Genomic DNA, 65732 nt, shown 5'->3' on the forward strand with positions numbered 1-65732 from the left:
TGAAATACTTTCTCAATGATAAATGCAAAGACAACCAAGCTCGATAGTTTCGAAAGATATGCCAAATGTCTAGCAACAACATTTCCACATTACCCAGCAAAGTAAACCGCAAAGAAAATTAATTACTGGTGCATAATATAGTGAATAATTACCCAACTAAATCAGCTGCAAGAACTGAACGGAGTAGTTCTGGTCGTGATGACAATGTCCTATGGATTTCGGAAGAAGGAAAAGGCAGCGTGAAGATGGCTGGTAATACCAAGGTGGGTGTCCTCACCTCTGAAACTGATAAACACATCATACATTTCCTGATGAGTCACGATGCTCTCTCTCTCTCTCTCTCTCTCGGCAGTAAGTAGATAGAGCCAGGAACTGGGAAGCAAACAAGGGAGGAGAGAGCAGTTGCCCGCAGAGATTATCAGTTTTGAGTTCAGCAACTGTCCTAGTTGACTTGACTTGCACAAGGTTCCCGAAAGTTCTATGGTGCTCTGGAGCGTATACAGAAGCACCATGAAAATCATCACAGATTCGGGAAAAAAAAAGTAGAAATGAAATTACCCAACTCAAGCACCTGTCCCTCAGTTTCGACAAAAAAAAAAAAAAAAAAAAAATCCCTGTCGCTGTGCAAAATACCATCAACCCACTCCGATTGAGACCGACGGAACACCCCAACCCTAAGCGCGAATTACAGAAATGCCCACAACTCGTGGCCTGAGGAATCAAGCAGAGAAAATTGTGATTTCCCTACACCACTCCCAGCCCAAATATAATTGTTTTATGTGAAGACAGGCCCAAAACGGAATGCTAAGGCTAAATGGCAAAGAACAAAAATTGAAGCCCTATTCCACACCAAACATGAATAGTGAAACTGAAAACCCAACTTTAGAATAGAGTAATTAGTTTAGAATACAGCTTGTAATTATTAAAAAAAAAAAAAAAAAAAAAGAAGAAAAGGAAAAGAGCAGTTGTTTCTCATTCAATTGACGTGTTTACTCATGTTTACCCATTTTACCTACAAAGTTTTGAATTTTCCCAATTTAATGACCAATCTCTTTCAAGAAATTTCCAAGCACTATCGATTGAGTACCTTTCTAAAATTTGTAAAAAAAGAGAAGGACAAGTGAATTTCACACCACAAAATTGTGGAGGGCTAAGAATATAGTCCTTCGCTACTGGAGATTGCCAAAGATTTGGAATTTGTCTTTTCCGAGGCTAATGAGAGGTCATAAGAGAGCCCATAACTTGGCCTGAAAGTCGAGAAAAACTTGTGTGAAGGTGGCTAATCATGTCATCCGTATGAGAGCAACTTCCATACCATTGTGACATCCCATGCCAAAATAATTCAATATATGAAAACATTGTATCATTGACATGTACAAGACGCCACCATGACAATGCTGCTATGAAGTCGTCCATCAGTAGAGAATCTCTTAGCAAAACATTCTTGGTATTTTTTTTTCTCACCCTAATTTGAGTTTCCCATGGTAGAAGAATTAAGATGGGACTATTAATTAACATACACTAGCAAAAGAGCCCGCGCATTGCTGCGTGTTTACAATTCTGTTTAGACATATTAACAACAATGTTTACATCTCTATTTACATATATATTTATTTACAATCCTATTTACATATATATTTATTTACAATCCTATTTACACAAACATACTATTCAGAACTTCCGACTCTCTTCATTGAAACTTCAGAGTATTTTTTCCCCTTGCTTACAAATTGGAATAAAACTGTAATTATTGAGGTGATTTTTTTTTAATTGCCAAAAAATTGGATACTTTCTTCAGTCAGTCTTCAAATACATTTAATAAGAAATGTCAAAAACAAATATATGCTGATCTACAAATTTAAGTATGCCATGAAGAGAAAACTAATAATTACAACTTACACATGTTAAAGCAAACATATGAGGAGAAAGTAGACTCTTCAAATTGCTAATCTCACATTTTCCTCTAAGCTAACCACAATAAACTCTTCTACCACAATTCTTAGCCTGCACGTATGAATAAAGGTTAGAATTCACATCTTATTGTAAACAGAAATATACACTCATTCTGCTGAATTGTGAACTGAGAGAGACAAATGCATAGATGTAGGAAAAGAATGATAAGACCTTCAAAAATGTTAAAAAAAAAAAGGAAAAAAAAAGAAAAAGAAAAGAAAAAAAAAGGGTAATCATCCTTTTATAAATGCTTTATTATACTTTGTACCTCATATTTTCAATACAAATTTAACTTTTGGTCTCAAATCTTTCATTGGCAACCATTTTTTTTTTCCAAAGGTTGTACTGCAGTAACGTATTTCAAAATATCTTGCAATTTGACAATTAGCTTTGTAAGATTTGTTTAAAATGTTTAAAATATGTTGATAAGCACATGTTGTCAATAAATGGGTCTTTGTCAGGGATATGTAAATTATTACCTGTGAGAATGTTGTTCTTATCTATGAGAGACAATAGTTGGGAACCGAGAAAATAAAACTAAGATCATAGAATCTGTTGATAAACAAATGAGCGGCTAGTAAGACAATTTTGTGCGATGTTTTTCTTCGCCTGTGTAGAAATGTGTGATCTCATAAACAAATCCATGTTTTATCTGTGTGATCTCATAAACAAATCCATGTTTTATCTTTGGAGCAACTAAAATTATAATCATCTTTCTACATGATTGAACGAAAAAGGAAAAAGTTAGCAACAAATAGATTATCAAGTTTAAAGACTGGCATCATGTTTGAGATTGCTTACAAAATGGCTAAAAGCTTTTTTTATCAACGAAAAGCGATTCTAACAATATTTCACAGAAAAACTTAAAAACTCGACCAGTTTTCTAACCTGAGAAAGAATTATAGGACCTCCTTGAGTTTGAAACAGCTTCTCTGCCTTTATCATAACAGATAATTAGAAATTAAATTTAGCTTCAAAATTATTTATTAAAAATAATTAAATTGCATTGGAGTAAACGGAAGATTTATAATATCCTACCTTGAAAGGTTCATTGTCCTTCGAAAAGCGATTCCGGGGACATATTTCAGCCAAACTGGGAATCCCCTCTTTCAGAAACAGAACAAAAAACAGAGTAATGAATATAAGCATAATTACATAAGATCAAAAAAAAAAAAATACAAAAAAAAAATCACAAAATATTCTTAACAAAAATAATTACCCGAAGTTCCATTGAGCGCAAACATAAAGGCCAATCTGGAGACTAACAAATAGACCTGCTTGTTGCACCAGCTTGATGAACTTGACCAAATCATATTCGTCCCTCAAAATTATACTGCAAATTTGAAAAAAATAAAAAACCAACGAATTAGCAAAAATATATTTACATTAAAGAGGGCAAAGAAAATGCAAATTTTAAATGTGAATTGCTGATTGCATTACTTTTCCCGGAGAATGTTCATGGCCATTCCAAAACACAAAGGATGACAATCCCAAAACACAGAAGAAAAAAACCCTAATACACAATCCTAAATTTCTTGTTTGGGTTTATCAGAAATTTGTGAATCAAATTCAAATTCCTATCCAAACTCAATAACCAAACAACCAAAAAGAGAATACAAATTCAATAATCCCAAAAGTTATTGAAATCAAACCTATTTCAACTCTATTATAATCCAAAATACCAAATTCGCTTACCTTCAGGAAAAAGAAAAAAAATTATATACCTTGATGATAAAGAGTTTGGAAAGCCGCAGAGAAAAACTGGAAAATTCGAGTAACAACTTCTGCTGCAACTAAAAATCAAAGCAGATCAGAAAAGTACACCCAAAGCTTGAAAAAAAATTAAATCACACACAATTAGAAAAACAGATGACTCACCAGTAAACGTTTGATCGTATCCTCTCTTCCTGCAATCAAAAATCAAAACACATCAGAGAAGCACAAATTATGACGTTGGCTCTCTCCCGCTTGGGGAGACCATAGGCAGGCACCCCTTCTAAGTGCAATCTCACGGACCAGCCCAAATACGTGCCTTCTTGATTAACCATTGACCCCGTCCCGGTAAGTATATGATGTTTCGTGCTTTCGAGCAAGGAGAGGGCTTACCAAAGAGGCGGTCAAGTCTCCAGTCTCTCTGATTTAAATTGTACTTCATCCTACATAGTGAAATGCATGTAAAAGTGGATGCGGCCTAATTACAGATGAGCAGCTTAAACATCACTCATGCTATGCGCGCGTGATTACAATTTACAGCTTGATTTTGCGTGTGATTGCAAAAAAAATTTACCGCTTGAGGTTGGCCTCAAACCAATTGGTAATATCCTTCAAGTTAGCAGCGTGCAAATGTAGATGTTGCAATTTGAAGTTTTTCTATCGTGAGGTGGGTGGGTCGGGCCTTGTGTTAAATCACGAAGATTGCAATGTATCTTTTATATTTCATCCCTTTCTGTGTAGACGTGTTGCTTTTTCTTCATTCTTTTTTCTTTTACCTTGTTGCTCAACAAATATTTACTTTGCTTTTGGAATTTTCCTAGTCCTATTTGAAGAAAAGACCCCCATAATTCTTTCGTTACAAATTTGATGATTATATTATTCAATTGGGGTCGTGCCTTTCTTTTTTTGACCTTTGGTCTAAATTTTAAAATTTTATTTGAGAGGAAAAGATAATATTTGTATTTCCCATCAAACTATTCCCTTGTTTTTTGTGTCAATTGTTCAAATTATCGGGCTTGATCATGAGATTTTAACCTTGCCCTGGTATATCAATGTCCAAGTTTATGAAATAAAAGAGGAATTTCAAGATGCCATAGAACTTTTAATAAAGTTTTAAAAACTAGAGAAGAATTAAATGGGTTTGTTGAACCTTGTCTTGGACGGACTAAGATTTTCTCCCCTTCTTTTTCCATCTCCTTTTCTCACATTCTCTATTTTGTCTTTCTCTTTCTATAAAAAACTAATATAAGATGGTGACTGTGGATGCAAATTTCTTTCTCCTTGTTCTTGGACAAAATTGTACCTAGAAACAAATAACACCTTAGGTCAAGGCCAAGAGCTTCACGCACCCACGGTGAATTTTGGGGGGGTGGGGCTTTGGCCGAAGAACCTCCGATACCAAAGTTAGAATTTAGAGAGAAAGAGTGCTTGGAGAATTTTGAGTATTTAGCAAGAGTGTAGACCTAGGTTTTTAGAGAAAATGGGGGTAGTATATATAGGACATGGGGGAGAAGGTGGCTGGCCCTTTGTGGTGTTTTTGAGTGTATTTTGTAGTTAATTGGTAGTTTAATTAGCTATTAATAGATTAATTAGGTAATAAATATATTAATTAGCTAATTAACATAATTTAAAAGGAATGTTTTCGGGGTTACCTTATGGAGAAGATGGATGAAATATATTTTGAATAAATACTTATTTTGGGCACTTTTGACTTGATTATGGGATGATTGTCCACTGCTCGCGCGTGAGAATTCTGGTGCTCCTTAAGGGTAATTTTGTTCTTTTTGCCCAAAAATCCACGTGTCGTCTCTTGATTATTTTTGGCTCCACATTGACATGGCTTAACCGTAACCGTTAAAATAGAAGGGGGAGGGAAGGGGAGGAAAAAAAAGAGGGGGAGAGAATCCTACTTCGTATTGGACAAATGATGGCTTGAGACTATTAACTTGGAGTCGGTGCATAGAATTTTATTCAAAATCATGCTTTATATCACTACACCCAAATAAATTTTATTCAAAATCATGCTTGGACCGAGAATGGGCTAACCAAAGTTGAAAGCCATAATTCTCGGCTCAATAATGATTCCTCAACCCGATGGGCTTTCAACCCACAAAAGGACCTCTTTCGTCTAAAGAAGTCACTTCTTTAGCTTCTGACAAAGTGAAGTATTGTATAATCGGTTACTCTCAAGAACCACGTTCACCATAAAAACAACGCTCATCTTGTTTGAGTACTTGTGCCCTTTACCAATTCGGCACACCTATACTTGCGCTGTAGTGGCTGAACCTGGTGTATTAGATCTTGCGCTGTCTTCAAATTTTAGAATCCAATTACAGGACTCGTTCTTTGCTCAGCCGAAGTCACTCGAGTGCAAAAGCTAGTAACACATTCCACACCACCACCGTCATATCTATTATACTCGCCCAGCTGAGCTTGATCACGAGTTGTCACAACCTCATTCACAATATAAACATAATTAGTTCATTTACTCAACCGATAAACATTCTAATTTTTAGGGCAACACTTATTAAACCCAATACTAGTTTGGAAATTAACTTTTTACACCCAAATTTTATTTGATGTGTATTCCGACGAGCCGATTTGGACCGTGATGGCCGGATTAGTAGCAATGAAGCCGTCGCTCTCTTCCAGGGCTCCGGTTTTCCCAAACAGGTCCTTGCACAGGTACTCTCTCTCTGTATATATGTATATTCTCGTATATATATGTATAATTGTATGTGTATTGTTGTGTGTATGATTATATTTGTGCAAATATAGTGGTTGATTGGGATTTGATGCTGGTGGAAATGTGCGCGAAATCGGATTGATTTGAATTTTAAGTCTAATTGTTGGTGAAGTGGTTAATGTGAGCTCGGGATGTCGTAATTCTCTGATCCGAGCTGAGCTTTTTATTTCGTGTTATTATAAATGTGGAATTCATGTTCAGTTGAAACTTAATAGTTTGATGGAGACAAATGGTATAAAATAAGTAGATGAAGGATTTATAATACAGTTAGTGAGGGTTAAGAGAGCTATGTTATCCGGTCGATCTTACAATAATGAAGTAGTGAAAACCTACAGCATAAGACGACTATGGAACAGTTAGGATTGTAGCATATAAGGGATATTTGTTTGTGTCATGATCATATTGACAAGTAGGTTGTTGAAGCTGTATAATTGTTTGCCGAAGGAATTTCCGTAGAAGATGATAACTGAGGGCATACGATATTAAATACTGATTAAATGAAAGAATTTTCTCATTATGTTTTGTAATAGAAGTTTGGTACCCAACCCACCAGAGTGTTGCTTCACAAGGCTTTCCCAGGGCAGGTTCAGTGGTTGAGCTTCATCCACAAAACTCGAGCATTTCAAACGATTGGGTCGGTGGAGCAACGACCAGGGTTCCCTCGCAAGTTGTAAACAAAGGGATCACTCCCTCTGCAATGCAAGATGTATTTGGGCTTGCAACATCAGGACCAACAACTTCCTTACCACCTAGACCACAGGCAGGTTTTGGAATCAGACCATCAGGACCACCAGCTAAGGATTCCAAATCATTAAACATATCTGGGAATGGCTTTGCTCCTGACTCATCTCTTGGAGATGATGTTTTTCTGCAACTCCATCTAAACCAAAGCAAAATTTTCCTCCTAGCAGCGTACCAGTCTCATCAGCCATTGTGCCAGTATCTGCTGGGATCCAGTCTTCAACTAGCCCAAGTACACAGGTTGGTGGCCAGCCTCCACAGGCCCAGCCATTTGAAAAACCAAACCAACTGGTCTCAGCTCAGACTAGCCCTTCTGGAGTTTCACCAGGAGCTGGGAACTCTGCTTCTGGTCAGTTCCATATGACATGGCCTAGGATGACTTGAACTGATGTTCAGAAGTACACCAATTTCTTTGTGAAAGTTGATACAGACAGAGATGGGAAAATCACTGGTGAACAAGCCCGCGACCTATTTCTGAAAGGGGACTACCAAGAGGTCGGACCATTTTCTTTGAATTCGTCTTTTGGCTTGTGTATTACAGTTACAGGTGCCATGTGGTTTATTGAAGGTTTTTCTTTTGTTTGTTTCTCTTCTATGTTAGCTTGAAACTGAACTGGTGCATCTTTGCAAAAGTTGTATTATCCCTATCCCGGAGTTAAAGTTGTTTAATTTTCCTCTTCAGGGTGGTGGCACTGGCCGACTTACAATGTTTAGTTGGTGGTATTTAGCTTGAATTCCTGAACATAAAAGGCTAGGTCAAGCATATTGGGAGATGCTTTGCTGCAGGATGTTCATTCTTTGCTTGATGTGTTGGTAATTTGATGTAAAAACTTACTTTATGCCATCTATATTTTGTAGATATAAAACATTTGTAATTGGGAGTAATTTTTTTCCGGACAATTGACATACAAACATCCATAAATACTATAAAATTGAGTCATGTCTGAATGTGCAGTCTAGATTGATAGAATGCATGACATGCGTTACACTTTTTTTTTTTTTAAGTTCATGATCAGTTCTTTGACATTAGCAATTTTTACACGTTTTTAACGCATGGCATTCATCACACTTTCTTTTTGATATAGCATTCATTCTAATTGTTCAGCTTCTCTTTCTTCAATGGTTCAACCTTTTGACGTGATCCCCTTTTTTTGATGTGATTCTGTTTGTTCTTTGCAGGTAGAAGAACTGGGGAAATAAATTTTGGATGCTAGGGAGATAATTGAATATTTCCGAGTCAAAAGGCAGGAATGTGTGAGCATCTTGTGTTCTTTTCTGCCCTTTCTTTCTTGTATGCCATTTGTTTTGCATATTGAACATCGTACAATAGTTTTACTTTTTTGCGTTTGAATATAATTGTTCTACGAGTGATAGATTTTTGGACATCCTAATCATTTGTTGCTTTTAAATAATCTGCACTTCTTACTGTTTGATTTTGCAGTGTTGTAAGAATTTTTTTTTTTTTTTTTTTTTTTTTTTTTTTTTTTTTTTTGTTTTTTTTTTTGAAATTTTGGATTTTTGTGGTTTGAATTGGTATTGATTCTTGAATTCACAAGTACTACTGGGAAAAAGTGCAGATCATCTGTTTTATCATTGTCCTTTAGAATTAAATGTGGCTGAGATTGTTTAGGGAAGGACATGTAAATTGGGTAATTCAGGCAGGGTACATAAGTTGTTTGGTGGTGATATAATGGCTTTTGTGATGGTGCAGTATGCCAGCAATGCGTTTTGTTCACCACTTTGGCTCCATGTTTTCTCAGAACATTGGCTCCGTAGTTATGGAATAAAGTTGGATTTTGTTCACCACTTTGGCTCCATATTTTCTCAAAACTATATTTCTTGGCCATATTCTTTGATTGGAAAGGTGCTGTTTTTGGATATTCTAGTTTATGTTGAAGGTCCTGTATGTACGAAGAAATTTTATTGTTCTTGTAGTTTAGTTTTCATTGTTTTCAATTTTAAGGTGGGGACAACTTAACCGAAGAAATGCATTCATTCTTATACGCCATAATGGTGATGAAATAAAGATCCAAGTTTTGTTGAACAGAGAATTGGGGCATGGGAAGAATTTATCATGCGTGTAAGTTTAGAACACATTTTTAGAAAAGGTCACAGATTATGCTGTATTTCATGGTGGTTTCACCATATTATTGTAGGCTCGGAATATTTTAAAAGGCATTTGACTAAAAAATGTAATGATTTTATATCTACTTACTAACATAATGCTGTGCATCATTGTGAATGCTAGTGCTTTATTTTAGATCACATATATAATGTGTGGCTTTGAAACTATGATGTATGTGACTACCTTGTTATATTTGCTCTAATCTGTTGTCCTTTTTGGTATAAGGTTTTGTTCAATAGCAGATGTGACATTTGCCTTAATGAGATCACAGTAAGGGCATCTTCTGATGGACGTGAGGTATGTTGTAGGATACTTGAGCCTAAGCACATATTTGCGTTAATCTTTAGCAACCTGTCTTGGCTTAATGAAGACGACATGAATCTAGGCTGAGTCCCTGGCTAAGAAATATGAAGAGAAATACAAACCAGCTGGAGATGTAGCTTCAAAGTTGACTATTGAAGAAGCCACATTTCGTGATTTACAGGTACCTTCCACCAAATATAAATTGTGGACAATTAGTGGCCCCATGTTGTATGTTTGCTTTTGCTCATTCGAAGATCAAAGTGACAACTGCTTGCTGTTCGTTTTGTTAGTTCTGAGTCATAATTGCCTGTACATGTGAGATGCCATGCTTTTATTTTTATGCGATAAGTGCCAATCAAAATTCAAAATCAGTTGAGTGGCCATACCCATAGTAGTGGTGTATTCCTTTTATTATCACCGGACTGATTATCTTATGTGATTTATATGCAACAGAAGAAAATGGAGCTATACAGGGCAATTGTCAAGATGGAGCAAGAAGGTGATGCTGACGGCACCCTTCAGGTACCTTTGCATAACCATGCTGTTTAAGAAATACCTTTGCTCAACTTGTGTAAGATAATCCCAACTGAAATTTTCAGGATCCTGTTGATCGCATCCATTTGGATCTTGATGGCTTGTGAAAACTCTCAATGAGCGCTGCAAGAAGGATGGATTACGCAGAAAGCCTATGACATTAGCTGAGCTACATTGCATTTTATTTGAATTCTATGTAGCGTTTCTTGAGTGCATCATTTTATTTTTTTTTTGTTATTGTTCACTGCTGTGGTATTTGTGCTACATTGCATTTTATTCGAATTCTACGTAGCGTTCCTTGAGTGCGTCATTTTTTTCGTTATGGATCACTGCTGTGGTATTTGTGCTACGTTGCATTTTGTAATCTGAAATTTTATTTTGTTTTTATAGAGGCTGGCAACCTGGCATCCAAGAAGGAGCTGCTGAGTGGGATGTGGATTGGGATAAGTTTGAAGACAAAGGTATGCCAAAAATGAGTTTTTATAGATCCAGTATTGTCTCTGAGATAATAAATTTCTGGTAGCACTTAAATTCTTTTTTCATTCTCACCTTGAGGTAAATGGAGCATATTGCCTGCTGCTTATAGTTTCTTTGTCGTCTGGTGGTGGTTTCCCACTCTGTTCAGGAGTTTTAACTATTCGATGTGACTGATTCAGAAGTTTACTTTTCAGGATTCGCTTTTGGCAAGGAGCTCACTTTTGATGTGTCAAATGTCTTGGCGCCTCCAAAACAGAAATCATCATCAGTTCATAAAGAAAAGCTCCCCCAGTTGAGAGTCCAGCTGCTTCTTCTCCTAAAGTTGATGTTAAGTCAGAAAAGCCTCAGTGTGGATGACAAGGTTGTTGAAAATGGAGCAGCATAAGATAAAAATGAAGAGGAGTGAGCAAAAAGTGCTCCGAACAGTCCATTTCCCAGCACTACTGTTGGAAGCCCATCTAGAGAATTTTCAGATTCTTACTATGGAAGGACAGCAGGCACAGATGCCTAGCCCCGTGATATCAAATCTCAAAGGTATAGTTTAGATCTGCAGTTTTCTACATATTTAAGATCACCCTGATACCTGCAAAAATTGTTGAAATTATAAACTTTCATGTGCAGTGATGATAACGGGTGTGCTGGGTCTGTGTTGTCTGGTGACATGGGTTTTGATGAACCAACATTGGGGATTTGACACTACTGATGACGTTGACTTGGTGCGGGGTTTCAATGCAGTTAATACCACCAAGGTAAGCCGATATTGTACATTCGGTATTCTTTATTATTTTATGGAACTCAATTCTTTGGCCTTGTGTTTATGCTAACCGGATCTTGCTCCATGATTGCTGTTAATACCACCAAGTTGTTTGTGGTGGTGATCATGTATCCTTTGTTTCAAGAGTAGCCTCAAGTGTCCTAATGTTTGCTGCGTTTAGTTATTAAAGAAAGGCCTGAGAATTTTAACAATAATAGCTTTTATCTTCACAAAGTTTCCAGTTCTGATGGTTTCATCATGTAAATCAGTTAGTAGTACGGGTCTTTTGACCAAATATGACGAAACCGAACTTCCTGATTTCAGTTTTGGTTCACTGTGGATATAAAAAGAAGGGGATGTGGAATTGTTCTTGGTGCAATTAATTTCATATTGAAAGGGACTCTGGTTTTGGCGTTATGCCTTGGTTAATCAAGACCATTTTTATTTTTACATTGACAACAGAGGGTGCTGTATTGCACATGGAACATTTTGTAGATGATGGAAAGTTTCCATTATCTTGCACCTTTTAAGTAGGCATGGATTCTAGGTTCCAGTGAATCCACTTCCTTTTCTAACAGCTTGGTTGCGTAGCACTTTCAAGCTTTCTGTTTTTGCATTTTTATATTTGTTATTACTGGCATGCTGGACTGTGCGGTAACTGCTCTTAATCATGTGTGATGTAGGATATGATCAGGAAAGTAATAAGGATCACTACTTTTCTGGCCCTGGGGAGTTTGGCCTCAACCCTATCCGGACTGGGCCATCACAAGGAGTTAGCTTTTCCCAGAAGAGCCGCCCTTTTGCTTTCGATGATTCTTTTCCCAGCACACCAATGTCTGCCTTCAATTCAGGATATTCACCACCAAGGTACAAGGATGGTTCAGAACCTTCATTCGACACCTTCTCCAGCTTTGATTCGTTCAGAAGCACCCAAGATACTGGATACTTCCCTCAACCAGAAACGCTTGGAAGATTTGATTCTATGCGCAGCAGTAGAGATTTTGATCAGGGTCATGGATTTCCAACATTTGATGACATCCCAGACCCTTTTGGCTCTTCAGCGCCATTTAGGTCATCACTGGACAGTCAAACTCCAAGAAGAGACTCAAGACCCCTTTGGATCGTCAGGGTCATTTCGGATGTCACTGGACAGTCAAACCCCAAGAAGAGAATCAGATTTTTTCGGGTCTTCAGCAGCTCCACTTAGGACATCATTCGACAGTCAAACTCCAAGAGGAGACCCGGACGCATTTTGGTCTTCTCCATTTAGGATGTCATTCGACAGTCAAACTCTGAGACGAGACTCGGACCCATTTGGGTCAGCCTTTCCGGAGACTCCGAGAAAGGACTCTGATCATTGGAGTGCATTTTAGCCGGTTAGTTGTGCTTCGTTTTGTGTCTGCTATTCAATCGCCATTCAAAGCCTTTCTATCGCGGCGTGGGTGGGACGGGCCTTGTGTTTTATGCTTTGAAATCACTGAGCTTGTAATGTATCTTTTATATTCATTCCCTTTTGTGTATGCATGTTGCCATTTCTTCATTATTTTTTCCTTCAGCTTGTTGCGGACATATATTTCCTCAATTTTGGAATGTTCCTACTCCTATTGAAGCGAAGACCTCCATAGATTTTTCGTTTGTTACAAATTGATGATTGTATTATTAAATTTAAGGACTTAATTTGTTGTAATTTCATTTTTCATCTCAAATAAATTTTGTATTTGGTGATTTTGTTATCCAGTTCAAACGAGAAGACGAGATTAGGCGATTTTAGTCCAAATTCAATTTGATGCTCCATTCAGGTATAAACCTCTATCGCTAGACTTACATCTCCCAAAGGTATATACAAGTTCAATTTGATGCTCTGTTCGGGCAAAAAACCCCTCAAAAAGACTAGGGCTTCTGGCCATTATCACTTTCATTTGTTTCGAACTCATCACCACTTTCATTTACTTCGACCTGATCATAACTTGATTCACTGGCTTCTGACTCATCATCACCTTCATTTGCTTTGTTCTGATAACTTGATCAACTGGCTTCAGATTCATCATCTTGTCTTGTTTCTTGTATTTATGGTTCCCCTGGCACCAAGACATGATCAAATTTGAATTTCTTAGCATCTTCCGCATACAAAGGGCATATACCACACTTCAACACCTTCGCACCAGAAATGGGGTTTTCGGAAAAGTCCACGCTCAACAGAGGCCGCATAAGCAAGTTTGTACACGTCAGGGGAACATTTTTTTTGCTATCTCTTCACATATAAAGGCCTTACTCCACACATACATGTGATGTCGGTCGTAACAGTAGTCATCCAATATCCGAATTGGGATATAGAATAGAGAAGTGAACAGTTCATGGCTTTCACCGAGGAATTTAACATTGAAACTAGCTCTTACCCTTAAGTCTCCCTGGCAGTTGAAACACAAGAAATGACAGAGAGAGCAAAACCTGATAAACCTGCTCGAAACCAATCTGGAGGAAGCTTGATATGAACTGAAGGTCCCTCACTTTGATAGCTGAAGTTGAACCAATTTGGAATTTCTTTTCCCAGACATACAGTGCTAACACAAGGCACAGTTGCCACTCGCATAATTCTAAGTTGTGCTTCATCCTTTATGTTGCTCCTTGCATTATGATCCAATTTTCGGCAATCAGAAGAATCCCAAAAGAGTCGTGTTTATCCCCACCTTGTGTGAGTGCTGTCCTTGAACTTGACACTGTCTTCAGCAACGTGCAGCCTTGAGCTTCAAGATCATATAGCACTGGGAGCTCCGGTAATGATTGAAGCCTCTTGCACCCGGTTAAGCTTAGGCTATGCAACCAAGAAGCTTGTTTGATGCTTGCAGGTATGCTCCTAATCCTGGTTTCACTCAGAATTAAATCTCGCAATGAGATTGAGCCAACGTGACCATCAGGGATTTCTGATATGCGAGTGCAACAGATGTCTAGAACTTCCAAAAGACAAGGGAAGCATTTCAACCACTGACCCTTGGAAACTAACAAAGTTCAGATGTTGCGTTGGCTCCAGGATTTGAGGGAATTCATAAAAAGCAGAGCAACGTGTGAGATCATGTCTCTCAAAAGACTTCACCTTAGAAATGATCTTTGGACACTTGAAAGCCTTCTGCAAGCTTGTAGTTTAATATTTTTGAGAGCAGGGAGAAACTCGATTGATGCGTGTAGCTCTTGAACAGCCGTTCCACTTAAATTTAAGGATTTCAAATGTTCCATTGGCTCCAAGATCTCTGGGAAGTTTTCAAGGTTAGAGCACCAAGAGAGATCAAGTGTCTCAAGAGATTTCAACTTACAAATGCTCCCCGGGATACATGAAAGCCTTTTGCAATCCTCTAGTTCAATTGTTTTGAGCGCAGGGAGAAACTCAATTGATGAGTGTAGCTCTTGAACAGCTGTTCCACTTAAACTAAGATATTCCAAATTTTCCATTGGCTCCAAGATCTCCGGGAAGTTTTCAAGTTTAGAGCACCTAGAGAGATTGAGTTTCTTGAGAAATTTCAACTTACAAATGTTGGTTGGTAGACTCACAAGGCTCTCGCAACCAACCAATGATAACTCACTTATATCCCTGGGAAGCTCAGAAACCTCGCCAAGAGATGTGCAGCCCTGTAGATCAAAACAACCAAAGAATTTCAGCTTACACCTGCTGCTTGGAAGTTTCTTAAGGTCTCTACAATCTCTTACATCCAAGTAAGAAATTTTTTCGTGAGACCAAACTGATCCAGGCAACTCCTGTATACCACTGCCAAATAAATCTAAGAATTCAATATTCTCTGGCATCTCTGGAAGATACTTGAGACTTTTGCACATTGACAGATCAAGATGAGTCAGCTTGTGGAGATGTTGAAAACACCTAGGAAGTTCAGCCAAACTTTTGCAGCCACAAAGATTTATCTGCACAATTTCTAGACTCCCAGAGAGATTTGGAACTTCTGTTAGATTTCTAGACCACTCCAGATCGATCACTTTTAAGTTCACAGGTCTCTGTAACAAAAGTAAAGAAAAATACAAAGAATTAATAAGCAAGACTTTCTACACTGCATTTTATACAAGAACTTAAATAAGCATATATACCTGCTCTTCATTCCACAGCTTATTCACTTGGCTTTTGCGCATATGAAGCTCAACTAGATCTTCAGGAGAAAAATTTGACGGCAAAGATTTCAAAGGATATCCAAGCCAGTAAAGATAACTCAGAGAATCAGGAAGATCTAGAGAAGCGGTTAATTTGCAGTAAGTGCCACACTCTTCAGAGTTAAATACAATTAGCATCTTTAGGTTAGACATCTTTCTGAAGTCTGCACATTTCAACTGCAGATTTTCCATCTCAAACCAGTTAACCAATATGGCTTGAACAATTGGAGTCCCCTGACAATAAGAACAAATTCTAAATGTGATTATATATACAACAAAATTCAATCAATAGTTTATTTTTTAGTAATCAAACTTCTTTATTATAATTGAGCTTTTCTTTGGTGTGTTTTCATCTAAAGTTTGCTTTTTGTTTTTTGTAAATAAAAAGAAATAAAGGAAAAGGAAATGGAATTCATTGGGCTCTTACAGTGTTTCTTTTCAGTACATGATAGACATCCTCATCGTTGAACAACCTATTGCGTTCACCGGGATTGTCAATACATTGTTCATGAACTATTTTTCTTCCCATTTCTTGAAGCAAATCGTGCATCTCTATGGCTTTCTTGGTTGAATCAATTGATATGAGAGACATATCAACAAGAATTCTAATTCCGGATGCCGCATTGAATCCCCGAGTAGCTAACATTCGTTTTACGCCATCCACATGGTTCCCCTTAAGATAACATGCTATATCCAAAAATATATCCTTCTCATTTGTGTCTAATCCATCATAACTCAGTCTCAACACTTTATGGATATCTTTACAACAGGGAGATCGTTTCAATTTGTTGAATTCCTCGTCCCAGTGTTCTTTGCTGTTGCAATTGAAGAACAAGGACCCCATAACTACAAGAGCTAAAGGAACGCGACCGGCAGAATCCACAGCCATTTCTGCCAAGTCCATATACTCTGTTCTACGAGTCATGTTATTTTTGAAAGCACGTGAACAGAAGAGTTCAAGAGCATCGTCTGGTTTTAAACCCTCAACCTCGTAGATCTTATCCTCATCAACAGTTTGCCTAAGTGTTCTCCTATCTCTACTTGTGATAATGATTCTACTTCCAGTGCCATACGGAAGACGCTTGCCAGCTAAACGTTCCATTTGCATTGAATCACCCAAATCATCAAAAACAATGAGCACCTTTGTACGACTGAGCCTTTCTCGAACAAATGTTGATCTTATGGATAGACCTTCTTCCCTTAGTATCTCTTGAAGAAATGTTTTTTCCAAGTGATCTGGTCCATTTGTTTGTTCTGAGTTCTCCCTAACATTTCTAAGAAAACAACTGGCTTCGAATTTATAAGAGAGTCTCTGAAAAACAGCTTCGGAAAGGGTGGTCTTGCCAATACCACCCATCCCCCAAATTCCTACAGTGATGCAAGGGTCCTGTGAATGAATGTCTAATAGCGATTCTATTTGCTCGATGCTGCTTTTAATTCCAACCAGGCCCTCCAAAATGCATGATGATTCACAAATCAATTCGGTCCAAATATGATCAACAACTTTCTTAATTAGATCTGCCTCCGTCCTGGCATATATATATGTATGTATGTATGTATGATTAGGTAGAAAAGCAATAGTTAGTCTTACATATGCTTTACCACATCTTAGCACAAATCAAATTCTCAAAGTTTAAAGAAAATTTATAATTTTATACAAGTTTAAGAATGAGTTACTTACCCGGATTTGTCTGAGTAATCAAACCCAGATAGATTGGCCGCAGTCGTCAAATCATTCCTCCACTTGTGCACCTTGTGGATACTGCCCTTGAAACGCTTTTCCAGTCCAGTAAATGCAACCGCATAGCTCCCCTGTTGGTTTCGTACATCCGATGGACTGATATCGTAGAAAACGGGTATAACCATCTGGCCATATCTTTCCTTGCATTCGAGTATTTGCCCAAGTTCATCCAAACACCACGTGGAAGAAGCGTAGTGTTTCGAGAAAATGATCACCGAAAGCTTAGATTTCTCGATTGCTTTTAGAAGGGCAGGTTTGATTTCTTGTCCTCTCTTCAGTCTGTAATCTATGTAGGTTTCAAATTTCTTGTGAAGTAAGGCAGCATGAAGATGGCTGGTAATACCAAGGCGGGTGTCCTCACCTCTAAAACTGATAAAAACATCATACTTGTCCTGATAAGGGCTGACACAAACATTGTCAGCATCACCAGCTGCAGAATCAGAAGAAGAAAATGGTAACGATCTGCAGCACATCTGCAAGAGAGTAATGACGCACTCCATCTGAGTGCTTGGTAATATATCAAAGATCAAGAGAAAGAAGTGAGTGCTTGATAATATACCGAAGAAAGAGAATGGATATATCAGAGATGAATGAGATATATTAAGTTGCAATTGAGAAGAGGATCCAATTAAGCAAATTAAGACAGAGAGAGAGCTTGAAATTGGGAAGCAAGCAAGAAAGCAGAGAGCAATTCCCGCAGAGACTAAATCAGATTTTAGTTCGGTACTAGTTGACTTGACTTGTCCTGATTTGGGGTTGCCATGATTTAAGAAAGAGTAAAGCTAGAGAGTTTTTAACTAAATTTACAAATCTCACCAATAAGTTGATTTTTAATTAGTAGCCTATAATAACTAATAAAAAAAATTTCTATCAAATCTAGAAAGGTAATTCGAAAGAAAAAGTAATTCGATTCCGTGTAACAAGGCCTATTTTAGATTCCATGTAACAAGGCCTATTTTAGATGTATAATTATGGTCCCATGTCATGGTCCCCTAGTTAATGTACTATTTACGAGAGAACCTTCGTGTTTTGAAAAACATGTATCTTTAGTATGGAGGGTTTGACTGTAGAAAGTACACTTCAGATCATCTTTGTTTTCTTGAGTAAAGGGATGAAAATTCGAAGACGGATTTGAAGAGGCATTGGGACGAAAAACTGCATGGCCATCGACAGTGCCTCTCCTTGGATGCTCACGTTACTACCACCCATCATGGTGGTATGGCGTTGTGCTTCACGCCTAACACATATAACACCTCCTCGACATATGGTAAGGGTCAAGCTCACAAAATATCACTACGTACCTTATTAAATATATCATCCAAACCTGCCAGGAAAGCATAAACTCGGTCCAGTTGGACCTCCTCTCGAAGCGTCTTCAAATCAATGGCACATTCCATCTTGATCGATCTTCGTTGATCTAATTCTTGCCACAAGGATTTGAGGTCGGCATAGTATATACCAATAAGATGTGCTTCGTGATGAAGTCACCTTCAATTCATAAATTTGGGAGATGTCAAAACCATCATAATACATTCGAGCAACCTCAATCAACCACTCTTTCACAATTGCATTCTCAGTCTCCCACGTCTCATGTCGGCACTACCTTCACTCGGTTCCTTGATGTTTGTAGTCACAAACCCCTTCTTACCACGTCTTGTGATATGCATCTCCAATACTTTGACCAAAAAGGATAGTTTGATCCATTGAGTTTCACAGCACTCAGCATTGCCGAGGTATCATTCTGAATAACCACCGGGTCCAAGACTGAGTTTTTGGTTGAGCCACGTGCACCACCCTCCAACTTCAGCCTCGAGCTCTCTTCAACATTCACCATCTTGATTCACGGACAACAGAGCAGCAGCACGTCAACTCAACACGACAATGTCGATTTTTCAGCAAAAATGCAGCAAAAAGAAACACTGCAGGATCCCAACAATACTCACGGCAAGGGCAGCAAGCACATCCCTTGCAGTTTCACGGTAGCAACGGCATGGTATAAATATTTTTTTGGGTAAAGTACCAAAAACTACCTCAACTATTGGTGTCATGACACTTTCATACCTTATCTTTTAAAATTGACAATGTCATACTTCATCTTTAGAATTTGTGTCAATGTTATACCTTCTGTTAACTTGGCCATTTATTTCTCAGTTAAATGCTAAGAAATAAGAAGAGGAAGAAGAAGAAGATGAAGAAGAAGAAGAACCCAAACCAAACCCAGTTCGTCCCCCCTACCCCCACCACAAACCCAACCCCCTGCAACCCATAAAGAAGAAGGAGGAAGAAGAAGAAGAAAAAAAAAATAGAAAGAAAAAAGGGAAACCCAGTTCGTACGTTCCCCCCTCCCAAAACCCAACTTGCAGAAGAAGAAGAAGAAGAAGAGAGAGAAGGAAACAAAAAAAAAAAAAAAACCCAATTCGTTCGTCCCCCCCTCGCACCACCCTCTTCCCTCCGCACCCATTCCCCCCATTTTCTCCGTGCCCAGGTTCTCAACCTTCAGAATTGCCCTGGCAAAGGTTTCCTGATTCCACCTCAACGGGATCTGGGTATTTTTTGGGTTGCAGGAAGTGGGTGCGAGGTTGGGTGCAGAGGGCAGGTGCGAAAGTGGGGAGGTTGGGTGCGGAGAGTAGGTGCGGGGAGAAGAGGGGGTTGGGGAGCGGGGAAGACAAATTGATTTTTTTTTCTCTTCTTTTTTCTGGGTTGCAGTTGCAGGAAGGGGGAAGAAGATGAAGATGGGGAAAAGATAGAGAATGGGGGGAAGGGGACAAACTGAGTGTTGGTTTTTTATTTATTTTATTTTATTTTATTTTAACTTTTCTTTATTATTTTAATATTTAAAAAATATTAAATGATTTTTTTAGTTTTTAAGCACTGAATCAAGCCACATCAGCATTTAATTAAGAAATTCATGCCAAGCTAACGGAAGATGTAACATTAACACAAATTCTTAAGATGAGGTATGACATTGTCAATTTAAAAAAATAAGGTATGAAAGTGTCATGACACCAATAGTTCAGGTAATTTTTTGTAATTTACCCCTTTTTTATTTATTTATTTTTTTTTTTTTTCTGGTTTAAGGTTACGGCAACTAAGGCTCAGATGCCTAATAGAAAAATAAGGCTGGAATTCTTGTTATGTTATTACCCACAAAATCAAAGATATATACATAGTAACACATACAATTCTTGTTCCACAAGGAAACATTAATGGACACAAAATATATCCTTCCTAATAAAGGACTCCGAATATTTTTCGACAAATAAAAAAAAGACTCCTAATATTTACATAATCTTTGCATACCCTTCTACTTTAGACCCACGTTAACAGGAAGCATTTCGACCACTGACCCTTCGAAACCAAAAAAGTTCAGATGTTGCATTGGTTCCAAGATTTGAGATAATTCGTAAAAAGCAGAGCAACGTGTGAGATCAAATCTCTCAAGAGACTTCAACTTACAAATGATCCTTGGATACTTGAAAGCCTTCTGCAAGCTTGTAGTTTAATATTTTTGAGAGCAGGAAGAAACTCGATTGATGCGTGTAGCTCTTGAACAGCTGTTCCACTGAAATTTAAGGATTTCAAATGTTCCATTGGCTCCAAGATCTCTGGGAAGTTTTCAAGGTTAGAGCACCAAGAGAGATCAAGTGTCTCAAGAGATTTCAACTTACAAATGCTCCTCGGGATACATGAAAGCCTTTTGCAATCCTTGAGTTCAATTGTTTTGAGTGCAGGGAGAAACTCGATTGATGAATGTAGTTCTTGAACAGCTGTTCCACTTAAACTAAGATATTCCAAATCTTCCATTGGCTCCAAGATCTCTGGGAAGTTTTCAAGTTTGGAGCACCTAGAGAGATTGAGTTTCTTGAGAGATTTCAACTTACAAATGTTGGTTGGTAGACTCACAAGGCTCTCACAACCAACCAATGATAACTCACTTATATCCCTGGGAAGCTCAGACACCTCGCCAAGAGATGTGCAACCCTGTAGATCAAAACAACCAGAGGATTTCAGCTTACACCTGTTGCTTGGAAGTTTCTTAAGGTCTCTACAATCTCTTATATCCAAGTAAGAAATATTTTCGTGAGACCAAACTGATTCAGGCAACTCCTGTATACCACTGCCAAATAAATCTAAGCATTCAATATTCTCTGGCATCTCTGGAAGATACTTGAGACTTTTGCACATTGACAGATCAAGATGAGTCAGCTGTTGGAGATGTTGAAAACACCTAGGAAGTTCAGCCAAACTTTTGCAGCCACAAAGATTTATCCGCTCAATTTTTAGACTCCCAGAGAGATTTGGAACTTCTGTTAGATTTCTAGACCACTCCAGATCGATCACTCTTAAGTTCACAGGTCTCTGTAACAAAAGTAAAGAAAAATACAAAGAATTAATAAGCAAGACTTTCTACACTTTATTTTATACAAGAACTTAAATAGGCATATATACCTGCTCTTCATTCCACAACTTATTCACTTGGCTTTTGCGCATATGAAGCTCAACTAGATGTTCAGGAGAAAATTTCGACGGCAAAGATTTCAAAGGATATCCAAGCCAGTAAAGATAACGCAGAGAATCAGGAAGATCTAGAGAAGCGGTTAATTTGCAGTAAGTGCCACACTCTTCAGAGTTAAATACAATTAGCATCTCTAGGTTAGCCATCTTTCTGAAGTCTGCACATTTCAACTGCAGATTTTCCATCTTAAACCAGTTAACCAATATGGCTTCAACAATTGGAGTCCCCTGACAACAAGAACAAATGCTAATGTGATTATATATACAACAAAATTCAATCAATAGTATATTCTTTAGTAATCAAACTTCTTTATTATAACTAAGCTTTTCTTTGGTGTGTTTTCATCCAAAGTTCGCCTTTTGTTTTTTGTAAAAAAAAAAAATAAATAAAGGAAAAGGAAATGGAATTCATTTGGTCTTACTGTGTTTCTTTTCAGTACATGATAGACATCCTCATCGTTGAACAACCTATTGCATTTACCAGGATTGTCAATACATTGTTCATGAACAATTGTTCTTCCCATTTCTTGAAGCAAATTGTTCATCTCTATGGTTTCCTCGGTTAAATCAATTGATATGAGAGACATATCAATAAGAATTCTAATTCCGCTTACTGCAAAGAATCCCCGAGTATATAATATTCGTTGTACATCAACCACATGGTTCCCTTTAAAATAACATGCTATATCCAAAAATATCTCTTTCTCATTTATTGCCAATCCATCATAACTTAGTCTCAACACTCTCTGGATATTTTCATTGGGAAATTGTTTCAATTTGTTCAATTCATCTTCCCATTCTTCTTTGCTCTTGCAATTTAGGAATGTGGACCCCAGAAGTACAAGGGCTAAAGGAATGCCTCCAGCATAATCCACCGCCTTTTCTGCCAACTCCATATAATCTGTTCTACGAGTATTGTTATTCTTGAAAGCACGGGAACAGAAGAGTTGAAGAGCGTCATCTGGTTTTAATCCCTCAACCTCGTATATCTTATCCTCTTCAACAGTTTCCCAAAACACGCTCCTATCTCTACTTGTGATAATGATTCTACTTCCAGTGCCATACCGAAGACGCATGCCAGCTAAATGTTCGATTTGCATTGAATTACTCACATCATCAAGAACAATGAGCACCTTCGTACGACTGAGCCTTTCTCGAATCAAAGTTGATCCTAGGGATAGACCTTCTTCCTTTAATATCTCTCTAAGAAGTGCTTTTTCCAAGTGATCTAGTCCACTCATTTGTTCTGAGTTCTCCCTAACATTTCTAAGAAAACAACTGGCTTCGAATTTATAAGAGAGTCTGTGAAAAACAGCTTCGGAAAGGGTGGTCTTGCCAATACCACCCATCCCCCAAATTCCTACAGTGATGCAAGTGTACTGTGAATGAATGTCTAATAGCGATTCTATTTGCTCGATGCTGCTTTTAATTCCAACCAGGCCCTCCAAAATGCTTGATGATTCACCAATCAATTCGGTCCAAATATGATCAACAACTTTCATAATTAGATCTGCCTCCGTCCTGGCATATATATGTACATGATTAGGTAGAAAAGCAATAGTTAAGTCTTAAATATGCTTTACCAAATCTTAGCGCAAATCAAATTGTCACAAATTTAAAGATATTTTATACTAGTTCAAGAATGAGTTATTTACCCGGAATTGCTTGAGTAATCAAACCCAGATAGATTGGTTGCAGTCGTCAAAGCATCCCTCCACTTGTGCACCTTGTCGATACTGTCCTTGAAACGTTTGTCAAGTGCAGCAAATGCATCCGCATAACTCCCGCGTTGTTTTCGTACATCCGATGGATTGATGTCGTAGAACACAGGTACAACCATCTGGCCATATCTTCGCTTGCATTTGAGTATATGCACAAGTTCTTCCAAACACCTTGTGGAAGAAGCGTAGTTTTTCGAGAAAATGATCACCGAAAGCATAGATTTCTCGATTGCTTCTAGATGGGCACGTCCGATTTCTTCTCCTGTCTGAAGTCCGTAATCTACGTAGGTTTCAATTTTCCTCTGAAGTAAGGCAGCATGAAGATGGCTGGTAATACCAAGGCGGGTGTCCTCACCTCTGAAACTGATGAACACATCATACTTTTCCTGATGAGGGGGGATATCAACATCTTCAGCGGCCCCAGCTGCAGGATCAACAGCAATAGACGACGGCGAAGAAGAAAATGTTAACGATCTGCAGCAGATCTGCCAGAGAGTAATGATGCACTCCATCTGAGTGCGAGACAATAATATATCAAAGAAAGAGAATGAAGCGAGTGCTTGATAATATATCGAAAATATATCGAAGAAAGAGAACGGATATATCAGAGATGAATGAGAGTTGTTAAGTTGCAATTGAGAAGAGAATCCAATTAAGCAAATCAAGACAGAGAGAGCTTGAGAGTGGGAAACAAGCAAGAGAAAAGACAGCAGTTGCCCGCAGAGACTAAATCAGATTTTAGTTCAGTACAGTGGCGGTTCAAAGAAATTATTTGAAATTTAAAATTTAAAATTAAATATAAATAGTATTTAATAAAAACTGATTATACGATATACGATGAACAATTATGATTTTAAAATTTTCGAAACCTTCGAAAAAAAATCTGACGAGAATCTTTTTCCCAACAATTGTACTAGTTGACTTGACTTACTTAACTACTTACCCAACTCATTCACCTGACCCTCCGCGAACAAAAATTCAAGGCGTTCAGACACATGGAAAAAGACAGATGAATGGCACATCACCACATGGCAATGGCATCATCAGTTCACACCTTTTATTAAAGATAGCTGACTACTCACAAGAGTCACTACTCACAAGTCACAAGTGCATGGCAATGGCAAACACACAGTAGCCAATAGGCCCCCTTCAAGACAGAGAGAGCTTGAAAGTGGGAAGCAAGCAAGAGAAGAGAGAGCAGTTGCCCGCAGAGACTAAATCAGATTTTAGTTCAGCATCGTGACCGTTCATCTTACATTTTACGATTAAAAATCATTTGAAATTTAAAATTAAATATAAATAGTATCTAAGAAAAATTAACCACACGATGTATAATAAACGATTATAATCACGAAATCTTCAAAATTCCCAAAAAAATAAATCCAACAAGAATCCTCTTTCCAGCAATTATACTAATTGACTTGAGTTACTTTACCCAACTCGTTCACCTTGCCCTCCGCGAACAAAAATTCTAAGGCGTTCAGACACATGGAAAAAGACAGATGAAGGGCACATCATCACATGGCCATGGCATCATCAGTTCACACCTTTTATTAAAGATAGCTGACTACTCACAAGAGTCCGCAACTCACAAGTCACATGGAACAAGGATTCTCGTAGGATTTTTTTTTTTAGGGATTTCGAAAATTTTGTGATCGTGATCGTTCATTATACATCGTACAATTAGTTTTTATTACGTGCTATTTATATTTAATTTTAAATTTTAAATAATTTCTAACCTGACGATATACGATAAACTACCATAATCACAAGATTTCCAGAAAAAGGATCCCGCGATGATCCTTTTTCAGTCACAAATGCATGGTAGCGGCAAACACACAGTTTCCAATAGGCCCCTTCCTGGCCTTACGCGCTTTCTGTACAAATTTAACTTTGATGCTGCATCCACTGATTTCATCTTGATCAGCAAAGCATCCAGTGCAATTTAATTTCTACTAAGGACTAATCTAAGTTGAAAATTAGAGTACGCAATGAATAATTGAAATATAAAACTTTATTAATCGAAAACACAGAACTGCCAAGAAGGCTAAATATACTAAAGAGACTACATTTTGACTGACTTGTTATTCAACGAGTTACAAAACAACCTATTTACAGAGAAAACTAAATCAAACCCTAATCTCTAACAGACACGTAATCATAAACTTAACCGCCAATAAAACCTAATCCTTGGCCCACAAGATAACCTATTAAAATAACAATAATACTAAAAGCAATTTTCCAACAACCTACACCGGCATGTCACGTCGTGAGCGTAACATCTAAGTGACGTACTTGTTGGTGCATTATTAGTCTAAGATTTCACGGTGACAATTCTGGATGTAAGTAAGTCTTCAATTGAAGATAAAACCAATCTAATGCATTTGAATTTTTAAATCAACAAGCGCAATACCTTGAAATAGAGAACGCCCACCTCCAAATCGGTTTTGGTCGAGTCTGATTTTCCTCCCCATTCAATAGACATGTTCTCAGGAGTCATCGACCCAACAAAGGAAGAGTAAAGTGAAGAAAGATAGAGATCAGGGGGAGGCTGTCAGTTTGAGGAGATGTGTCGGCTGGGTCATGGCTGGAGGAGATGAGTTGGCTGGGTCATGGCTGCTGGTTCCAAGTTGGGTCGAAATGACTTTTGCTTTTTGATATAAGCAATATTGGAGGAGAAGGAAATTAGACATGTCCATAGATAAAATTCATGTTAGTGACTATACAAGCAATATTTGAGTATAATAATTGTATTTGGTTTTCACAGTTTTAGTTATGTTACCAAATACATGTACTATAACAACATGTCCGTTAAGATCCCTAGAGTGATCGTCACTGTGATTACAGCTTGTTCAAAAAAACAAAGTTTATGGAAGAAACATCATCACAAATACAATTGTCCACAACCAATATCATCTAAGTCAAGTTTGGACACCTTACTTGAATGATTTTTCAAGCTCAAATCAGCTCTACTCGGCTTGTTTGTAAATCAAAATCTAGATTTTGGTAGGTTAGTTCAGCTCAATTTTTGGATGAGCTCGGAGTTATGTTTTACTCGACTTAATGCTAAATTATCCCCCAAATTTCCCCCCCAAACAATCTTCAACCCATGTTAAAACATTGGGCTAAATGCCAAATGTTAAAGTTGGGCCAAATACCCCCAAAATTCCACACACCCCCCCCCCCCCGGTGCGACTGGACTCACTGGCAATTGGGCCAGTCTCGGCCCGGTCACACTCCAACGCGCCCCACGCGGTGTGCTTGCAAACCTTTCCCGACAAGCGTGGGCCCTGCTGTCAGCCGCTTGTCGGCCACCCAAAAATCCCAACGGCTATAATTTGAATTCAAAGGCTTGGTTTAACGGACCGTTGGTTGATCCAACAGTCCAAATTCAAATTTAATTTTTTTTTAAATATGTTATTTTAAAATACATTGAATCCAATGGCTGACATCGAATATAATCAAATCTAACGGTAAAAAAAAGATCTAATGGCCCAAATTTAAATCCAACAGCTAAAATAATTTTAAAAAATTATTTAACTCAAAATTCACCCAAAAACTCGATAAATACCTATGTATTTGTTCAAACATCCACACAAAACTCAATTTTCTCCTACAATTCTTCCAATTTATCTTTCTACCATTTCTTTCCATTTCCAAATTGTTCAACATGGCAAGAGAGCATATTAGATGTCGTAATTGGACCTGTGAGGAAGATGTTGCTTTATGCTTGGCATGGGTTTCTGTTAGCGAAGATAGTGCAGTTGGCACAAATCAAAATAAAAAAGTTTTGTGGGATAAAATCATTGCAAAGTTTCAAGAAAACTGCAACGGCGGCGGGCGGGACAGTGGTGGTGTTTATGATCGGTGGAAGACTATCAACAAAGCATGCACTTTATGGAAGGGAAGCTTCGAAAGGGCCATGGTTGGCATGCCTAGTGGAAGGAGCGCCATAGAAATTGAGTTTTGTTCTTGATATTTTATTTGTCATGTACATAATATTAGTTTGCAACTAATTATTTTTATGTATTTTTTGCATAGGGTGACAAAGCAATGGAAATTTATAAGACAAGAGTAACACCAAAAAAATCAAGTTTTTAAGTTGCAACATGCTTGGGACATCCTCAAGGATTGTCCGAGGTGGGGAACTGATGTGGACCAACAATGGGGAAGATTATTTCAACGTGAAGCCGCACACACAAATGCCGGAGATGAAGGTGTCGATGAAATGACCCCATCTCGTTCTTTTGCAAGGCCCCCGGGAAGAGATAAGCAAAAGGAAGCAAAGATAAAAGGGAAGTCCCAAGATCCGATGAGTGGACACTTTGCTACCGGAATTACAAAATTGAACGAAACCCATACCGCTCGCCAAGAAGAAACAACCCGAATGCGTTTGCAAATGAAGGAAATCTCAGATAGGGAGGAAGAGAGGTTTGAAGTTAATTTGACGATGGAGGACCTCAGCAAATACACTCCAGAGAGGAAGAAGTTCTTACGTGGTAAGCAAAAGGAAATTTTGCGAAAGTCTGCTTCAAGGAGTATATTTCAAGATGATGAATCCTCTGAACCCTATATCCTAATTCAATCACGAAGTCCATCACCAAGTGAAGATGGTGGATATGATTATTAAGTTTATGTAGTGTATGAATTATTTTCTTTATTAATTAAGTTTATTAATTGTCGTTTGTATTAAGTTTATGTAGTTTATTAATTATGTGGTTTATGAATTATCGGTTGTATTAAGTTGAAGGCTTGCTTTGTGGAAAATTTAGTGATTTTTCAATATTTATCGGAATTTAAATATTTTTAGATAAAATGTTCATAAAATTAATTTACGATAGTCTACATATTTATTTTTTAAAAATTAATTTAAGAAAAAAAATAGCCTAAGTTCATTCTTTAATAATCTTCGGCTAAAATTTTAGGCCAGAAAGGTTGGTGCAGAAAAGCTGTTTTTGGGCTAAAAGCTAAATTTTTCTGGCTAAAAGTTAAAATTTTCAGGCTAAAAAATTTGGCTTTAAGCCCAACCATTGGAGTTGGTCTTAGGGGGATGATATTATTTCCCACTTATAAACAACATATCTTCACCGTAAAAACTTCAAAATAAAAAATGTTCACTCTTTTAATCTTCTTTTGAAAATCATCCCTACAAGAAATTATTCAAAACATCATTTAGTCATCCAAATGTTTCAAATAGGTCAACGATGACTAAATACTTGTATTCCTCTCTTAGGGGGATGATATCATTTCCCCGCTTATAAATAACGTATCTTCTTTGTAAAAACTTCATAATCAAACTTGTTCAATCTTTTAATTTTCATTTGAAGATCATCCTTACAAGAAATTATTCGAAACATCATGTAGTCATCCAAATATTTCAAATAAATCAACGGCATACATACCAAATAACATATTTATATAAACAGTTATTTATAAGTGAGGGAATAAGCGCATCTTCCAAGTGGGAAATGCAAGCATTATTTTTGTGTGTTTACATTGACAATAGAGGGTGCTGTATTGCGAACATGTTTCGATTATCGACGGATTCTTGAAAACATAGTTAAATAGTCTAACATAATATTTTAATCATTGTTAAGAAGAGTAACGGAAAAAGCAGGTTAAATTTCAAGTAGAAACATTTTGTAGCCGATGGAAAGTTTCCATTATTTTGCACCTTCCAGTGTTGAGTATAAATGAAGTTGTTGATTTCTTGGTGTTTAAAAAAAGTTATATTACTAATTATTTGGGTTGTTGTTGGTATTTATCAGTCTTATAGTACATGTTGATATATTCGGGTCACATTTTGTATTTGTGGTTCATGAATTGTAATTGTGCCACTTGATTTAGTCTTATAAGATGATGAAATGTAAGGCTGAGATTCACAACAGGTTTGTGCTGACCAATTTTTTAGGACCATATGAAAAAATGTCACTAATAGTATGAATCAAGTGACCATTTTGCTAACAGGTCACCAAGCTCAGTTTTGAACATTTAATGACCTAATTTTAGTGACCTAATTAAAATTAGATCACTATAAGTAAGTTGATTTATAATTAGTGGCCAATAATAAAAAATGAGAATGAATCTTTTTATCAAGTCTGAAAAGATCATTAGATTCCCTGTAACAAGGTCCATTTAAACATATAACCATCATAATAATTAATTAAACAATTTAATTAATTATTCTTCAAACTAATTAATCAAATTAATTATTTTCATTACCTTAATCTTAGAATAGGGTTTGCGATCCTTTAGGTTTTCATTGACGAGGTTGTGAGATGAATTAGACTCTAATTCTTTTGCTAGGTTTAAAACACATCTTTTAATCAACTCTTTGTGAAGACAACAATGATCGCCTTCGAGAATCTCATAGATCATGAGAGACACCTAGTCGCATGTCATGGTCCCCTAGTCAATTTACTATTTACGAGAGAATCTATTCCGTTGCAATTACAATGCAATATGGTTATTCTCTAATAGAATGCTTTCAATCACATTGGTTAGGCTATTTCATGTCAAGTCCCTAAGTGATAAATTCATGATTCAACTCAATAGATTTAGAACTTCATTCCAAATCACAATGCTTTGACCAAAAATTAAATTTTTGAATCATGTCTATGAGCATTCTCCTTTAGTTGTGAAGGTTAGAGATTTCTTGTTGTACATTCACTTGCCTTTATGATTAGGTAGCTTAACCACAATGATGTCATGCACACCCTTGTTAAAGGTCAACTCCAGCCCATTAAAGCCTAACCCATGGTGTTCTCTAGATTAATGCTAGAAGATTCTATCATATGCATGAAATTCATATTAAATACGGAAAATTTCTAGACATTTCTAGCAAAGGAAGTTAGTGGAATTAGCTATATATTTCTAGCATGGTGTTTTCATGCCTCTCCAAGGTTCCATCCATGCCTATGAAATAAGAAAGCATCCACCCCATTTGAATCAACCAAGAAGTGAGAAGTAAGAGTGGTCTTGTAAGAGTAATCTTTGCATGGAGTGTGAGTGTTCTTGTGTTTGTCCCTGGAGAGTGAGAGAGTGTCATAACTTCTAATTGTGCGTCACCTTTCTTTGAGAGTTTGTGTGTTATAGTATTTTTAAGTGTGTTTGGACCCAAAATAACAGTTTTGGGCCCAGAGTAATTATGGACTTAGTCTAGAAGGTAGGTTAAGGGTATTTTAAGATATACCCAATGAAAGCCCAGCCCAAGAAGACTTGGTCGAGTCCTACAAGAAGTCGGTCACATCATAGACCTAGATAGGATTAATGGCCGAGTCTTAATACAATAAGGAACCCTTAGATATCGATGATGCCTCGAATCAAAGAAGATACACTGAGGACTAAGGATTAAATTTGGAGGAAAATAGGGCTGGATTCAGAGTTCTACATGTGCTAGGATTGGCCGAATCCCATTTGAATAGATTGAGGAAACATAATCCAAGTGGGACTCTACTTCGGCCATGTGGGAATTATTGCTATAAATAGATAGGGGAATGCGTCATTCAAAGTTCTCTACCAATCAACACACAAATCTGCCGCAAACTCTCGCTCCATACGAAACCTTTCAAAATCTTGAGATATTTTTATTTTACCTTTTTTTTTCGCCAACACACCTTCAATTTGGATAAACATCACTGTAAAGGAAACCAGCAACATCTTTAGTTTGGATAGACAACACTAGAGCTGTAGAATCAACCGACCGATGAGCAACTTCAGTTTAGATAAACATCACTGCTTGGAGACTGACTGGTTACTACATTCTTGTTGGAATCTTTATCCAAGTCTCGATCAGCAAGGAATCTTTGAATCCTTGTTGGAAAAGGTCATCTCATTGGCCTTCTCAACAAGTTGGGGTGTTGCGAAGTTCCAGTGCCGGATTTTACGGAACGTCAAGGGCAATTTTGTAACTTCCCCTTGTTTGGGGTATGTATTTTAAATGTTTGCATTTTGGGTCTTGTTTGGTGTGCCATGTGGGGCCCACTTTCCTTTTTGGTCCCCCGGCCCACTCTCTCTTCTTCTCTCCCTTCTCCTTCCCATGTATAACTCTCAGACCTCTCTCTTCTTTCTTCACTCTCTCTCTCTCCCTCGCTGCACCCTCTTCCTCCAAGCTTGACTCGACCACACACGACCATATCAACGAAACTCCCCACTTGACCACCATCACTATCTGAATATCATGACCTCGATACCCCAGGCTAGAAGCCATGTACCCCAACAGTGACTGAGGCACTGTTCACCGTCTCCCCCGACCAGTCACGACGGAGGGTAAGGTTCTAAACCTTTTTTCATCGTCCTTCCCTCATCTTAGGTTGAAGATTAACTCCCTTGTACATGTTTTGGACGTTGAAACTACGAAGGAACTACTCGGGGGAACTTCCTCAGTTTGCCGGCAAGGAACCAGGCGTTTTCTGGCCAACTCTGGCCATCCCTTGACCTCTTCTTGGTACAAATCTCTTCCTCTCACCCTAAGCTGCTTTTTGGCTTTTGAATCATTACAAATAGTGAAGAAATGAGCTCAAACGAAGCTCAGAAAATCTTGCCCAGATTTCGGCCGAACCCACGGCCACTCGACTCGCAAAACCCAAAACCCGATCCGTACCCAACCCAGACATTTGGGCCATGCTACCTGGCCCAACCCAAAAGCCTTGGCCCACTAAACCAAGTCTAGAACCCAACTACTATGCTCCGCCGCCGTGCTGACAACTTTTATGGCCAACTTTCCGACGACCCAAATCGGCGCGTGGCCTTTCGAGCCGCCTCCCCGTGGCGGCGCGTAGGGGTACCCGAGGTCCCTCTTTGGGTTTTTCGACGTCTTGAATCCGTTTATGACATATGTTTTATGAAATTCAATCGTTTTAGTATAGTTTTGTTAATTGGTCCCTTTATGTGCTTAGGTGTGTTTGTTAGTGGCATTTCCATCTTCTCCAGTTTGCACGGCTACTCGACGACAGAGTAAGGTGAGTGGACCCTTTCCAAAATGCATTATTTTACTACCAGAAATGCATACATGAAAAGCATGATTTTATGACTATGTTTTATGAAATATTTATGAGTAAATTGGATTTACGCTTTATGAATTATCATGCTTTATTGGATTTACGTTCTTTGAAAGATTTATGATGATATATTATGAACATAGATTTATGATATGATATTTAAGCTATTGAGCTCCAATGAGATATATTTTGGAAAGATTATGTTCATGATTTTATGTGCTCACTTAGTAGTTATTCATACTATGTGCCTACAGACGAATGATACTTATATATGTCTTCGGTCGGGTGATGTAGTGGCTTCGGTTGGAAGATATTTATATATTTAGCTTCAACCGGGCGTTTGTAGATGGGTTCGGCCGGAAGAGACTTATATATGGCTTCGGCCGGGCGATGTAGGGCCTTTGGGCGATTTTGATACCACTATTAAGCACACCATAAATGATATATGTTTTATGAAAGGTTTTATGGCATCCTAGGGTTTTTGGAAAACCTATTACTTATTATGCTAAATGAGTTTTCTAAATTGGGGGTTAGCGTTGATAAATAACTGTTTAGTCTTACATATATATAAACTTGGTCCACTCATGTTTTGTTTTGCGCCTCCTCTGGACTTAGAATCGATGCGTACAATCTCGGCGTCAAGGCATTCCCGCATTGGTAGCTTCGAGTCCTCTCGGTGTAGGACTCATTCCTTTGTTCGTACATTTGTATATTATTCCCTCTTCAATGTTCTGGTTTAGTTGTATGCTCTGAACATGTTCCACAATTGCATATTCATTATAGTTAATTTACAAGTTTTATTTATGTTCATTCTTTCTTCATAGTTCTCATGCATGTTAGTATGGTTTCGTCACCTTCGGGTGTCGACCGGCACATTCCTACCCTGATGTTTGGAGGATATCGAGGTTGGACGTGTCACAGGCTACGACATTCGGCATACTAAAAGCATGGCAACACAACACGACAATGTTGATTTTTCTGCAAAAATGCAGCAAAAGAAACACTGTAGGATCCCAACAATACTCATGGCAAGGGCAGCAAGCACATCCCTTGCAGTTTCACGGCAGCAGCAGCACAGTATAAATATATTTTTTTTTTTTTTCTGGTTTAGGGTTACGACAACTAAGGCTCAAATGCCAAATAGAAAAATACGGCTGGAATTCTTGTTATGTTATTACTCACAAAATCAAAGATATATACAGAGTAACACATACAATCCTTGTTCCACAAGGAAACATTAAGGGACACAAAATATATCCTTCCTAATAAAGGATTCCTAACATTTTTCGACAAAAAAAAAAAAAAAAAGAACTCCTAATATTTACATAATCTTTGCATACCCTTCTACTTTAGACCCACGTTAACAGGAAGCATTTCGACCTCTGACCCTTCCAAACTAAGAAAGTTCAGATGTTGCATTGGTTCCAAGATTTGAGGGAATTCGTAAAAAGCAGAGCAACGTGTGAGATCAAGTCTCTCGAGAGACTTCAACTTACAAATGATCTTTGGATACTTGAAAGCCTTCTGCAAGCTTTTTTAATGTCTTTGAGAGTAGGGAGAAACTCGATTGATGCATGTAGCTCTTGAACAGCTGTTCCACTTAAATTTAAGGATTTCAAATGTTCCATTGGCTCTAAGATTTTTGGGAAGTTTTCAAGGTTAGAGCACCAAGAAAGATCAAGTGTCTTAAGAGATTTCAACTTATAAATGCCCCTTGGGATACTTGAAAGCCTTTTGCAATCCTGTAGTTCAAATTTTTTTAGAGCATGGAGAAATTTGATTGATAAGTGTAGCTCCTAAACAACTATTCTACTTAAACTAAGATATTCCAAATGTTCCACTGACTCCAAGATTTCCGATAAGTTTTCAAGTTTAGAGCACCTAGAGAGATTGAGTTTATTGAGAAATTTCAACCTACGAATGTTGGTTGGTTGACTCACAAGGCTCTCACAACCAACCAAGGATTCCTAAACCTCTCCAAGAGATGTGCAGCCTTGTAGATCAAAACGACCAGAGACTTTCAGCTTACAGTTGTCACTTGGAAGTTTCTTAAGGTATATTTTAGTTCGGGAACTGTACTTGTTGACTTGACTAGTCCTGATTTTGGGGTTGCGGTGATCTAAAAGAAACTAGCTTTATTTTTAAATTTTGAATGCTGAAGCTGCTTGGGATTGAGGCAGATTGTCTGCCCTTCTTCACCCTTCATATTTTATACGATCACGATTAAGTCACGTAAATATTTTATATTAATTTTTTAATAAAAATAATAAAACAAAAAACAATAAGAATATGAAATATTGACATAACTTAACTGTGACTACACAAATAAGAGAATAAAAATAACACCAAACAAAAGGGCAGACAATCAGGAGTTTCCTTTCCAATTTGGAGTCTTTAAGAAAATAATAAAAAAGAGACGATGCAAAAAATTCAAACGTTCAGACTCATGAAAAAAGACAAATGAAGGGCAGATCATCACGTGGCATCATCTGTTCATACCTATTATTAAACCTAGCACGTAAGATTCAGCTCTATCCACCTATTTTAACCTCACCCCACAACACCAAAATGAAATCTTAAATGACTAAAACGCCCTTGTATGCGGGCTTTCCAAAACCGTAAAATAAATAAAAGATTAACTTTTGGGACCGAATATCATAATTAAGATCCTTATAGGAATCATCTTTGTGAATACAACTTGGTCAAAAATCAAAGTTTATGGAAGAAGAAGCTACATCGTGAGCCAAGTTTGAGCATTTTGGTTGAATTATTTTTTAAAGCTCAAATTCAGCTCTACTCGGCTCCTTTGCAAGATTTTGGTAGGTTGGTTCATCTCGATTTTTGCATGAGCTCAAACTTATATTTTGCTCGACTTAATGAAAATTAAAAAAATTAAAAATGCTTGTTTTATTAACACTTCATATACTGTTAATTACATTTTATTTACTTAATACACCCGACATTTGCTTTTTCAATTAAAATTAGATAAATTACACAAAACTACATCAACTATGCGTCGTAGTACAATCTCATACATTATGTTTTAAATATTACAATGTCATACCTCAACTTGTAAATTTGTTGCAATGTCAGACATCTATTAATTAATCCGTTAAATTGATCGTTAAGTGATGACATGACAAATGTACGATTCATATGTTTTTGAAGTGAAAGACCATGTAGATAAAAAATAAAGGGTAAAGTACAAAAAACTACCTCAACTATTGGGGTCACGACAGTTTCATACCTCATCTTTTAAAATTGACAATGTCATACCGCATCTTACAAATTTGTGACAATGTCATACCTCCGTCAATTTTTCTGTTAGTTTTTCTGTTAAATGCTGACGTGGCAAGAGACGGGGACCACTTTTTATTAAAAAATTAATAAAATATTATTAAAAACTAAAAAAAATATTTAATATTTTTTAAATATTAAAATAATAAATAAAAGTAAAATTTTAAAAAAAAAGGTAAAGTACAAAAAACTACCTCAACTATTGAGGTCACGACAGTTTCGTACCTCATCTTTTAAAATTGACAATGTCATACCGCATCTTACGAATGTGTGATAATGTCATACATCCGTCAATTTTTCTATTAAGTGCTGACGTGACTTGATTCGGGACATACTTTCTATTAAAAAATTATTAAAAACTAAAAAACAATTATTTAATATTTTTTAAATATTAAAATAATAATAAAAAGCAGAGAAAAAAAAAAAACCATCAGTTTGTCCCTCTCCTCCCCTTCCCCCCTCCTCTCTCTTCTCCCCATCTTTATTTTCTTCCCCCCACCTGCAAACCCAAAAAAATAAAAAAAATAAAAAAAATTTTGAAAACCTAACAACCCCCCTGCGGAAGAACAAGAAGGAGAAGGAGGAGGAGGAGGAGGAAGGAAAAAAAAAAAATTTCCACCCTGTCGGTGCGGAAGAAGAAGAAGGGAGAAGGAGAAGGAGGAAGAAGAAGAAGAGGAAGAAAAAATTAAAAAAAAATTTGAAAACCCATCAACACCCTCCTGCGGAAGAAGAAGAAGGAGAAGGAGGAAGAAGAAGAAGAGGAAAAAAAAGAAGGGAAAAAAAAAATTTTTGAAAACCCATCAAACCCCAAATCCACCACTTTCATCCATTCTCCACATCCTCTTCCGCACCCATCCTCTACCTTCTTTGCGCACCCATCTTCCCGCCGACGGGATCTGGGGTTTTTTTTTTTTTTTTTTTTTTTTTTTTTTTTTCTGGGTTGCAGGAGGGAGAATAGTGTGGGTGTGGGGGGAAGACAAATTGGATTTTTTTTTTTTTTTTTTGTTGGGATTTGCAGGTGGGGGAAGTATATGAAGATGGGGAGAGGAGAGAGGAGGGAGGAGAGGGGAGGGGAGGGAAGAAATAAGGGTTTTTTTTTTTTTTTTTTTTTTCTGCTTTTTATTATTATTTTAATATTTAAAAAATATTAAATAATTGTTTTTTAGTTTTTAATAATTTTTTAATAGAAAGTAGGTCCCAAATCAAGCCACGTCGCTCTGCTGAGCCTAGTTTCCCCGATATTGCTCAGCTGGGGGAAACTATTGCTACAGCTATTCAGTCGGCGATCCGCCCTCCCCAGAAGACTCCTCTGGAGACTATGTATAATTTGAAATTGGATAAGTTCGAAGGTAGCGAGGGTCATGAGGGTGTAGAGCGATGGTTAGAGCATATTGAGAAGACTTTTCGTGTGTTGCACAATCAGGGGAACCTTCCTGTTGAGAGGTGGGTTGAGACGACATCGTGGTTTTTGGGTAAGGAGTCTGCAGCCTGGTGGGAGCAGGAATCTCGCCGTTTGACTCCAGCTGAGAGGACTGATTGGGATGTCTTCCAAGAGTTGTTCAGGAGAAGGTTTATGCCTCCTGAGTATATTGATCGAAAGAAGCAGGAATTCACTGAGTTGAGACAGGGGAAGTTGACAGCGAATGAGTACTATCGGAGGTTCACTGATTTGTCTCGCTATCATCCAGATGTTGCTGGTAATCCGGCGGAGATGCTTCGTCGTTTCCGCTTAGGTACTAAGAAGAAGTGGCGTTCGATGGCGACCACTACCCACTGTGATACCTACCAGGATTTCTACGAGATATTGTTGAGGATTGAGGATTCAAAAAATATGTCGAGCGAGAGTGAGGAGGAAGAGAAATATGGTAATCAGAAGAAAGATGATAAGGGTAAAGGTCAAGCGTCGCTTGGGCCTCGTCGGACTCAGAATTTCAAGAGGGGTGGTACTAGTTCTAGCTCTTCTAGCGGGGGCTTTAGCGCCACTGGTTAGGGACGTGGAGGTAGGTTTACTAGTGGTGCTAGAGGCTAGAGACAGGGTGATGGTGGTAGAGGTAGAGCCCCAGTTTGCCGTAGGTGTAATAATCGACATTTTGGTGAGTGTAGGCGTGGCAGTAGTGGTTGCTTTACTTGTGGGCAGATGAGACATCGGGCTGCGAATTGTCCCCAGAGTCAGCAGCAGAAGCCGCAGCAGACTTTCTTGCCACCACCTGCGCCGATTCAGCAGATTCAGGGTCCGGGTGGTTATGGACAGATAGGTCGATGGGGTGCCTACCACTATCAGGGCGATGCTATTCCGTATGCCCCAGGACAGTATCAATATCCCCATGACCCATATTCCCAGGGTGGTTATCCTCCGTATCCTGGCGGCTATATGTCGTATCCTCCAGCTTCAGCAGGCAGTTCTCAGTGGTTTCCGGGAGGACAGTTTCAGCCGGGAGAGATTGCTACGAGTAGTGCGGGGTCTTCGAGGCAGTCTGGTCAGCCCAGTCAGGGGCGTGGTACTCAGAGTCGTGGTGGTCAGACGAGTAAAGGTCGAGGTGGACGACAGCAGACCCAGGGGCGTATTCATAATATTTCGTTGCAGGATGCTCAGAACAATCCGAATTTGATTATGGGTACGTTAAATATCCTTGGTTATTTTGCTAGAGTATTAATTGATTGTGGTGCTACACATTCTGTGATTTCTCATACATTTGCTCAAGTGACGCAACCTCGCCCCACACCTCTAGGGTATGATTTAGAGTTCGCTATGCCTAGAGAGGAGAGATGTATTGTAGATCGTGTGTACCCAGGATGTCCAGTGATAGTGGAGGATGTTGTTATGCCAGCTGATCTTATCCTGTTAGATATTGTTGACTTTGATGTGATTCTGGGCACAGATTGGTTGCATTTCAATCGTGCCAATATTGATTGTTACGGGAAAATAGTTACGTTCCATCGTCCTGGACTTCCTGTGGTTACTTTTGTGGGCGAGCAGAGTAGGGTGAGACATGGTGTTATTTCAGCTTTGCGAGCGAAAAGGTTATTGTCTAAATGTTGCCAGGGATACTTAGCTCATGTGGTGTTGGATGAGGCTGCTCCTAATAGAGTTGAGGATGTGAGGGTAGTCAGACACTTTCCCGATGTTTTCCCCGAGGATTTACCTGGTTTACCACCGGATCGAGACGTGGAGTTCACTATTGAGTTGCTTCCAGGTACTAATCCTATTTCCTTGACTCCTTATCATATGGCTTCCGCTGAGTTAAGGGAATTGAAAGTTCAGTTGTAGGAATTAGTGGATAAAGGTTTCATTCAGCCTAGTACTTCACCTTGGGGCGTTCCCGTTTTGTTTGTGAGAAAGAAAGACGGAACCTTGAGGCTATGTATTGATTACAGGCAATTGAATCGGGTGACGATTAAAAACCGTTATCCGTTGCCGCGTATTGATGATTTGTTTGATCAGCTTCGAGGTGCTTGTGTATTCTCCAAGATTGACTTGAGGTCTGGATATTATCAGCTGAAGATTAGTAGGGATGACGTTCCTAAGACGGCGTTCAGGACTCGTTATGGTCATTACGAGTTTCTGGTTATGCCGTTTGGGTTGACGAATGCACCAGCTGCTTTTATGGATTTGATGAACCGGGTGTTCCAGCCATATTTGGATAGGTTTGTTATTGTTTTTATCGACGACATTTTAGTGTATTCGAAGTCGAAAGCGGAGCATGTTCGACATCTTACTTTGGTGTTAAAGAGGTTGAGGGAACACCAATTATATGCTAAGTTTAGCAAGTGCCAGTTTTGGTTAGACCAAGTTGCATTTTTGGGGCACATCATTTCAGCTCAGGGTATTTTGGTGGACCCTCAGAAGGTCGTAGCTGTGGAGAGTTGGGAGCAACCGTGAACCGTCACTGAGGTGAGGAGTTTCCTTGGTTTGGCGGGGTATTATCGACGGTTTGTTAAGGATTTTTCTGTGATTGCTTTACCACTGACGAGGTTAACGAGGAAGGATGTTAAATTTGAGTGGGATGATACGTGTGAGCAAAGTTTCCAGCAGTTGAAGTATTGTCTCACTCATGCACCTGTATTGGCACTCCCGGACGATAGTGGTGATTTCGAGGTTTATAGTGATGCTTCCTTGAATGGTCTGGGATGTGTGTTGATGCAACATGGTAGGGTGATTGCTTATGCTTCACGACAGTTGAAACCTCATGAGTTGAATTACCCTACACATGATTTGGAGTTAACAGCTATTATCTTTGCGTTGAAGTTGTGGAGACACTACCTTTATGGAGAGAAATGTAGGATCTTTACAGATCACAAGAGTCTTCAATATCTTTTTACGCAGAAAGATCTTAATCTTCGTCAGCGGAGGTGGTTGGAGTTGCTCAGTGATTATGACTGCACGATTGATTATCATCCTGGTCGTGCAAATGTAGTTGCTGATGCACTTAGCAGGAAGTCTCAGTTGCTGATGCACTTAGCAGGAAGTCTCAGGGCCGCATTAATGCGTTGTATGCGAGTCGTATTCCTCTTCTAGCAGACTTACGTTCTACGGGAGTGAGGTTAGAAGCAGAAGATCGAGATGTGGCTTTACTTGCTAATTTTCAAGTTAGACCAATTTTAGTTGATCGGGTGCTTGAAGCTCAAGTGGCTGATGGGGAAACCCAGGAATTGATCCAAGCTCGAGATCGAGGAAGGAGGAGAGACCTCAGAGTTCGTGAATCGGATGACATGTTGATGGAAGAGGGTAGAATGTTTGTGCCTAGTAATTTGGAATTAAAGAAAGCAATTCTTGATGAAGCACATATCTTGGCTTACGCCATGCATCCTGGAGCTACTAAAATGTATCATACCATTCGACCATTTTATTATTGGCCGGGTATGAAGAGGGAGATAGCTGAGTATGTGAGTAGGTGTGCTGTTTGTCAGCAAGTTAAAGCGGAAAGGAAGAAGCCGTTTGGATTGTTGCAGCCGCTTCCCGTTCCAGAGTGGAAATGGGAAAATATTACTATGGATTTCGTGTACAAGCTCCCACGTACACATAATGGCTTTGATGGCATTTGGGTGATCGTTGATCGACTTACTAAGTCAGCATATTTTATTCCAGTGAGAGAGAAGTATTCTTTGGGCCGTTTAGCGGAGTTGTTTATCTCGAAGATTGTGAAGTACCATGGTGTCCCTGTGAGTATTGTCTCGGATCGTGATCCACGATTTACGTCTAAGTTTTGGGTGGCATTTCAGGAAGCTTTGGGTACGAGACTACTTTATAGTACAGCGTATCATCCTCAGACGGACAGACAGTCAGAAAGAACCATTCAGACTTTGGAGGATATGTTGCGAGCTTCGGTGCTACAGTTTGGTGATGCTTGGCACAAGCGGTTGGATTTAATAGAATTTGCCTACAACAACAGCTTTCATTCGAGTATCGGCATGGCGCCATTTGAGGCATTGTATGGTAGATCTTGTTGCACACCGTTGTGTTGGTCAGAGGTTGGAGAAAGAGTCTTAGTGGGTCCGGAGATTGTTGAGGAAACTACTCAAAATGTTCAGGTGATTAAGTCTAACCTGAAGGCAGCCCAGGACAGGCAGAAGAGTTTAGCAGATCGGCATGCTACTGACAGAGTGTATGAGGTCGACGATTGGGTATTTCTGAAGCTTTCACCGTGGAGAGGAGTTGTGCGGTTTGGAAAGAAGGGTAAGTTGAGCCCCAGGTACATCGGACCATACATGGTCACAGAGCGAGTTGGTGAAGTAGCTTATAGGTTGGAGTTGCCTCCGGAGTTGGCTAGAGTACATAACGTTTTCCATGTGTCCATGCTTCGACATTATGTCGTTGATCCGTCTCATGTGATACCTCCTCAACCCTTGGAAATTAATCCAGATTTGACTTATGAGGAGGAACCAGTGACGATACTAGATTGGAAGGAAAAGGTTCTGAGGAACAAGACAGTGATTTTGGTGAAAGTTTTGTGGAGAAATCATTCCGTGGAGGAAGCTACGTGGGAAACAGAAGATCGAATGAGGGATTTGTATCCTCGGTTGTTCTTTGATCACTAGGGGTTTTTTATTTGGTTGTTTTGAATTTCGGGACGAAATTCTTATAAGGTGGGTAGGTTGTGACAGTCCGTCCCGAGAAATTTTAAAACGTACGTGTGAAAAGATGATTTTGCCCCTAGTTCGATTTCTTTACGTTTTGTGTCATGTTTTTGGGTTTTGTTGGCATGTTTTGAGCCACACACACCTTCCCACACTCCACACCCTTTTGTCCATTTCCCTGTGTTTGTCCCGAGTTCCCTTTCCCTTCCCATTTCCTTTGAAACGTACGGACACACCCACACACCCATCAAACCTTCACAGATCGAAGAAACCAAGCACAATTCTGGCTTGTGAGGCTTGTAGGAGTCCAACCATACCCATTTCAGGTAAGAATACCTTTGTTTTCACGTCGAACTCACGATGCCGATTTTGGTACTATTCATGCACACGTGATTTCTCATGTTTTAGGGAATTTCAAGCTTGTAGGAAGCTTGGTGAGGTCCCTAGGAGGCTCGGGGTGGTTCGTTTGAAGGTTTTGGACGTCGGGATCACTAGTTTCGAGGTTGGCCGGAGTTGGGTTGATTTTCCAGGTGAGATTTCGTGGATTTTAGCACTTGAAAGTGGTATGATTGTGTTCCTCTAGTTGTAAGCTTCATTTTGGTGCCAATTTTGTGAAATTTGGTTGAAAAACGAAGAAGATAGGACGATTTGAAAAATTCCCAGTTTTTCGGCGCCGGCGACGGCGCCGGAGGCTCGCCGGAGAAGACGACGGAATATTCCGTCAAATCTGACGGAATATTCCTGACGCCGTTGATGGAATCTGTTAGGAATAATGGAATATTCCTAACGGCGTCTACTGACGCCGTCAGCGTGCCAGGCACGTGCCTGCGCGTGGCCGGCGCGTGGGGGCGCGTGCGGCGGTGAAAAATTATTTTAAAAATTTGGGGATGTTCCTGAGGTTGAGTAGATCACGTTGGTGTATTCATACACCCCATTTGAGCATTGTATGAGAAGTTATTTCTAAAGGTTGGTTATGTGCTTTAAAATTAACGTTTTAGTAGTTGTTTCGCATATAGGTGATACCTATCCCGAGGATGAGCGTGGTCACTCGAGGCAGGGGGTTACGACCCTTCCACATACCGGTGAGTGGGCTTTTGGTTTTCCGTATATACCTATATACTTATATTTTCCTAGAAATTGATTTGAATTGTTATTTGTCATGTGCCATGCGTCATATTACCGTTGTTTATGCATCGTTAGTTGCATTACTAGTTGGTTATATATATATATATATATATATATATATGTGCATATTTGGTGCTGCGGACGCACATGTAAGTGCCAGGTAAGTGTTATTCATGTTTACTTTCTGTAGCGATTTGAGATGCTTAGAGAGCTCATAACCTGCACCCCCGGTGTTAGTGCTCCCGCCCAGAGTAGGGCACAGTCCTTCACGTGATGTTCACCTCCCGCACCACACGCTCAGCTTGGATCCAAGTTAGGTGCACAGTCCTGTCGTACAGACCACTCTAGGTGGTTCCGACTCGTAGGTGACCCGCGATTATTCGCCCAGCCTTCACGTGATCGTAGCACTTGAGCGTACATATATATTACACCCAGGCCTGTCGTACAGACCACTTTAGGTGGTTCCGACTCGTGTGCAGGTCTAGTTAGTGAGATTGAGATTTGAGCTCTAGAGTCAGCCGTACAGGTCACGTTAGGTGACTCCGGCTGCCAGATTATATGATAGTGATATGTTTATACCTGAGCACTTGCATTTTGGTTCTGAGGTTTTGGCACGGCATATTCTTGAGCATGATTGGTATATAATTGTATACGTATATCTATTTTCTGGGAAGTATACAGGTTTTACGGTGAGGGGTTAGAACGTATTTATTAAATGGTTTTCGAAAAGCTTTGTTTTTGCCCACTCACGCTTTTGTTTTGCACCCCTCCAGGTTCTAGTTGACTAGCAGGTTTGGTGGTTTCCCAGAGGACTTTCCCGGCATTTCTGACAGACGATCACCAGCGTAGGGCCACCTTCGGGTGTACTATTGTCGCATCATTTTCTTTTGGACTGCTTTAGGCGTTATGCTCTGAACTTAGCGTCGCACTTGTTATTTCTTTATGTAAAACCAGTTTTTATTTATTCGTATCACTATTTCCATTATTATTTTATTAGCTTCCGCACTATGCACATGGTTACGTCACTCTCGCGTGACGGCCAGCACGCCCTGATCTAGGTCGGGGTGTGTCATAGGGTGTGCGAACTCTTAGATTCTCATTGATGAGGTTGTGAAATGAGTTAGACTCTTCTAATTCTTTTATCAGATTTAAAACTCTCTTTGTTTTGAACAAATTAAAACTCATATTTCAATCTACCTCTTTGTGAAGAGTCCATGTACCCAAAACTCTATGTGGCATCTTTGTGGCTTACCTAATTTCTTGACACATGCTGTATCTATGCTCTTTTGTGAAGACAACAATGATTGTCTTCGAGAATCTCATAGACAATGCCTAGTTGCATGTTGTGGTCCTCTAGTCAATGTACTATTTATGAGATAATTTATTCCCTTGTAATTGTGAAGGTTAGAGATTCTAGTGTTAGAAATATCAACTTTTTACATTATACTTGCAAATTTTATGATATGTCACCAAGAAAAAATAAACATGTTAATAATAATTCAACCACCAATAACCACGTCATATCATTATCCACAATTATTTATTTTCCAAAAACAAAACAAACTCGAGTTCGAGCTGCCCACATGGTGATCTCTCTACGTCGGCTCACTATGTCCGTCATTCTCTATCTTTACTTATATCCACTGTATCCTATTGAGCGCCTCTATCTCTTCATCGGTCTTTCTCGAACTCACCAAATTTACAACGGCGGTGTCTCTAGTATTCTTCAGGTGTGTAATTTAATAATACGAAGAATGAATCAAAGAAATGTTGCTTGATCTTCTTTGGGAACTTGAGTAAGGAGTAGTTGTGGTTTCATAGAATTTTGAAGTGGGAACCCCACTCTCTATCTTTATCTGTTTTTTATTTCTAAATTGATTTTTCTTTTGATCTTGATTTGAGCTCGATTTTGAGTTCGAATTTCTACTTTCAAATTTCATTCTACTGAGTTAGATTTTGATTTGGATTGGAGGCTGATATGGGATTTAAGGTTACGTTTCGGATTTTTAAAAAATCCATATGATTTCAATTTACCTTTAGCAATTACACTAGAGATTTAGCCCGTACATTGCTAGAGGATGTTAAATGGACTATAAAAACATTGTATAAACAAATGCTCTCATGATGATGCCCGCATGATTGAGAATAACGTATATTCGCATTGCACAAAATTGTAGATAAATGGACAGATTAATATATTTAACGTAAATATTAAGATGCATGCATTCTTAAGATAAGAAATCATATAATTAAGCAGAAAACTGATAATGTAACCAATAAGAAGGGTTAAAGAAAATTACACTTTAAATATTTCCAATTAGTGATTAATCACTTTGGTCATTGGTTATCAACAGTGAGTGATTAAAGTCAAAGGAAATTGACATAAAATTCAAATATTCTAGAATTTAATTAAAAATTCTAGTAAAACCAGAAAGCCGAGATGATGGATAGGTTTAGTAAAATCAGAAAACTCAGATGATGGACACCTCCATCATTCTCAAAATCCACAGTTATAAGAAGATGCTCCTTCCACCTTCTCAAACTCTCAGCATCCTGAAACAATTAAGTAAATTAACAATGCAACAAATATAAATCACATAAAAAAAATAATATACTGTAAAAAAGATGCAAATTATTTTTCATATTTGAGCAGAAAACACATAACTTATACTTCTCAATCTGTCCTTTAGAAGTGCATTAAGGACCCAAGTGAATTTTACTGCTTCCTTCTTCATTCCTCCTTTCAGTTGCACACTCATCTTCCTCCCAACCTCTTCTATTCCTTCATTATCTTTAGGGCGCGTTTACTAATTCGTAATCAAATTGAGAGAAATTGAATTGAGGAATAAATGGATTGAGAAGGAATTGGAATGAGGTAGAGCCAAAATCAGATTCATGTTAGAGTTGTTTATTAAAACTGTCTGGAATCGAAGTAAGAAAGACATTGATCTATATAAACCGTTTACTAATTCTTATAAATCAGAATGAAAATTAATATGATTACTAAAATACCCCTAGTTGAACTAATCTATTTTATATGCTAATTATTTTAATAAAACTTTTAATCTTCATTTTTTTTTTGATGAAAAAAGGCCAAAGCCCATCAAATTTTTTTTTTAGTAGAGAGAACAAATTTCTTTTTTATTTTTTTTAGTAAAACTTCTTTATTCTTCATTGTTACTTTTTTTTTTTTTTTTTTAGGTGTGGCCCTTTCTCTCTCTCCCTCTCTTCCCCATCTTTCTCGTGACCCTCCCCCTTTCTAAAATTTATCCCATCTTTCTTTGCTGCCAACCTACCGACGCCCACCCCATTCTAAAATTCCCCCCTTTTTCTCTACTGCAGATCCACCCCACCTTTGCGAAGAACCTTTCCTGCTCCCTCCCTCCATATCCCAGCCTTGATTACCTACTAAAATTGCAGCAAGGTTCTTCTTGGTCTGTGGTTTGATCTACTTTTGTGGTTTAATTTTTGTGGAAGATGATGGTAGATGGGTCTATGTCCTGAGAAAGGCAAGGGATGTGCGACGGTGGTGAGGGATAAGGAGTGGGATAACACTGGGGACGAGAGCTTGGGTTTCTTTGGAATTTCAACTTTTATGCGAGGGCACAATGGGTATGAAAAATGGATTCTGCATCCCCTCAATCATCCGGAATCCAAATACCATCCAATTGTTAGGAATCCAATTCCTCCACATTTCGAAATTAGATTTCAAAATTTGTATGAGACCCACTAAATTTTGATTTCCTTAAATTTGATAAATACCGAAATATTCTGTAATTAGAATTCAATTCTGTTTTTTAATATCCATTATCCTTACGTAAATATGCCTTTAATGTATAAATGAAAATTGAAAAGATACAAACTTTCATACAGTAAAAGCATATAATAATTACAAGCACAGAAAATAAATAAGTGAATTAAAAGAACAGTAAAAATATATTAGTCCAAAGAAAGAGATATCTATTGAACGTAAAGCCAAGCTACTGTCTTGTCGTTATGTTTCCCGCCTTAATCATTTTTATATTGTTATTGTTATCTTGTAAGTGCTGTTATCATGGTGTCTGGCAACCAGTGTCGTGTTGTACCGGTGCACAGGTTTTTCTTTCTTTATTTGTTTCGACAGCTGTCTTGCACCCTCGTGCGATGAGCTCTCCTCTCCATGTATAACCCCTGTAATCTTAACCAATCAGTTATCAAGAATATACAACTTATATTAATTTTCTACAATATCCAACACACAAATATCGCAGAAGAAGAAACTTTTACATCATGGCCTACCATGATAATAGCACTATCTATGATTAAGGAATTGAATCCTCTCCGAGGCAACCTCTCGGGATTCTTTTGACCGATGTTGTTGGGCAGTTAGATTTTTATCCAATGGTTACAAACAGGAAGATTTTTTAAAAATTATAATAATTATAACCGTTAGATAAAAATTCAACGGCTCACTAATCTCAATCAAGAGGATCCTAGGTAGGATTTACCTTAGAGAGGATCCAATTCCAATAATTAAGACATAAAGAAAGGCTATTCTAGCTGGCCGTCATTGGAGTAAACAAACGGCACCATGAATAGACCAAGTCACATGAATAAAGCAGCGAAGATGTATTAGTTTAATATCTCCTCGTTTGTGTAGCAACGAGCATCTAACATGTTAGAACAATTTCACCGTTGCTTATTGTCTTGAAAATAGGCACCAAATCTACTTTTTTTCCTTCTTATTGACTTAAGGATAAGCAATCCAATCCACTTTTCCCCCCTTCAAAACACTCGAGCCCACTTAGACAATTGGACCCAACGCTAGCGTGATGGAGAAGTTAGACAATAATCACCTAGCCTAGAAACTCTGCCTATGTCACGTCAATCACAATTTAAATTATTAAAAAAATTATAGAAATTATAAAAAATTATAATAACTAATTAAAAATATAAAAAAATTATAATTTATTTTCTATAAATACCTAACTATGTTCTTCCACTTTACACTACATTTTAATATTTTCAAATACATTTAATCACTCCTTTATTATTATCCAAAATTAAAAATAAAGTTATCTTTTATTATTTTATAAAATAAAAAAAAATAAGGAATCCCTTTCTCATGAAGCATGGACTTTGCCATTTCAATTATGGTTCTGTTCTTCCTCTCAGCAACCCTATTTTGTTAAGGGGTGTATGACACTATCAACTGTCTTTCCAATCCCATGCTTTCACAGAAACAGTTGAATTCGATTGAGGTATATTCACCTCCCTTATCACTTCTTATTTTCTTGATCTTGTAACCACTTTGCAATTTAACCATCATTTTGAACTTCTTGAATATACTAAATACCTCATATTTTTGTCTCATGAAGTACACCCAACACATTCTAGAATAGTCATATATGAAGTTAGGAAGTATTTATTGCCATTCACCGTTGCAGTTTGCATTGGACCACATACATCTGTGTGGATGATTTCCAATGGTTGTGTAGCCCTCTAAGACTTTCCTGCTTCAAAACTCTCTGTGGTGCTTGCCTAGAACACACCCTTCATAGATTTCATTTTCTCCTTGCAATTTTGGTAGTCTTTGAACCATCTCCATTTCAAGTGACTATATCACCTATGCCACAACCAAGTACTTTCAGTTACATAGCCTGATTATAGTTGAGTAACAATGGGAAACTCCTGTTTTCTATCATCTCTACTCTTGTAACCATGTTTTGCAAACTCCCGTCATCAAAGGTTTCAACCATTGAATCTCCAAAGAGTAAGAAATAGCCATGTATGATCATTTGACCCACACTCAATAAGTTTTCATCAAGTCCATGTACTAACATAACTTCTTTGATGTATCTTCTTCCTTGCTTTGTTTCAATCACCAAGGTGCCTCTACCAGTGGCACTCACAAATTGACCATTGCCCATCTTAACCTTTCCAGTGAATTCCCTGTCAATATTGATAAGTAAGGACTCATGTGCAGTCATATGATTGTTGCACCTACTATCAATATACCATATATCTTTGTTTGTCTCAACAGTTGTGACATTGCAAGCATAGAACACATTTGTCTCATCTTTAGTTTTTTGTCCATAGTTCACTAGTTGGTTTCCTTTAGGACCACAATCTTTGGGCAAATGACCAAACCGGTTACATTTATTGCATTTGGATTTCCCCTTGATCCAACAAACACCAAAATGGGCCTTATCATAGATTGTACACAGTGGTTTTGTCCCACCAGCATCATTGTTTCTGGTAGACACACTTGGCCTTCCTTCCCATTTCTTAGATTTTCCTTTCCATGGTTTCTTTTGTTGCTTGAAAATGTTGTATTGTCCAGTTGAACTGCCCTCTCTAGGATTGACACTAAGTGACTGAAAAGCCCTCTTTGTGGCTACATCAGCATGTCTCTCTGGCCTTTGCTCAAAAGCTTTCACTGAGGCCATAACTTCTTGTGCATCGTGTATCAGTGTCCTTAGTTTCCTCTATAATATTTACTATAGAGTCATAGGGTCTTGTCAAACTGTTTAAAAATTTCTGCCCAAGTCTTTCCCTAGGTAGTTCTTCACCAAGAGTTTTCATTTGATTCACAACATCAAACAATCTAGTAAAGTAATCTTTAAGGGGTTCATTTCTTCCGTGCGAGTATATTCAAAATCGCGTCTTAAAGATTGAACCTTTGCTTTGGTTACCTTCTTGTCACCTCTGTATTCTCTCTGAAGGACTTCCCAAGCAGCTTTAGATGTCTCTTCATTTGATATCCTGGGAAAAATAGCATCTGAAACTGCTCCTTGTATTACCCCCAGCGCCTTAGCATCTTTTATCACATTCTCTCTCAAAGACACTCTCCAAGTTGCAATGAGTTCTTCATCTGTTGAGAGTGCAGCTTGCAGTGCACTAACCTGGACACAAGGAATACTGCACATGCAGTACAATATTCCTTGTCAGCTACCACATGGTTCCAGCTCAGATGTGTTGCAGCATGGGCAGCTTGCACGCCACCTGATTAACATTTGTTTATTGCATGCATTTGTTTATTGCATGCGTGTGTGTAATGTGTATATATTAAACCATCTGCCATTGGAGCAGATGATGAATAATACAACCGAAATATCAAACTTAATATGGTATCAGAGCACAGGCAATCTTTTGCTCTGCTCTGCCTTCACTCTTCAGCTGCTATACCGTGAGCAGCAACCTGTGCACTGCAAGCTGCACACTCGCTGCCTTGCCGCCGCAAAGCTGCTACACAGCCATCGTCGCTGCTCTACCTGTCACAGCCATTAAGCGCAGCCGCAGAGCACAGACAAGCACAGCCACTGCAACACATCTGCTCTCAATAAGCAGCAGCAACTGCTCTATCTGCATCTGCATCTGCAACTCGTGTGCATGTCTATCAGCATCACAGACTACGAGTTGGGCTACGACACGCACAGCATCTACAGAGTAGATTTCTTCGACGACTACATCGACACCGTTACCGCCTTCACAAACTCAAGTCGTTGAACGAGCAGCAACTCTAGATATTCCACCTGGATCTATACCTGTTCCGCCTTCATCTTTACCTGTTCCATCTACATCAGTACCTCAAGATGTTCCAGAACCAACAGCACATGTTCCATTTGCATCTGCAACTCAAGACGTTGCAGAACGAGTAGCACCGCCATCTGCAACAGCAGCCTTACGTGACCTCTCTGCCCAGCAAGTTCGTCCATGCCAAGAAGAAAAAGTGCAGTCCGTGCTACTCCTTGCAGAGCCGTCGCTGCCATGAATTTTTAAGTGGTCCATACCACTCGACGGAGCTCGAGACGAAGTTCTATAGCCAGACGCTCTCCTCCATCTCCACCACAACCCAGCTCCTGCCGCCGTAAACTGGTGGAGAAAGATAGGAAGAAACAAAATTCCTCCTGTTCGGTGGAAGCAAGCAAAGGGCCAGACTTCAAGTTTGGTCATCGATCACTGTTTGTGTGTTGAGGAGGCTCCCACTGCCTGAAGACCGACAAGTCCTCTGTGAAGCCATGAAAAGTCACTGCACACTGCCTGCCGACATGGCAACTGACTCTTCCGAGAAATATCACAATCTGCTTGCACTCCTTGATAAGAGTCAATTCAACTCCACACCTAATCATGTCGGTACCACCTCTACTATGAATAACTTGTCAAGTAGAGTTTTTTGTGCCTCTGCTCTCAATAAGGGAAGGGACTGGATTTTCGATACAGGCGCCACAGACCACATGGTCTGCTCACCAAGCTTAATGACCACAAGTGTTCTGGTATACAATCGACAAGTGCACTTACCCAATCATGCACTTGCCGATGTCACACATATTGGCACAGTTCATCTCTCGAATGATCTCACCCTTCACAACGTGCTTTGTGTTCCATCATTTAAACTGAATTTAATTTTTGTCAGCAAACTCACTAATACCTCATCTTGCTTTGTCATCTTCACTGATAAAATGTGTCTACTTCAGGGCCAACGATCGGGGAAGATGATTGGGACGGGAACTGAACAAGAAGGACTCTACTACCTTGATAATGTGATGAAAACCAGGTGCAATTCAGCGTCAATTGTTGCCTCTTCTTCTTCTCAGCTTTGGCATCAATGCCTTGGCCATCTTTCCAACAAGACCTTACGGCATCTCTCTACTTGCATTAAAAATTTGAATTTTTGTAGCATTGATGATTGTTTGATCTGTCCATTAGCCAAACAAACACGTGCTCCTTTTCCTTTGAGTTCTATCACCACAAAGGCTCCTTTTGAGTTAATTCATGTTGACATTTGGGGAGGTTACCATGTTCCCACTATCACAGGGGCACAATATTTCTTAACTATTGTGGATGATTTCTCAAGATGCACATGGGTTTATTTAATGAATCACAAATCAGATGCACGATCTTATCTCATCAGTTTCATCCACCTTGTTGAAACACAATTTTCCAGACGAGTCAAGGTTCTTCGTAGTGATAACGGTCCAGAATTTTCTATGACCCATTTTTTTTCAGATAAGGGGATTCTCCATCAAACAAGTTGTGTCTCTACTCCCCAACAAAACGGGGTAGCAGAGCGCAAACACCGCCACTTACTCAATGTTGCTAGAGCCTTACTTTTTCAATCTCATCTTCCTAAGAAATTTTGGGGTGATGCAATCCTCACTGCCACTTATCTCATAAATCGGACTCCCACTCCTCTTCTTCAAGGCAAATCACCCTATGAAATACTTCACCACAAACAGTCAGCGTATGCACATTTGCGAGTGTTTGGTTGCTTATGTTTTTCTTCCACTCACCACCATCGTCCCACAAAATTTGATGCAAGAGCCACACGGTGTCTTTTTCTTGGGTATCCATATGGCACAAAGGGATATCGAGTTTACGACCTTCACACGGGTAAAATCTCTATCTCCCGTGATGTTATTTTCCATGAACATGTGTTCCCTTTTTCATCTTCTGCTGCAGTTTCACCACTTGTGTTTCCACATACTCAAGATACTGCCTATGATGATCCCATCATTCATCCGTCCACTCTACTGGAGCAGGATTCCGTCGATCCATCCTCTTCTTCGCCGGTGAGTCCTGTTTCGGTTTCCTCTCCTTTTCTTTCCACCTCACCACCTCGTCTTAAACGACCCACTCATGCTCCTGGTTATCTTCAACAATATCACATCGACATCAACCTCCCTTCTCGGTCCGTCCCTTCATCTCACTCGGCGTTGACCAAAGTACCAGGTACTCCTTACCCTTTGTCTGATGTCCTCACATACGATCGTTTATCTGCTCGACATCGTGCTTTCACCACTTCCATTTCAGCTGCCATAGAACCCAGCTCATTCTCACAGGCTATACGCGACCCTCACTGGCGTTTCGCTATGGAAGAAGAATTGGCAGCCCTTGCTGCGAATAGGACATGGTCTCTGCAACCATTGCCCCCTGGCAAGAAGCCGGTTGGATGTAAATGGGTTTACAAAATCAAATTTCGATCCGATGGATCCATTGAGAGATATAAAGCACGCTTGGTTGCCAAAGGTTATAGCCAAATTGAAGGCTTAGACTATCGAGAAACCTTTGCTCCGGTTGCAAAATTGACTACAGTTCGTCTACTCCTTGCTGTTGCCTCGGTCCAACAATGGCACCTCCACCAGCTTGATGTTAATAACGTTTTCCTCCATGGTGATCTTGAAGAAGATGTCTACATGTCATTGCCTCCTGGTTTCGGACGAAAGGGGGAGACACGAGTTTGTAAACTTCATAAATCTTTGTATGGGCTTAAGCAAGCCTCTCGTCAATGGTTTATCAAACTCTCTTGTGCTCTTAGAAAGGCCGGTTATCAACAATCCAAGGCAGATTATTCATTATTCGTCCGAAACCATGATGGTAAATTCACTGCCCTCCTTGTCTATGTTGATGATATTATCTTGGCAGGAAATAACATACAAGCAATTGAAGATACCAAGTCTTTTCTTATGAAGCAATTCAAGTTGAAAGACCTTGGCCAATTAAGATATTTCTTGGGCATTGAAATTGCTCGCTCTAGCAAGGGGATCACCCTCTCACAGCGAAAATATGCCCTTGAAATACTTGAGGATGCAGGTCATCTTGGCGCAAAACCAGCCACCTCTCCTATGGAGCAAAACTTATCACTCAGAAAGGACGAAGGACAATGGGTTACTGATCCTTCCTCTTATCGACGACTTGTTGGGAGACTAATCTACCTGACAATCACGCGCCCTGATTTGGTGTATGCTGTCCATATTCTTAGTCAATTTATGGAGAAGCCTCGAACTCCACACTTGGAGGCAGCCCAGCGAGTCTTACGATACGTTAAGCACACACCAGGGCAAGGTATTTTTCTTTCTGCAAGAAGTCCAATTCAATTGAATGCTTTTTGTGATGCGGATTGGGCCAGATGTCGAGACACACGACGATCTACCACCGGATACTGTGTATTTCTTGGAGAATCCTTGATCTCCTGGAAAAGCAAGAAACAAAATACTGTGTCACGTTCTAGTGCAGATGCGGAGTATCGTTCAATGGTAGCAACTTGTTGTGAAGTCACTTGGTTGAAATCTGTTCTACAAGACTTGGGTATCAAACATGAACGTCCAGTCAAGTTATATTGTGATAATCAAGCGGCACTTCACATCGCTTCGAATCCGGTCTTTCACGAAAGAACCAAACACATAGAAATTGACTGCCATCTTGTACGAGAAAGGGTTCAAAGTGGAATGATCGAGACATCTCACATCTCAACCATGAAACAACCAGCCGACATCTTCACAAAGCCACTGAGCTTACACCAGTTTACGACTTTGCTTTGCAAGTTAGGAATAATCAACATTCATTCCTAACTTGAGGGGGAGTGTTGAGAGTGCAGCTTGCAGTGCACTAACCTGGACACAAGGAATACTGCACATGCAGTACAATATTCCTTGTCAGCTACCACATGGTTCCAGCTCAGATGTGTTGCAGCATGGGCAGCTTGCACGCCACCTGATTAACATTTGTTTATTGCATGCATTTGTTTATTGCATGCGTGTGTGTAATGTGTATATATTAAACCATCTGCCATTGGAGCAGATGATGAATAATACAACCGAAATATCAAACTTAATATCATCATCCTCTAACTCATCATTTGATTCTGGGACTTCATATCCTTCTTAGACCATTTTTCAAAGGTCTTGAGACTTGAAAATGGTGGTCATTCTTATCCTTCAGAAATCATAGTTCTCTCCATTAAAAATGGGAGTTCTAAGTTCACTACCGCTGCTACTTGATCCAAACATCTCTTGGTTCTTGAATCACTTTCTGGAGTTTCAAATATTCAAAATTTCCCCTGAAAGAACAGCTTCACAACGCCCAGCGGTTTTTAGTCAATCTAAAGCTCTGAGGCAATGTTAATATTTTGTATTCTGACTGTTTTGTAAGGAATTTTAGTGAGGTATTTAGAGCAAGAGGGAATGAGAATGTAAAAGCAACGATTGCATATCATTGCAACATCATTCATTCATATACTTATCATCAGAGTAGTAGGGTTTTACAGTAAACATTCTTATCTCAATTGAGGAATAAGACAAATAACACAACCTAACATTGTACTACTCTAATCTAAGCCTTACAGCACAGTTTCAATCTCAGCCCTTCATTTGTCTCTTGGACCTTAGCTTGAGAAAACTAGCCGTTAGCTTCTTGTTTTTGTTGCCGGAGACTGTTTGACTTCCAACAGAGAATGTTTCTGCCAATTAGTATTGATATATTAAGGATATGTTTTGGCATGATATTGCATGCATATGTCAGCGAAAACATGAAATACTTTCTCAATGATAGATGCAAAGACAGCCAAGCTCGATAGATTCGAAAGATATGCCAAATGTCTAGCAACAACATTTCTAGATTATCCAGCAAAGTAAACCACAAAGAAAATAAATTACTGGTGCATAATGTAATGATTTATTACCCAACTAAATCAGCTGCAAGAATTGAACGGAGTAGTTCTGGTTGTGATGGCAATGTCCTATGGATTTCAGAAGAAGGAAAAGGCAGCATGAAGATGACTGGTAATACCAAGGCGAGTGTCCTTACCTCTGAAACTGATAAACACATCATACATTTACTGATGAGTCATGGTGCTCTCTCTTATATTATATATTTGACCATATTCTTAGTATATTTAAGTAATTATTTTGGTGAAAAATTTTGATACTTTAAATTATATTTTCAATATAGGACATTCGATTTTCTCTTGAGAAAAAAAATGGCCAAATGGACGAATTTTGGAGTGATTCTAATTGGAAGATATTCGTGAGTCTCTCAACTTGTTCTTATCAAAGTTTCAGATTTTTCTATCAAGCGGTTTATCTATGGCGATGAAATAAAGGAGCAGCACACAATGTTGTCAAAGTGACGTTTTGGGCTTATTTGGGCTTTTTGCCATCCAAGATGATGTCTTTTGGGTTCGAGGCTTTCTACAATTATGTTCGGGACATCTCAAGCTTTAATTCAAGTCGTTTTGGGCCTGTTTTAGAGCCATGAAGATCTAGAAACGTGAGATTCTTTGTGGCTGGGCAGATTTCCTAAAGTTAGAATAAAAATGTATTTCCTAATTATCTTATTCTATTATGTTTCATAGTTTTTAGAAGATCTTTTCTAGTAAGGATTTTAATTGTGTAGTATAAACAAGGCTTTTTAGCCATTAGGGTTTTTGAGGAAGAACAGATTAATTTGGAGAACATAGCTAGGCTTTGAGGATTTGTATTCTTCTTTCAAGATGTTTTCTATCCTTATTTTTAATAATATTTTGTTTTATAATTGTTCGTAACTAATTTGCTTTGCTAGGGAAATGCCACAATCCTTAGTAAGAATATGTAGTTTTTTTTTTCAATTTACTTATGATATTATGCATGCATGTTTGAATTATTAATCACCGTGTTTAAACTATCTATTTGTTTTGATGCTTGATCACCGTTAGGATATTTAGAAAAGTAATTTGATGCAATTTTGGTTAGAGATCGGTCCCTGAAATTGATGAAGGTTTCTTGTGGTTAATATGTACAAGTTCACTTATGATGAATACCACGTCTTAATGGTTGTATGATTTTTCAAAAGGTTTCACAAAACTTTAATGAGTTATGCATGTTTATATTTGATTTGAATACCATATATGGGTTGCAGTACGCTCTATGTTGGGGGTCGAAGTAGACATATATTAGAAAAACCTAATTTTCAAATATGCATGTGTAAGTTATAAGTAATTGGAAAAACTAAATATGATTGTTAAGGTGACGGTAGGACCTTATGCTTTTACAATTTAATTTTCAAAAACGGTTTTCTTTTAGTTTATTTTATTTTTCATGTTTATTTAATTATTTTTATTATTTTAAATCACAAAATGAACATTTCTCAAACTTCGTTTCAAATAATTAATTAAAATTTGATTTAACATAAATTATTCATTCAATGTATGTGATGAAGGACTTTGTTAGAGTTGAATATACTACAATTATTTTATATTTTTGGAAGTATTTTAAGCGTTTTTATATCTATTTTTACAGGTGGTCATATCAGTCGGCAGTAGGCAAATAGAGACAGAGCCAGGAACTGGGAAGCAAACAAGGGAGGAGAGAGGAGTTGCCCAACTATCAGTTTTGGTTCAGCAACTGTCTTAGTTGACTTGACTTGCACAAAGTTTTCAAAAGTTCTATGGTGCTCTGGAGCGTATGCAGAATCACCATGGAAATCATCAAAAAATTAGGGAAAGAAAGTGGAAATGAAATTACCCAACTCAAGCACCTTCGGCAAACAAAAATTCATAGCGTTCACACACATGAAGAAAGACAAATTAAGGGCATATAATCATCAGTTCATACCTTTTATTTATAAAAGCCATCGACTCTCTTTTCCCTGTACCACCCTCTGTTACCCTGCAAACTGCCTCAACCCACTCCGATTGAGACCGACAGAATACCCCTCATATGCTCGAATTACAGAAATGCCCACAACTCGTGGCCATTGGATGAGGAGTCAAGCAGGGAACTCCCAGCCCAAATACAATTGTTTTATGTGAAGACAGGTCCAAAACCGGAAGCCCAAAACGGAAAGCCGATGCTAAATGGTAAACAACTCAAAATTGAAGCCCTATTCCACACCAAATATGAATAGTGAAATTGAAAACCCAACTTTAGACTAGACTAATTAGTGTAGAATATTACTTGTCATTCTAAAAAAAGAAAAAAGAAAAAAGCTGTTTCTCATTCGATTGGCGTGTTTACACCTTTTACATACAAAATTTTGAATTTTTCCAGTGACCAATTTCTTTCAAGAAAATTCCAAGCATTTTTGATTGAGTACCTTTATATAATTCGTAAAAACAAAGGGAACAAGTGAATTTCATACCACAAAATCGTGGAGGGCTAAGAATATTGTCCTTCACTACTGAAAATTGCCAAAGATTTGGAATCCGTCTTTCCGAGGCTTTCGAGAGATCATAAAAAAGCCCATAACTTGGCCTGAAAGTAAGCGAGGAAAACTTGTGTGGAGGTGGCTAATCACGTCATTTGTACGAGAGTAACTTCCGTGCCATCGTGGCATCCCATGCCAAAATAATTCAATATATGAAAACATTGTACCATTGACATGTACAAGACGCCACCATGGCAATGCTGCTGTGAAAGCCGTTCATCAGTAGAGAACCTTTTACCTAAACATGAGACCCCTTGGTATTTTTCATCTCACCGTCATTTGAGAGTTTCCCTGGTAGAAGAATTAAGATAGGACTATTAATTAGAGCATATTAAACAATACAATCAGTGTGACAAGCCCACATGTCCATTTCGAAAATGAGACAGCAAGCTGTAGCAAAAAGTAATGAGGTTCCAATCCAAGTTTCCTGGACCTGGATTAACACACTTGAGGTTAGCTGCAAAGTATATAGGCCATAAGGTAGCAATCTTCACTAAGATTTTGGAGCATTCAACTCGATATGAACACTCAGGCCCCAACTAGCACAAAAAATGACGTTGGCTCCCTCCCGCTTGGGGAGACCATAGGCAGCCACCCCTTATAAGTGCAACGGAGGTCAGCAACCAGGCCACATATGTGCCTTTTGATTAATCATCGAACCTGTCCCGGTAAGTATGTTCTATCCTGCTTTCGACCTTTTACTTATACGATCGCTCCTGTCCCTCCACCCTTTGTCACCCCCGCTGATTTGGGATTCATTCAATTAATAATAATCCCCCTTTTTGCCTACAATAGGAAGTCTCAAATCTCTCTGATTTAAATTGTACATTCATCCTACATAGTAAAATGCATGCAAAAGTGGGTGAGCCTAATTGCAGATGAACAGCTTAAACTTCATTCATGCTGCGGGCGCGCGCGTGATTGCATTGATATCGTGTGTGATTGCTAATTTACTGCTTGAGGTTGGCCTCAAACCAATTAGTAATATTGTTCAAGTTAGCAGCATGCAAATGTGGAGGTTGCAATTTAAAGACTTTCTATCGTGGAGTAGGTGGGTCGTGCTTTGTGTATTATGTTTTGAAGTCATTGAGACTGCGATGTCTCTTTTATGCTTCATCCCTTTTTGTGTAGGCGTGTTGCTTTTCTTTATTCTTTTTTCTTGTAGCTTGTTGCGCAACATTTATTTATTTTCTTTTTGGAATTTTCTTTGTTCTATTGAAGCGAAGATCCCCATAATTCTTTTGTTGTTAAAAATTTGATGATTGTATCATTAAACTAGGATTGCGCCTTTCTTTTTTCGGCCTTTGTCGTAAGTTTTAAAATTTTATTTGAGAGGAAAAGATAATATTTGTATTTGCCATCAAACTATTGCATTTTTTTTTGTGACAATTGTTCAAACTATCGTGCTTGGTCGTAAGATTTTTACTTTGCCATAGTGTATTAATGTCCAAATTTATGAAATAAGGACGATTTCATGATGCCACTGGACTTCTGAGTAATTATAAATAAAGTTTTAAAAACTTGAGAAAAATTATTTGGGTTTGTTGGACCTTGTCTTAAAAAAAGGAGGGCTTCGGACTAATAACTTGGAGTCGGTGCATAGAAGAATTTTGGAAATTTTTATTCAAACTCACTTTGTATCACTACACTCAAATTATTTATTTATTTATTATTATCTATTTGTTCGGGGTTTAAATAAGAGTTTAAGTCGAGAATAAAAAGTTATAGTTCTCGGTCCAATAATGATAATCAAAAAAAATTTATTTTACTCGATACAACCATCTTTTGGTCATGAGTTGACATGGTCGCATTCGCAATAAGAACGAAGTTAACTCATAGTTATTCGACGGAAGTGGCTGTTTACCATAATGGGATAAATGTGTTAAGCTCTTGCATGACAACGTGAATTTAAACCCTATAAAAAGATGTTGAGCTCTTACGGGACGGCTCAAAGCTCATAGTTACTTTTTTTTTTTTTTTGAAGCTTAAAACCTCTAATACTACCGTCCCATACAATCAGAAGAAATTTATTAAAGCTCATAGTTACTCAACAGGTAGGCTTTGTAATTTTTAAGTAACACACTTTACACCCAATATTAGTTTTTAAATTAACTTTTTACACCCAAAATTAGTTTTTAAATCATCTTTTACACCCAAATTCTATTCGATGTGTATTTCCGACGAGCCAATTTGGAACATGATGGCTGGATATTGGCAATGAAGCCGTCGCTTTCTTCCAGGGCTCCGGTCTTCACGAACAGCTCCTTGCACGTGTACTCTCTCTCTCTTTCTCTATATGTATATATGTATATTCTTGTATATATATATGTATAATTGTATGCATATTGTGGTGTGTATGATTGTATTTGTGCGGATATAGCTTTCAGAAATGTTGCTCATGTGAAGCCTTAGTGCTTGGCAAAACCCCAAAAAAGGGAGGCACTGGAAATTGATCATGTGAAGCTTGATCAATACTTGGTGGAACTCCAGAAGAGTTCAAAGGTTGATCATTTCAAGCCTCAGTACTTGGTAGAACTCCAGACAGTAGAGGTAATAGGCGCCTGAAGAATAGAGTCATGAACCTCTGTGGTCACTTTGAATCCGACTTTCGGATTCCTGCAGCTGGTTGTACTTTCTTTTCATGTTCATCGAGCAAATATTCGCAAGTAGGTGCAACTCTCTATTCGCGTGCTTGAGTTTTCTAATCTCTAATCTAAGACTTGCCACGTACAACCATTAATGATTCAACCTGGCGAGTTTAAGCAAGTAGACGTTGGCCCCCTCTTAGATACAGAACTCACACACATTTGATGCTGGTGGAAATGTGCTCCTAAGAGCACTTCTAGCGTTGGCTGAAGCTCGGGGGACAGGCCGCCAAACAGGCTCAAGAGCCCGGCCTATTGACTACAGCGTGTGGAAGCCCGAGGGACAGGGTAGGCCCGAGCACCAAGCCTGTCATGAATTGCCAGCCCGCGAGCCCGAAGGCGATCTGACGCAAGGCTGACGTCAGCTAGGCATTAGCCCTTTTTTTTTTATTTTTTTCTATTAGGCGTGTGCACTGCACCCGCCCGAGGGGGCGCGTCACCCGACATGTGTTCAGCGATGGGGCCTGCGGCGCAGTTTCAAATTGTTACTGTTGGGAAGCCACGTGACCATGGTCCGTTGGATCTCAACGGCAAGAAAATGTGGACCGTCAACGGTAAAAAAAATAAAAAAAATCTTATTTAATATCAACCGTTGGATCTGAGATCAACGGTTGATATTATTCTCCTTTATAAATAAAAAAAAAAGAAAAAATAGTTTTAAAATTCAGAAAATGTTACCGTTGTGTCACGTGACACAATCTGTTTGGAATTGAATTCTTTTTAAATCCAACGGCAGAGATTAGTTAGTTGAATAAAAAAAATAAAAAAAATTGTAAAATATGAATAAAAATCCGAAAAAAAGTTTGAAATTTAAAAAAAAAATTTATTTTTACTTTTCTATAAATACCTTCTCATTATCATCTACCTTACACCACAATTTCATATTTTCTCAACTACTTTCAACGACATTCCTATCTTTCTCTCAAAGTTTCAATCCAATTTTTTTTCAACAAAATGACTACTGATGCAGGTACGAATTGGACGCTTCTTGAAGATATTGCGTTGTATACTAGCTGGGTTGAAGTTACTCATAGTTCGCTTACAGGTAATGAGATGCAGTTGCGAGAAATGTGGAGTCTTATTCATACCAATTATCTTGAGAAAATGGGTGGGAAAAGAACCAAAGAATTGATGTCTAGTCGTTAGAAATTACTTAGCCAATCGTTTAGTACATGGAGAGACGCCTTGACACAAGCCAGTACTAATATTCAAAGTGGGGAAAATTACGCGGATCAGGTAACAATATATTATTTATTTGTTTGTACTATGCCAAACTTACATTATAATTATTTGTTTGTATTATTTATTTGTTACATACTTTCATTATAATTATTCGTTTGTATTATTTATTTGTTACATACTTTCATTATAATTATTTGTTTGTATTATTTATTTGTCCTACTTTCATTATAATTATTTGTTTGTATTATTGATTAATTACCTACTTTCATTATAATTATTTATTTGTATTATTTATTTGTTACCTACTTTCATTATAATTATTTGTTTGTATTATTTATTAATTACCTACTTTCATTATAATTATTTGTTTGTATTATTTATTTGTTACCTACTTTCATTATAATTATTTGTTTGTATTATTTATTAATTACCTACTTTCATTATATATTTCTTATCCCGCATTGTGTAGCAACTTCAAGCACAAGCTTGGTATGGTGCCAAAACCAAAAGCAAAAATAAATCATTCAACCGGTGGGAATGTTGGAATATTGTCAAAGATTGTCCTAAATTCAAAGTTGTGCATGTCGGTCTAGAAGTTTTCATGAACAACACCTCTCTACACTCTACACCTGATCATGGCTCGCATGTTCATGAAGATGAAGCAGAAAAAGTGCCCTAAATGCCCCCCTGAGCAAGCATCGGGATCGACCCGTTATCTAATTAGGCCTCAAGGTAAGAAGGCTTCAAAGAGAAAAGGGAGTGCTTCGAAGAATGATTATGCAAAGTATATGGAACAACTTGCTTGCCAAGGTGAATTGACTTTGGCGCGGGAAATGGCGAAATTTGAGGCTGATAAGGCTAGAGAGGAATCAAATGCTGCAGCTGTTGAGAGAGCATTTCAAGCTAATGAGAGAGAAAGAGAGCTACTTAGGCAAGAAAGGGAACATGTAATAGAAGAAAGAATGGCTCAACGAGATCGTGACATTATGAACACGCATTTAGAAGGGAAGTCTCCAAATTCTAAATATTTTTGGAAGTCAGAGAAAGCGGATGTGGTGCGAAAGAGGCGTGCAAGAAAAGTGAGAGTAAGAGGAGATGGTCCTAGCACGACATGAGAAGATTATCCTAGCACCACAAATTGGTTAAGTGATGATGAATAGAGTATTTTTGTAATCGGTGCCCATAATTTTCTAATCACTTTGGGTTGTAATTCCTTATTTATTGAATAGAGTACTTTATGTTATTTCCAATTTATTGATTTTAGTAATTTATTTAATTTGGTAATTTATTTATACTAAGAGAATCTTTATTCAAAAGACATTTAAACACACCAAATAAAATCACATAAACATACCAAATAACAAAAAACTCAATAAATGAACTAAAAAAAAAAAACACTAAAATTAAATAAACACACCAAAAAAAAAAAAAAAAAAAAAAACAAACACACTAAATGAACTTAAGTATCTTGAGCTTGTTTCAATTCCCATTGGTGCTCTATCAAATCAATTTGCCGAACATTGTGCATATATGGCCTTTGAAGTGCAGTATATCGTTGAATGATCAATTCATTGTAACATCTATCCCTTTCTAATGGCTCATGTTGCACGGGTTCTTCGGTGGCGTCATGAGCACATTATATACGTGTTCTTGAATTGTTCATCGTGTATAGCTCACATTCATCAACGGCATCATAATCGTACTCATCTTCCACAATCATGTTGTGAAGAATGATGCACGTCATCATGATGGATCGAAGCGAGTCTACATCAAACAATCTGGCAGCACCCTTGACGATCACCCAGTGAGCTTGGAGGATACCAAAACAACGCTCCACATCTTTCCTGCACCCCTCTTGACAACTTGCAAAGTGTTTTTCCTTTGCACTTCTCGGACGTGGCACTGTTTTGACAAATGTTGATCACCTTAGGTAAATGCCATCTGCTAGGTAGTATGGCCCGTCATACATACGTCTGTTGACGCAGTACGTGACTTTTGGTGCCTTTACTTGTAGGACATCGTTGAACACTGGGGATTGGGCAAAGACGTTGAGGTCATTTTGAGCTCCTGGAACCCCGAAAAAGGCATGCCAAATCTATGTATCAAAAGATGCCACCGCCTTCAAAATGATACTTTTTGCTCATTTTCTATCCCCATAAGTGCCTTGCCATGCACTTGGACAGTTTTTCCACGTCCAGTGCATACAATCGATGCTTCCACTCATCCCAGGAAAACCTCGCATCTCGCCCTTCTTCAAAAGCCTTTGCAAGTCATGTTAGTAGGTTTCCGAAGGTATTCTACGGTGTAGATAGATTCGATTGCTTCGCAAAACCTCATCAGGGACTTAAGAATGGTTGATTTCCCCATCCTCGTTATCTCATCCACTTGTTCTGTAGATGCTCCATATGCAAGCATCCGCAAGGCAGCAGTAATTTTTTGTTGGGGAAGGAGACCCATAGCCCCAAAAGCATCATTCTTTTGCACAAAGTAAGAATCATGGTTGCAAACAGCAATCATGATTTTGTTGAACAAATGTCATTCCATTCTAAAACGACGTCTAAAGTACGAATCAGGGAATGCACTATTACGGACAAAATAATCCTCCAAGAGTTCCGTACCTCTGCTTTTATCAAGGTTTCTAGAATGGCTGGGCCCGCAGATCTGACCCACAGCTTGGATGACTCGACGGGAATGTGAGGCTCTTGCCGTTCTTGCTTTGTCATCTCTCATTCTACGCTCCTAATGCTCTTCCTTCTCATTTTGGGCCACCTGGAGATTGAACATTCCTTCTGATTGGTTAAACAATTCTTTCTCTTGCTGATTGAGTTCCCACATCATCCTTGAGGAAGAAGAAGACATTTTAAGAAAGAAGCAGAAACTATGAATAATGATAGAGATTTTGGTGAAGAAGGAAGCAGAAACTATGAATAATGATAAAGATCTTGATAAAATTGGTGTGAGATTTGTGAGGATGGATGGTGAATTATATGGAGGATTCAGAAAGGATTAGGTTGTAGATAATGTCACGTGGCATGCCGTCATTCGTTAAAAATCTGATGGAAATCTATCCTCAAAGATTGTAAACAGATTATGACACGTGGCGCGACGTGATTGGTTAATAATCTTATCGGAAATCCATCATCAATAATTGTCTTTTCGGATTTTATGACAAGTGGCGCAATGATAACGATTAAAAATCTTATCGAAATTACAAATAAAATTATTTTGTATTATTTTATAACTTTTTGGATAATGACACGTGGCGCAACGAGAACGATTAAAAATCTTATCCGAAATTACAAATAAAATTATTTTGTATTATTTTATAAATAAAAAAAAATGCTAATATTTTATTGCCTATTGTCAGGGCTATTGAAGTGCAACAGTGGAGATACAAAAGGTGATTACTGTTCATTAAGGGCAGTTACTGTTTATTGGGTGGATAGCGTAGCGTATTGCCTAAGGGGAGGGTTCCCACGCTGGAACTGCTTTAATTAGATTGATTTGAATACTTTCTCTCCTTCATGAAACTCTATCTCTCTCTGAGAGTCCCTTCTCACCGCTGTGTGAATGTCTCCAATCTCGCCCAAATCCAGAGCCGCTGTCCCTAGTTATGGCTGAGGGCGATGGTAGTTCCTTCCTTCTGCCATTGGTCTCCTCTTTTCTTCCCTAGTTTTGCTTTCTCCCACTGCTCCTCACCCTGATTTGGATTTTCCCTCATACCCCTATGGCGTTCATCTTCTTCGACCATCTCCACTTCGATCAGCAGTCACGGTTTACTGCAATGTGTTGCAGCTCCCCGGGAGAGTGTGTAGCATTCCGGTGTTCTCACTGGATCAGGTGTTCACCACACCACCACTTTCCCACTGTTTGCTGCCATTGTTGGCAGCATTGCTCATGTTTTGCTACGGGCTTCTTCCCCTTTGTGGCTTGTGTCTTCCTTTGTGGCTGCGCTCGAACAGGTGCTTGTGGCAGATTGATGAAATTGGAGAGGTGT

The 65732-nt window shown here is 38.5% G+C and overlaps 3 protein-coding genes, 1 long non-coding RNA gene and 1 pseudogene across 5 annotated transcripts; 2 read left to right on the forward strand and 3 right to left on the reverse strand.

The window, feature by feature from the left end:
* Nucleotides 1-1816: 1816 nt before the first annotated feature.
* Nucleotides 1817-4001, reverse strand: LOC148693651 (putative beta-galactosidase 10). Its single transcript, XM_088678077.1, has 7 exons — nucleotides 3945-4001; nucleotides 3832-3860; nucleotides 3678-3746; nucleotides 3173-3286; nucleotides 2992-3057; nucleotides 2842-2885; nucleotides 1817-2004 (listed from the first exon to the last, which is right to left on the reverse strand). Exons 1-7 carry the CDS (start codon nucleotides 3999-4001, stop codon nucleotides 2000-2002), a joined length of 384 nt encoding a protein of 127 aa, XP_088534203.1. The 3' UTR covers nucleotides 1817-1999.
* A 2276-nt stretch (nucleotides 4002-6277) lies between these two features.
* LOC148693652 (uncharacterized) lies at nucleotides 6278-12972 on the forward strand (annotated as a pseudogene). Its single transcript, XR_015952449.1, has 12 exons — nucleotides 6278-6351; nucleotides 6826-6845; nucleotides 6946-7648; nucleotides 8333-8407; nucleotides 9504-9575; nucleotides 9664-9762; nucleotides 10035-10103; nucleotides 10181-10316; nucleotides 10506-10576; nucleotides 10787-11126; nucleotides 11214-11354; nucleotides 12030-12972. The product of XR_015952449.1 is annotated as an uncharacterized LOC148693652 (transcript).
* Nucleotides 12973-14201: 1229 nt separating this feature from the next.
* On the reverse strand, nucleotides 14202-17952 carry LOC148693653 (TMV resistance protein N-like). Its single transcript, XM_088678636.1, has 4 exons — nucleotides 17177-17952; nucleotides 15923-17024; nucleotides 15436-15729; nucleotides 14202-15345 (listed from the first exon to the last, which is right to left on the reverse strand). The coding sequence occupies exons 1-4, from the start codon at nucleotides 17734-17736 to the stop codon at nucleotides 14434-14436; spliced, it is 2868 nt and encodes a 955-aa protein (XP_088534762.1). The 5' UTR covers nucleotides 17737-17952; the 3' UTR covers nucleotides 14202-14433.
* Nucleotides 17953-20353: 2401 nt separating this feature from the next.
* On the reverse strand, nucleotides 20354-24201 carry LOC148693654 (TMV resistance protein N-like). Its single transcript, XM_088678635.1, has 4 exons — nucleotides 23407-24201; nucleotides 22174-23272; nucleotides 21686-21979; nucleotides 20354-21595 (listed from the first exon to the last, which is right to left on the reverse strand). Exons 1-4 carry the CDS (start codon nucleotides 23982-23984, stop codon nucleotides 20684-20686), a joined length of 2883 nt encoding a protein of 960 aa, XP_088534761.1. The 5' UTR covers nucleotides 23985-24201; the 3' UTR covers nucleotides 20354-20683.
* Nucleotides 24202-48122: 23921 nt separating this feature from the next.
* Nucleotides 48123-56268, forward strand: LOC148693655 (uncharacterized). The gene is made up of 2 exons (XR_015952677.1): nucleotides 48123-48208; nucleotides 55278-56268. It is a non-coding gene; the product is annotated as an uncharacterized LOC148693655 (long non-coding RNA).
* Nucleotides 56269-65732: the final 9464 nt, after the last annotated feature.

This window comes from Pyrus communis, chromosome 10 (genome assembly GCF_041283825.1).
Source record: "Pyrus communis isolate YQ-2024b chromosome 10, ASM4128382v1, whole genome shotgun sequence".
NCBI classification, from domain to species: domain Eukaryota; kingdom Viridiplantae; phylum Streptophyta; class Magnoliopsida; order Rosales; family Rosaceae; genus Pyrus; species Pyrus communis.

Bases quoted from the DNA above. Each gene is read 5' to 3' on its own strand.
- LOC148693651 (XM_088678077.1), bottom strand. From the start codon at position 4,001: ATGGTTAATCAAGAAGGCACGTATTTGGGCTGGTCCGTGAGATTGCAC. The intron at 3,861-3,944 runs GTGCCTGCCTAT...TTTTGATTGCAG, and splicing joins TGAGATTGCACTTAGAAGGG to GAAGAGAGGATACGATCAAA. The intron at 2,886-2,991 runs GTAGGATATTAT...TGATAAAGGCAG, and splicing joins AGGACAATGAACCTTTCAAG to AGAAGCTGTTTCAAACTCAA.
- LOC148693653 (XM_088678636.1), bottom strand. From the start codon at position 17,736: ATGGAGTGCGTCATTACTCTCTTGCAGATGTGCTGCAGATCGTTACCA. The intron at 17,025-17,176 runs GTAAGTAACTCA...TATATATGCCAG, and splicing joins GATTACTCAGACAAATCCGG to GACGGAGGCAGATCTAATTA. The intron at 15,346-15,435 runs GTATATATGCTT...CTTTTGTTACAG, and splicing joins AGCTGTGGAATGAAGAGCAG to AGACCTGTGAACTTAAAAGT.
- LOC148693654 (XM_088678635.1), bottom strand. From the start codon at position 23,984: ATGGAGTGCATCATTACTCTCTGGCAGATCTGCTGCAGATCGTTAACA. The intron at 23,273-23,406 runs GTAAATAACTCA...TATATATGCCAG, and splicing joins GATTACTCAAGCAATTCCGG to GACGGAGGCAGATCTAATTA. The intron at 21,596-21,685 runs GTATATATGCCT...CTTTTGTTACAG, and splicing joins AGTTGTGGAATGAAGAGCAG to AGACCTGTGAACTTAAGAGT.